General features: G+C 48.7%; 7 protein-coding genes across 7 annotated transcripts; 3 read left to right on the forward strand and 4 right to left on the reverse strand.

The window, feature by feature from the left end:
• Positions 1 to 7138: 7138 nt before the first annotated feature.
• Positions 7139 to 8257, forward strand: UCRPA7_1156 (putative carbohydrate esterase family 1 protein; the record flags this gene model as incomplete). The annotated part of the gene is made up of 4 exons (XM_007913743.1): positions 7139 to 7436; positions 7538 to 7889; positions 7950 to 7990; positions 8049 to 8257. The coding sequence occupies 4 exons, from the start codon at positions 7139 to 7141 to the stop codon at positions 8255 to 8257; spliced, it is 900 nt and encodes a 299-aa protein (XP_007911934.1).
• A 14771-nt stretch (positions 8258 to 23028) lies between these two features.
• UCRPA7_1157 (putative sugar transporter protein) lies at positions 23029 to 24579 on the reverse strand (the record flags this gene model as incomplete). Its single annotated transcript, XM_007913744.1, has 1 exon — positions 23029 to 24579. The coding sequence occupies one exon, from the start codon at positions 24577 to 24579 to the stop codon at positions 23029 to 23031; it is 1551 nt and encodes a 516-aa protein (XP_007911935.1).
• A 2748-nt stretch (positions 24580 to 27327) lies between these two features.
• Positions 27328 to 28584, forward strand: UCRPA7_1158 (putative anhydro-n-acetylmuramic acid kinase protein; the record flags this gene model as incomplete). Its single annotated transcript, XM_007913745.1, has 1 exon — positions 27328 to 28584. One exon carries the CDS (start codon positions 27328 to 27330, stop codon positions 28582 to 28584), a length of 1257 nt encoding a protein of 418 aa, XP_007911936.1.
• Positions 28585 to 31921: 3337 nt separating this feature from the next.
• On the reverse strand, positions 31922 to 33469 carry UCRPA7_1159 (putative n-sulfoglucosamine sulfohydrolase protein; the record flags this gene model as incomplete). Its single annotated transcript, XM_007913746.1, has 1 exon — positions 31922 to 33469. The coding sequence occupies one exon, from the start codon at positions 33467 to 33469 to the stop codon at positions 31922 to 31924; it is 1548 nt and encodes a 515-aa protein (XP_007911937.1).
• A 5910-nt stretch (positions 33470 to 39379) lies between these two features.
• Positions 39380 to 40294, forward strand: UCRPA7_1160 (hypothetical protein; the record flags this gene model as incomplete). The annotated part of the gene is made up of 3 exons (XM_007913747.1): positions 39380 to 39705; positions 39775 to 39966; positions 40231 to 40294. The coding sequence occupies 3 exons, from the start codon at positions 39380 to 39382 to the stop codon at positions 40292 to 40294; spliced, it is 582 nt and encodes a 193-aa protein (XP_007911938.1).
• A 25594-nt stretch (positions 40295 to 65888) lies between these two features.
• Positions 65889 to 67074, reverse strand: UCRPA7_1161 (putative zinc-binding alcohol protein; the record flags this gene model as incomplete). Its single annotated transcript, XM_007913748.1, has 2 exons — positions 65889 to 66830; positions 66892 to 67074. The coding sequence occupies 2 exons, from the start codon at positions 67072 to 67074 to the stop codon at positions 65889 to 65891; spliced, it is 1125 nt and encodes a 374-aa protein (XP_007911939.1).
• A 1360-nt stretch (positions 67075 to 68434) lies between these two features.
• UCRPA7_1162 (putative ankyrin repeat domain containing protein) lies at positions 68435 to 71224 on the reverse strand (the record flags this gene model as incomplete). Its single annotated transcript, XM_007913749.1, has 1 exon — positions 68435 to 71224. One exon carries the CDS (start codon positions 71222 to 71224, stop codon positions 68435 to 68437), a length of 2790 nt encoding a protein of 929 aa, XP_007911940.1.
• Positions 71225 to 71899: the final 675 nt, after the last annotated feature.

Here is a 71899-nt window from a genome sequence, read left to right on the forward strand (position 1 = left end):
CGCTGGGGGTCTCCGCGGCCGCTTTTAGCTTGCATAAGGGCCTCAATTGTCCGACAGGATTTGCTTGCCTCTATGTAGAGCCTGCAACATTAACGTTGCTGGATCCGGTGCCGCCCATCGTCGGATATGGGGCAGTGAGCAATGTGCGGGCTGACCTGTTAGCCCCCAGCGAGCCCATTGTATTTCATCCATCGACCCAACGATTTGAGCACCTCAACATTTCTCTTGTTGGCGCCGCAGCCGCCAGAGCTTTCCTGAAGTTCTATCTGGACACCTTGGTTCCCGCCGATGTGGAGAGTTACCTTTATAGTCTTGGTGACGCTCTTCGACAAGCATGTGAAGAGTTAAGTATTGATATTGTTGGTCCGAAGGACCGCAGATTCCATGCGCCACATCTATATGTGCTCAGGCTGCTTCATCCAGCATGGCATGCACATCTGAAGAGTCGAGGAATCTATGTGACACCTTATCGACTAGGCATCAGAGTTTCACTAGGATTCTACAATAATTTGGACGATATTGGGAAGCTGGCAGACGCCTTACGGGCTGGACTGGAAGAAAATTTGCCTCGCCCCTAACGGTCATGTATATAAAGCTGGAAAGCCTAAACCACAATTTGGTCATTAAATAGACTTCCGGCTTCTCAATATGCGAGGAATTCGAGGATACAACGTATGAGAATGAGATAATTCGACCTTACTAGCTTGCTGCCGTTACTTGACTTTACAACGTTTCTTGCATCATTGTGTATCTAAATAGCCGCTGTTTACTATGTTTTGCCAAGTCCCATGTGACAGAGCACTCCTCAAGGGCCTGTAAAAGGTAGTCAGCTTCCGCGCCTGAGCTTTGCGCCGAGGAAAAACGGGCAGCTTGGACTACACCGTAGACAAATATAAGCGGTGCATGTTTCAAGCCGTGCTGACTTCTGTACTTTCGTACAAGAGCAATGATGTCTTGCGTTGCTACATCACAAGTGTTCTTTGCGACCACTGTCCCTTCCGAGCCGCCTGGCAGCGTTGCAGTGTCAAAGTTGATAGCAATCCGAATACTGTTGAATAAAACGCTTTACAAGGGCGTTAGTTACTATAATACATGGTGCAGGAGAGAATTGGTAAGATCCACTAATGGGTTACCCACTGTAACGCAGCCACAACTGGCATGAGCAATTTCGTGGTAGATTCCCACTTGTTCCAGCGAAGGAAGTCTGGTAAGGACTCCTGCCATCGGCATAAATCGAGATTCACAGAACCCAAGATAGCCACATTGGAATTTGAAGTGTCTTTAGAGTTGTTCTTCAAGATAGAATGGGTCAGGAAGCGTCGCAGAATTGTGGTCAGTTGTATAGTCTTCTGAAAGCAAGGAACCAATGGGTGAGCAAATGGTAAAAGTACCGCGTCGTCTCGATCGTCGAATCCTGCTGGAAGCCAAGGCGCCATATCTGGAAAGTCCCTAGACACTGTTAATAATTAATTAAGTATGTGATTTCGAGTGAACTCATACGGCAATCTTTCTGCTAGCCCAACAACAGCTTCACTTTCGTGCAGGAAGACGGGGCGACCTAGGATCAGGCTAATGACTTTATCCGACAAATAGCAACCCCAGTAAATCCGTCGTCGAATCTCGATATCCTCTGGGGAGTTGATACTGACGTCTTGCATGACCCAATGCTTTGGATCGCGTTGAAACCCAAGGTCTTGAGCCATGCGGAATGCGATCCCTATCAATCAGTAAGCTATGATGAGGAAGCATGATTGTATATATAAGAAGGCATACCTGAAAAGGACCATCCTTTTGAAAGATTCCCTCTGCCAATCTCGTAAAAGGCTAGACAAAGAAAGGCCTGCACGGTGGTTATACATGGTTGTGACAAGCCTGAGACAACAAGAATGCTCTCAGCGGCTTCGAAGAATCTCTCGCTAGTGCTATGACTGACATCGTTTTCCGCCATCAAGGCTCCGAGTGCACATACTGCAAACAATAGAGGGCAGCTCCAATATTTGCTATTGCCCGTGTTGCAGAAGTGATCACGTAGAAACGCCTCGCGATATATGAACATGAAGTGGGGATATTGCCACTTGAAAAAGCGTAGTAAAGCATCGGTAACAGCCGGCCCATCCATATCAATGCCAAAATGCTGAGCAACGTGAACATGGCTTCGTCTATCTATCGAGGACTTTTCACCTGGTCCAATTGAAACACCATGCTCTTCGACCTCCCGGATTTGATTCGAAACCAACTCATTGGGGTATATGCTTGTAGGTCCGTGGTACAACAGAGTGTCCGCTTCAAGTTGCAAGCCAAACAGCGTACGATGGGTATTTGATGGAAGTAAGTTTGATTCGTCTTGGATTCCTTGTAGTTTCTCGTTGAGATGATCATCGAAATTCACACCAGCCAGTAGGGTATCCCTCTCTTTCGATGGAGCGCTCTTCAAACGTTCAAGAAATGCCTCGAGATATGCGATCCTATTCTCTAGCACCTCAACATACTCATGCGTCACTGGCCTCCTCTTGTTGTCTGCCTTACGATATTGACATATCTGGTTTACCTTGATGCAATTTGCACAAGGGTCGGTCCTAGAACATTTGAGCTGCGGTAACATTCAATTAGTAGCCACGTTAAGACTGCAAACGAAGACAAGGTATAATGCACAACTTGATCAAAAAAGTCCACCATACCTTTCGAGTTTGGCATCTTCTACAACTAACATATGTTGAGGTTAGCTAATTCACCATGAACCGTTGTAAGGGAAGGAAAGGGGGGCATACGAAAGCCGCTTGGTTGACGGCTGAGGCATAGCGACATCGGAGGGCAGCGGGCGCTCCGATGACAGAAAACGTCAGAGTCAATATCCTGCAAAGACCAGTACGGATATGGGCAGGTCTGTAAGCCTTTGGTTCTTTGTCTAGCCGATTCAGCCAGCTCAACAATTGACAAGAATGAAGGTTGCTGATGCAATGTCAGCCCGAGATGTGCAAATTCCCCCCGCGGTTATCGCTCCGCTTTGCCTGCAGACAAGCCACTGACGCTTGTACGTAGTTTTAGCGTCTGCACACTAGAACTATGTTTTAGCATGGCACAGAACACCCATACTAGGATGGTCCACTTCCACTCGAGGTATCCACCCAGACTGTGGCGGACTTGAACCTCCGCTCCGCCATTCGAGTCGTATCATTGCCATGAATTATGAATAGACACACTTTGATACATGGTTACTGATGCAAGGATCACTGTGCCTCTGAGACTTGCAAGTTGGTGAAGCTGAGTGAGAAAGACTGAAGCTCATCAGCGTCTAGACTGATGAAGCAAATTTGTCGCCTATGTCGGAACCACACCCCTCAAAATTGACAAGTTTCTTTATTTACCTTCGATGCGCAATATTCCTCGTAGAAGACGTAAATTTCCTTGGCATGCATACTCTAGTACGAGACCTAATCTGAAGTGTTGTATTTCATCTGTCTCCGTAGTCATAGACACCGAAGAAAATTGTTCTGCCCATCTGAGTTTGCACCCCAGTATCTGCGCAGCACCAACGTAATTTCTAGCCGTGTAAACGACTAGTAGCGCATGGTTATAAGCAGGTGCTTAATGGCTTGCACCTACGCTATACAGAATAAGTGCGGGAGGTTTGTCTGGCAGCTCTTGCTGTGGATTTGTATTGTCAGCATCCTGATTCGGTCCCCACAAAGACGGCGACGGCACATCACGTCAACCACACCAAATGTAGTGCAAGCTGTCAACTATTAGGCCCGGCGCCTATAAGAACGAATGGAGACACCCTGTATACACCCATACCTGGTTGGCAGCAAAAGAACGCCTGCTAGCCTCGGTTCTCGTGGGGGTTGCTTTAGCACCTCATCAATGTCTTCTTCTACTGCTTCATATGACGATCGTCAAAGAGACTTGTCCCAAACATCGCAATCTCATGCATCCCGAATCTGGTATGACTCCTTATAAGAAGCTTGATGGCCATCATTTAAATATATGCTCACCTGACTCGGTAGATTGAAGCTTCAGAGAAAGGCCATATAGCCCTTTGTTCATGTTCATGGAGATACAAGTTGACCGATTTTCACCCTTGACGACAGCCGGGGTGCGGGGACATATGCTTGGCAGAGAAGCAATTGTCCTGCGTTATCTCGTCACGTCAAAACTCCTTGTCGTAACATCATCATAGCAGCTGAGTTTGGTATAGGAACGCACTGATTGACAATATGATTGGCAATGCGTTGTGCCTTTCAGCGCGTCAGCTCCATACAATACACATGTCGCATTTGTCCCAATAATTGCATCATTTGGATATCTTATTTGGGAAGCTCATTATGGCACCGAAGACTTCTATACATGGAGGGTAATAAAAAGAAGCGCAGTTGTTATAGCCGCCTTTCGAGAGGTTTTCTGTTGTATAAATAACATGGCGCTGTCTTTACAAAGAAGTTCTTATTTAAGCTTGTGCCTTGACCCCGACTAGAATACCACCGTACGACAAGCCTGCTGAACTTATTACCATGTCATCAGTTCCACCAATTCAAGCAGACCTGGATGCTATTCCCGTCGCAAGCCTTGATGACAAATATGACAAGACCGCTAGGGGCATTGGCGATTCAAAAGCCAAGCATTCTGCTAGTGCATCAAGCAATCATTCCGAACCAGAGGATGGGCACTATTTCGGCAAGAATCCCTTTTCAGACCCAGCAACGGCAGCCCATTGGAGAGATGTCTATGAAAAGTCTCGGTACGAATGTCGTCATGTATTTGACCCTGAAATGACCTGGACGGAGGAAGAAGAGAAACGGCTCGTGCGTAAGATAGACTGGCGCGTTTGCCTCTGGGCAGTAAGTACCATCTTAACCTTGTCGTACTACTTCTAGAATGATTCTAACCTAGACATTGTCATAGTGCACTATGTTTTTTGCACTTCAAGTTGATCGAGGCAACCTGAGCCAAGCCGTATCCGATAACATGTTGGATGATCTCAACATGAACACGAATGACTATAACTACGGAAACACGGTTTTCTTGGTCTCGTTCCTGGTGGCTGAACTGCCCTCACAGCTAGTATCGAAGGCCATTGGACCTGATAGATGGATCCCGGCTCAAATATGCCTATGGTCTATTGTGGCTACCATGCAGTGTTTGCTAAATGGAAGAGCTAGCTTTCTAGTCACTCGTTGTCTCCTCGGGGTCCTGGAAGGCGGGTTCATCCCCGACCTCGTCCTTTGGTTGAGCTATTTTTACACTTCACGAGAACTTCCTATACGTCTGAGTTACTTTTGGACTACACTATCGATCACCGGCATTGCCACCTCCCTTTTAGCCTTCGCACTGCTGCACATGCGTGGCATTCACGGCTGGGGTGGCTGGCGTTGGTTGTTCCTGATCGAGGGTATAATCACCCTTACTATTGGCATAGCATCATTCTTTCTAATGCCTGCATCTGCTGTACAAACAAAGACAAGGTTCCGACCAAATGGGTGGTTCAACGACCGAGAAGTACGTATTGTTGTGAATCGCGTTCTTCGCGACGATCCTTCGAAAGGCGATATGCATAACCGTCAACCCATTACCCCTAGAAGACTATGGGAATCGCTTAAAGACTATGATCTCTGGCCGCTCTATGCATTAGGCTTGATTGCATATATGCCACAAGGACCACCAGGCAAATACTTAACTCTGACCTTGAGGTCTATTGGCTTCAGCACATTCAACACTAATCTCTTGACTATCCCGGCCAGCGTTGTTCATATTTTCAACTTGATATTGATTACGCGCCTATCGGAATGGCTAAATGAACGAACCTTGGTCGCTATGTTGCAATGTGTGTGGACGTTGCCATGCATTCTTGCTCTGCGATGGTGGCCAGGTCTGGTAGATGACAAATGGGGCACATATGGCCTGATAATCACCCTCCTGTCCTATCCCTATTGTCATGCAATCCTAGTGGCTTGGTGCTCCAGGAACTCGAATAACGTTGGCACACGATCCGTCTCGGCGGCCTTATACAATATGTCAGTCCAGCTCGGTAACGTCGCTGACTCGTTCATCTACCGAGAAGATGACAAACCTTATTATCATCGCGGAAATACTCAGCTTGTAGCGATCAACTTTGCTGCCATCGCTGTCTTTCTTCTTACCAAAGTTTGTAAGTCTATCTACGATGACAGATCGTCGCTCGTCTTCTCAGAGCAATGAGCTAACACTCACGAGACTACATATACCGCAATAAACAAAAAGACCGCATATGGAACGCATTGACACAACAAGAACGTGATGACTACGTCAAAAATACAACTCTTGTTGGAAGTCGACGGCTAGACTTCAGATTCGCTCACTAACAGTATCCATTGGTGCAAAGAGACATGCAGCGGTGATGGCGGGCTCTAGTGCTTCATACAGGCAGTCAAATTGTATCTCATCATTTGTGCTGCCTGATCAGCACGTGCAATCTTCCCCGCCTCGATTGCATCTGCAAATAGTAAGCCACAGTATGAAGGCAGAGAGGAAATTCGAGTAACGCCGTACAAAATAGAGATTCAATCGGGACAGACGGACATGTGTTCTTCGAGTACTAAGTGAGAGCATTTGTAAGGACCATGCATGCCATTGTATCCATGATATAAGTCCGGTCGATAATTGTGCCGTGACATCCTATCAGCCTATGACACTGGGTAGGACTTTTTTGCCTCTCTCTAACGGCAGAGTAAGACCCTCTATTCATTCAACATGCTCTGTCCCAAAGAAGCCGCGGAGTCTCAGTGAAAAGACAGGACATGGGAGCCACTTGGATCTCATGCTACCGAAATATTGCATTTCTGCCGGAAGGGTCACCGTATATAGCTTGCGCAATATATCCCCCGCTTTCCACTAAAGTTCTTATTCGTCAGCTCTACACGTGCTTCGATCTCCGAATCGTAGATTAGCCAGAGGAGTTATATTAGGAAATTTGATGCCGGACAAATGGCAATAGTTGCTGGAAATAATTCTACGAGGCGAGCATGGGGAAAATATGCCGCGTACCGGGTGGTGAGGATTATTTATCCAGCAGTATGCCCATCGAGATTTGTGGACGAAGAAACTGGTATTCATGAGCTCTTGGTAATTTCCCGTCATTAACGATTACAACAGGTCGCCCAACGCTATGCAACTTCTAAGCCTTGCAGCTCTGACAGCCCTAGTGGCGCTTGGCAGCGCCCAGGGTCTTACAAAGGTCAACGACTTCAACGCTGGGCCTACAAAGGTCGGCATGTACGCCTATGTGCCAAAGAAGCTTACTACTCCAGCTCCCATCATAGTGGCAGTTCACCATTGCCAGGGCTCGGCACAAGGATATTCAAGTGAGTCTGGTTACATGCCATTGGCAGACCAGCATGGCTTTATCCTGATCTACCCCAACTCCAAGTCTGGAGGGGGCTGTTTCGACGTTGCTTCTACATCCAGTATGTCGCCCATGGCCAAGCCCTTCTACTTTGGCTTCCACGCTCGCCAATGGTTAGCGCCGTAATTGCAAGCACATGACTAAATAGAGTTATCTATGCAGGCTTAACACACAATGGCGGCGGCGATAGTCAGACTATCATCAACATGGTCAAGTACGCAGTAGAGCATTACGGCGGCGATGCTAACCGAACTTTCGTGACTGGCACCAGCTCTGGTGCTATGATGACCAACGTACTTGTTGGTGCCTATCCGGATGTCTTCAAGGCAGGCTCAGTCTACTCTGGTGTTCCAGACGGATGCTTCTACGTTCAGGGTTCGACTGCAACTCAGGATCCGCCTGGTTGGGCCAATTCATGTGCCAATGGTCAACTCACAAAAACAGCGCAACAGTGGGGTGATCTAGTACGCTCCTACTACCCAGGATACACAGGGCCAAGGCCACGAATGCAAATGTAAGTCAGCTTCAGCGCAAAGCTCAGGAAGTGGCAATGCTAACATTGTGGGCGACTGAGCTTTCATGGAACCGCTGACAACACCCTTGCCTATCCAAACTGTAAGAATTCAAGATGACTCCATTCCTGAGTTTATAATAACAATTATTCATTATTCAGACCAAGAACAACTCAAGGAATGGTCTAACGTCCTAAACGTCTCCCTGACAAAGACAGCTCAAAACACTCCCCAGAGCGGCTACACTCAGAGTCTCTATGGAGATGGCACAGCAGCAACAGCACAACTCGTTGGCTACAGCGCTCAGGGTGTTGGCCACACTGTACCGATACACCAGTCGATGGATCTTGCATTCTTCGGGATTGCATAAGAGCGGGCTTTAAGGCACGATGCGTAAAACAAGAACGAAGACTGATGGATTGTGTTTCATGAGCATTGCAAGAATACGCATTACGTATCAGTTGTATGTTGCAAGTGTTGTCATTTGCAATTGCGTAGAAGCTCGGCATGATCAAATGTGCAAAATCTGACCAGCCCTTTACCGATGGGTTCGCTGTACCCGCAAAGCTCATTCGTACCTTCAGACTGGCTTTATCTTCTCTTCTTCTTCAATGTCCAAAATATGTATTTTCAAGCATATTGTAAATTGCACATATTGCATGACTGAAACGTGATTTCATTTGGGGAATATGGAAAAATCGTAAAGTCAAATTTCTTTCGACAGAGGAAACACCCTTCCCATTACTAAGGCCTCTCGAAAAGCAATCGTCCCCATGAAGCTCGCATTTACGATCGTTATTGTCATGATCCACCATTAGAATTGCCACAGCGTGTCAATTTAAGACGTGAGAATACCTCCGGAACAGATAACATGATTTAGCGATATGGCGCCAGTCACAACGTGCTAAAACCTTGTATCTTGCACCAGTTCTCGCTGGACTTCCATCACTACGTAGGTATGCAGCGCATTATCACTACAAATCACCGGACTCTTCTTCCTTTGAATCTTTCTCTTCATTAAGTGGGCATATAAGGTCAGCTACTCAAAGACACTGCGAATACCAGTCGTTTGAATATTTGCAAGTTCCTTGAGAACAGCAGGTTGGCCCGCTCCAACCTTGACCACCACATTGTGCATATAACGTCGCACAGGTCCCGCCACCGGACGTTGTCGTTGGCTGTACTGTTGTGGTGGTGCTAGTACCACTTCCACCATTGAATGTCAAGCTATAAGCCGAGGCCGATAATACTGCGTTAGACCCCGTGAAAGCCTCCGTTCCGGCGCCCACGCTCTGGAGATATTGGCTAGATGACATGCCTTGACTAGAGATCAAATACGTAATAAAGGCTTTCAGATCGCCGCTGAAGTTGGTTTGCTGGCTCGACGCTACAAAGCTGAACACTCGCACTTGAATATGTGATATTAGTAAATGCCTTAAAGGCATAATGGAGTACGACGAATTTTCCAGTGGCTGAGTCCCAACAGCAGAGCAGCCTCCCAATCTGCGCTACCTTTTGTTTTGATGTGTGAAGCACGACCGTGTTCGTAATGAGTGAAACAGGCATTTGCTTACTATTTCCATTGTAACCGCTGTATAGACTCCAGCTAACCCCGGCAATTGTTGGTGTAGCGACCGGACTTCCCGTTGAGCTAACTACAAGATTTAGAGTTAGTAATCATTTGTCTAGGACAGTGAATGAGAAAGGCTTTCTCTGATAAATTCTTGTCTCTGGGCAATATTTGGAGTTGGCCGTGAGGCGATCTAGAAGTTGCTTACTGGGGCCAGCGCCACCGAGTGCTGCTAGCCAGATCATAATCTCGTACTCTGCAGATCCGCTAGCCGTCGATGAGGTGAATAAGTCGTATGCAACATTGGCAACTATGGACGTCCCGGTATATCTACGCACAGTCATGAGCCGCAACAGACCGGATTGGGTGTCATGATGCCACCTACGTCCATTTCCAGATACTTTGCAGCGAGCTAACCGCTGAAAGTGAAACCACAGGTGTGCTTGTGACAACGTTTGCGTATGATTTCACCTGACCTTGGCCACCGGACCATGACCAAGTTGTGGACCATGACAAAGTTGATCCACTCAGAGAGTTGACAGTGCTGCACTGACTACCAGTGCCGGAACTCATGCCCCACAGATCTTGGTAAACTGTATATGCCCCAGTCTGTACGGAATCCCATTGTCCGCACATAGTTGTCGCCCGTGGCTTGATTCGCGATGGCGCCTGGCCAGCCGCAAGGACTACCATAACCAAGAGGATAAACGCCCACTTCATAGTGACGCAAAATTGCTTCGGTTCGAGCCAGTGTACTTATTTTATCTTGATGCCAGCTTAGACTGTGCACAAATTGCTCCTAAATTACAGTGTTCGGCATGGTTGTCTTTATAGCAGACAATGATATTCCAGCTTTTACAATATCATAGTATCGATGCTACCATTGATGGAATTGGTTTGTTTTGCTGATGGATCATTACAGCTATGCCGGATAGAAGTCAAGATAATTGGCGGAATGGCTCGTCCAGTTGCCGTAGAGGAATCGCTTATGCAGGTACAGATTGCCAGTCCATAGAACACAAGAACCTTGAAGAGGCTACGGAGCACATGGCTCCGTCAACCTTGACTAACCCTATTTTTGCGTGCCCAGCAACATTTCAATAGATCAAAAGCCCTAAAATATTCGGAAGGATGTCCTTTAGGATACTTCTTGTGTTGAATGCCGTAGAACATAGTGACTTCATGTCAGAAACCTTTGAAAGTCAGTCTGTATCCCCACTCAAGCAGCTGAGTCATAGTAGTTACAATGTCTGTTTAGCCGTCGTCATTTTCAGACACTGTCTTCTGGTCTAACAGAACGAAAAGGGATCTTCAAATGACCAGTGCTCCAGGTAACTCATAGAGTCAAAATTGCAATGATAAGGCCAAGGATTCCAATTATGATGCCAACAAGCTCCGCCGTATTCCTAGGAGACTGTTGCGTACCTGTAGTAAATGGATTGATTTCGTCGGAAGGTCCTGCTCGTTATCATTAGCGTTTATTTGCGATGCGAGAGCCCGCTAAGCCGTAGTAACGTGCACAAGACTTTGCTTTACTTGTACAAGAATTAAATGTCCAAGACGCAGACTAGTCTTGGAATAGCCAATCTAATGCGAGGTAGATGGACCAGAAGCAGCAGCAGAGAATATATGGGATCTCGATATTGTGCTTGTGTCTGCTAGAGGCTGCCGCTGACAACACAACGGTCTCAGTGGCGACTACTGTTTTGGTCACTGTTGCCGTTGCAGTCAGGCTAGACGCACCGGTCGTTTCTGCTGGCACCGATGAACCGACAGCAGTATAGCCTTTGTCAGAGCAATATGCAAGCAAGAAATTTGTTGCCGTGGCTTGGTCGTCATAGTTTGAGCAAATGGATAAAACGTCCTCACCAACCCAGCCAACTGCTTGACCTAGTGTGCTTGCGCGGCACAAGCATGCGTTGGTATCGCAACCGATCCGGTCATTGATCTTGCTCACAAAAGCACATCGACCGTCATTAACACCAAAAGGGCACTTTGCACAAACCCTCATATCAATCCATCCGGGCTGTGTGGTATAGACGATGGCATCGTCTTGAACAACTTGAGCTATGCATTTCTGAATTGCCGCAACAAAAATGACCCCAAAGACAGGAAGCTGTGCTAGGCTCCGCAGCAATGGCTGGCACGCCATGTCAAGTGCTTATAATAAGACTAGGTATACAGAGTGAAATAAAATTTCATGGGAAAATCTCGAAAGCTAGCAACTGCCTTTAAAGTGATCAGGGTAGTAGTGAGATGAGGTGCACCTTCGTGCGGCTGAAATCCAAGGACTCTAGCTTTACCAAGAGCTTCAACCTCTATCCCTTTAGATGTAATCATTATTGTGGCTGACTTTAAGCAAGCCCCCAGCACCCAAAGAAGCAATAATGTGAGCAGCGCCCCCGCCATATTATCGATAGGTAAGGATCTGAAGGGTTTGATTTGCTCTTGTACCTGTACTAACGACTGTAGGTTTAAATTTGAAGTTGTCTGTTGAGATGCCAAGCCTTGAGACCTGGTGAAAGCTTGATTCTTTGGTGTTTGGATGCTGGTGTTGTGAGCACTCACAACTACGTGCATAGAAGGAGTTAAGTAGTCAGTGAGGATTCAGGCAGGGCGATGCTGCCGTGACCAAATCAGCAATGAAAGTTGTCATGTAAAGATGATAAGGCGTAAATTGTGAGCTTAGTCGTAATTTTGCGGTATTTTCACTGAGAAAGCTAAAAGATTAAATACGATAAAGGTTCTAGAGTTTTAATTATATTACAGATCATTCATTTGTAGAGGTTAGTGGGTAATCTGTATCCTAAAGTCATCCACCCGTCATGGCCTTACACTGCAAGCTCAAAGTATTGAACAATTAGTTTCCAATCATTTGCTGCCCCGGAAGCTCCGAGAGCCATCCCTCCGTATCCTCCGTGACAGTGTTCTTCACCGCGCACTTGTTCATGTCAGCGACTGACTGAGTCTTAAGTACTCCCTGTACTCCCGGACTTCCGCATTTATGAAACATACACGAATCGTTCATAGCACGCTGCAAAGAGTCTCCTTTCCAACCAAATACATAATCTGCATGAGTCCCGTACCCGTTACCCATGAAAGACCACACAAACGGCTGTGAGCCATCTTTAGGCCACATATCTTTGAAGACAGTTGTATTCCACATCGTTTCATACGCGACTTGTGGTACACGCACTGGATGGGAGCTAGGACATGCACCCGCCTCAGCGAAACCTCCCTTGGTGGTGCTATACATATGAGACTGGTGATCGGGACTATCAAGATTCTTGCCATCCCAACATGCTGGGAAATGGTGAATAGCCATGATACCTGCAGGGCACGGCCTGCTGGGGAAATCGGGAGTCTCGCTGCCCCTTGTCAAGATCGTCTGCAGACAGGTGTATCGAAGTCCAGGATGGGATTTTGCATCAGTAAGGGTATCACTGGCAGGATTGCCAACTGTCATTCGGAAGCCCTGGAAGCTGGTTAGATCGCGCCGACTCTTTTCATCAAGTTGAAAACGTGACTGAGGCATGCGCCACCTACAGGTTGAAAAGCGGTAATATGCTGATTGCCATTAGAGTTGAAATCTTTCTGAGTATAATAAATTGTCATGCCGCCTTTGATATCTGGCGCATCGTGGCCCTCAGTCCCGAGTTGAGCATTTGGGTACTGTGGTACTCGCTTGTAGGAGCCATTTTCGTGTCTGAAATACATTACAGCCGTCCAATAATTGGAGAAGTCCTCGGTATAAGCGCAAGTCGTACAAGTCCCCTGTTCGCCAATATCACCAGTCATGGTCGCATTGAAAGCATTCCCGCCAACTATTTGATGAACATGGGTCGACGGTATTTGTCCCGGTTGGACAAGAGGATCCAATCGTTGGATTGACACAGTTGCACAACCGAATCGAATGGCAGCCTGAGAGAGCCCGGCGTGGAGGCAAAGCATCAGCCATAACATGTTGAACGTTGAGATCATCATAGTTTCAACGCTTAAAAAAAAGGTTGAAAGTTTGATCCAGGAATTTCAATGCCAACGAGAGGTGTTCTTACGCTTTAATCGAATCTGAAGTCATCTCTGGAAGAACAGGTGGTGTCGGCGCCTTGTTTGTCCTCGATAGGATAATTGATTTCATTTAATTAGTCTTGTGTTGCGGACTTATCAGTCACAGGCGCCGTTTTGCAAATTAGAAAATTATTAACCGACCTATACCAGCTTTGATCTCGATGTGTTAGACAGCAGGGCAATGTATAGTGATAGCAAAAACAAATGCCGAAGCGCGGGGTTGCCCAAATTTCATCGGTAATAAAATGAGACACACCTTCATCCACCCAAGGAAGCATAAACAACAGAATGTGTGTTTGTTGAGCTTCTCAGAGCAATGTCAAGCATTTACTCAATTTTTAACTATTTGGCAGTCGATAAAATTTCTTCTGTAATACTAAATATAATTTTCACTATCCAATTTGCTATACCTGCAACTCCTCATCACGCACAGACTGAGAGCAGGTGTGACAAACCGTAAGACTCTAGACATATCATGAGTCTTTCGTAGAACAAGGTAGGATTAACGAAGGAGAGGGCTGAGAGCTGCAATAAGATTGCGAAGGAAAACAAGAGTATCGTAATTTAGTTGTGCTTATCTAACGTTTATGAAGACAGCTGGACACTCAGCGTGATCTTTTCTTCTTGCACTTGACCGGAGCATTATAGGTGGAGTCAATCTCGCCCCATTTGATTTTACTGAAGACGACATCAGTGTCCGGCTGTATTTGACGGATGATCATAGGATTGCCTTCGGTCGAATTGCACTATAACATTAAATCAGTCCCTGGCTTATGAGAGAGAAGAAGAGAATGATAGTGATCAGGAAGGCCACTCTTGAGTCTTGCATTGGGTCTTGTGTACACTCAAAAGACGACTGCACGGTGACAAAAGAACTCGAGAAGTTTCTTACTGGTCCAGAATTGCCACTATCAAGCCAATTCATGTAGCCGCCTTCGTCCCACCAGATACTGAAGACCAGTACCATACCTCTACTGAGTGCTTGACCCATTTCAGCGTTACCGCCAAGTTCCATGAAGCGCGTTGCACCGGTAGCAGTACAGTATTCGTCATCGATATAGTCCACACTTGGGGGGCCTGTGATATTTACAGCAGCATTTGCTATGACCTCTCCATCTTGAACATAAAGACGGCGTATCTCTTTAAGCACACCGTTTTCGTCCGCCGGGAATTGCGTTACCACAGTGAACGGCCGCGAGGTGTCAACCGTGAAGTTTGGGCCGTAGTACTCTTTGTTGCCAAGAACGTACGGGTTATATCCACACCCATTTTTATCGCAGACGCCATTGAATGCACATTCCTCCCCTGAACATTCATACAATCCCGTCTGATTGCATGTATGTGGTGCAATCTGTGTGGCACGTGCGTTCGCTTCCCAGATGTCCATTTCATTGCAACAAGCACCATTACCTTCGAGGTTGCCCTATGATTTCGTCAGTAATCGAAGAAATAGCCGCTGAGAATTCCAGACTTCAAGGGTCACCTACTACGCCGTTGATGAAGGGAGTAGTGAAGCACTGGGCATCGCAGTATCCTGTTCCATAAGCCGCCCCGCCAGTGTTCAGGGCACTCTGGCCACCGTCCGCTGCCATCTCTGATAGGTATAACGCACCATTCATGCCACATGGTAGTTTACTGACATCCACATCAAACGTCAGCTCTTTTCCAGTCAACTGAAGCATCTCGTATTTGTCTTCGCTTTCTGCTAAAAGGTACAGCCGCGGGCTAGCGACCGAACCATCAGCCCTCAAGTGCTTCATATGAAGACTGGATCCCTCAGTCGTTACACCGTAGCTACTATAGTCGTTGACACCCTCCATGACGCAGTTCTCCTGGCATGTTTCGATGTCTGGGCACACCGTTGCATTTGGCGGGTTACCCCAATCGCCGCAGCCGAGGCTTGGAGTATCACGTTGATGTACCCAGTGTGACAATGAGTCTATCACGAGAGCCGATGTCTGCTGTATGCAGCCGCCGGCCTTAGTGCAGGTATATGTAGTAAGCTTAGGATGCACTTCAGGGGACGGGCCCGGGGACTGTGCCCCAGCAAGGCCCAACAAGGCAAGCACTGACAGACGATGCATCAGCGCCATTGAGACCAAAACACTGCTTTTAACCCGACGTAATGCTAAGGAAGAGGCTCAGAACATGAAAGATAGGATCCCAGCGGACACGAGAGTATTATGATATCTCAATCCCCGTCAGCATTTGGGATTATATCGTGTCAAGCTCCTGATATCCATTCCGGCAAGAGCTATGGTGGCTTTTCGGTACAACGGGCCAGGCACCGCGAAACTTTGCCCTTGGCATCTTGGTACCCATGGAATTCCTGCAATTTCCACAACAATTTCAAGGGTTTTTGATAAAATTCTAGTACTGCAGACTTGAGCATTGGACAGAGAACGTGGAGAAATTCAGGGAAGAGCGAGGAGAAATTTCTGGCCAAGAGTCTTGTCGCAGAGCACTAGGTTGCGGAATGATGCTCCGCTGTGCTTGGCTTTACCGTTTCGGGAGATGCGGAGGTTAGACCTGCGTGATGAGACAGACGCATATATGCAGGAACAGATTCCAGGTCTACGTCAATCCTGCACTGAAAGATACAGTGAGCAAATTTACTTCGCGTTCTCTGAGAATTTCTTTGAAGTATGGAGAGTCATTGAAAAAGGGCCAAGTATTGATTGTGCAAAGTATCACAAAGAGAACTTTGTGGACTGATAAGTCGATGAAGGCACTCTAGGATGTCAAAGAAGCCAATTTCGCATCTGAGGTCATTTTATTCTTCAGGACAGTCCTCAGTTGAAAATTTGCAAAATATCCACTCGGCATCTCGAGAAAGGGTGGACTATGCAATAATAAGGCGGTAATTGTCCGATCTGTAAGAAGAATCTAGATGATTATCATGACTTCCCCTCCCAAGCTGCACCCAAGAAGGCCTCTACCTCCACAAATTTATGGTCTGGGAAAAGTGAATTAAAAGCGTCGGGTACATCCCAAGCACCTTTTGTGCTGCTCAGGAGCATGCCAATGAGAACCATTGTCTTGAAGTGCGCGACATCGTCTTCACTGACGGCGGAATGATGCTTCCCTAACACCCACGACGTCTTCAGTATCCCTGCTTCTAAGTCTTCAAATTTGACTCGCTCAACGTTGAAAGGATGCCCTGAAGCAATGTTAGCAAGACTCCCACCATCATACTTTAAAGACAGACATGGTTGACTTCAAACTCACCTCTGATCTTCTCACCAATGCTAAGTATTTGGGAAACTGTTAATCTGTTGCCCCTGATCCCACCATCAATAGGCCATTCCCCAGTATAGTCGACCGCTTTGGAGATAATCTGGGCCAGGTCGTGAACTGCTGTCAGTGTAAATACAGCATCATGACCCTCCACGACAATCGCACGATGATTCTGGAAGTCAAACATAGTGTCTAATGGAGCCACGTATTTGGCCGTCTTGTATGGGGATGCAAGGTAGTCCAGGAATAGACCTGGTTGGAAAAGAGTGTATTCAAGAATCTGGCATTATCGATTGTTTAGCTTGCGATGCTATCACAACAATTTTCAGGCTGTTTACCTTTCCATTTTTGTTCACTGTTTCCAGATACTCTCGGATTATCTGTTTCCCTGACCACCAGGGCATATCAGTTGTTCCCGAGCTACTCTGTTATCAGCTGTTGCGTATAGAAAGAGGAAGTTGGTAGTCTTACCTCCCATACTCGCTAGGAGCAAAACGTTTCACCCCGGCCGCAATGGCGGCATCGATCAGATTCTTTTGGGACTCTTGGTTAGGGTCCGACAGAAGTTGAATGAAAGACAAGACAGTGTGAACACCTGTCAGCGCCTCTCTTAAGTCATTCGCATTGCCATAAGACACAGCATGCCAAGTAACTCCGAGACGTTGTTCTGCCAAAACTGGTTGTTGCTGCATTTTGTTAATAGACAGAAATCACTAGACTTCATGAGCAAGTCAAACTAACCGTCCTACTCAAGATGACCAAGTCATGTTTTCTTGAGGCTACAAGAACATCAATCACTTCCTGAGCGACTTCTACAAAGACTGTTAGCTTGGTCCGCAGTATGATGAAGAGTTCGACCCACGTCCCGAGCCGCCAGCAATTGCAATCCTAACCATTAGATCTAGCAGTTTAAACCTTCTTTTAATAAGTCAATGTAATATAAAATTACGCACAGGATACGGACTGATGATAGGAGGTCAGAGCAATGATAGGGTGAAAACAATTTATATCTCAATATCTGACACGCAAGACGCCGTCGGACCACGGAGGTCCCATCAAACGAACTGAATGAATGCCAGTAGATTTCCACTTCTACAGCTAGTCCTGATTTGTCGCTAGTGGGGGAGAGGTTTAGTGGCATCTTCCGCCGCGGCGGAAGGACCTGAGCGAATCGGCAAACACCGTATCCGAGTTGCTTTCGATACTCTCACCATATCCAAATCCTCAGACATCTTTCCCCCGCGGAGCTTCATAGAAAGCCAGCAGAAGCTTGCAAATTCCAGACGAGTTAGTTGGTGTAATTCAATGCATGGCACCGGGAACCCTCATGTGCTGTACCGCTCAGTCTGATGGCTGGCACCGGGTGTTCTAGTCCAGACCTGTCGCAAATCATTGCCCAGGCTGAGCCTAAGCGCAGAAAGCTCCGCAAAGGAACACTAAGTTGCTGGTCATGCAAGCGCCGAAAGATACGATGCTCCTTTCGAGCCCCAACGGAGACAGTCTGTGATGGATGCGAATCCCGAGGTCTTCCTTGCGTCAGTCAAGACTTTCCAGACAATTCAATACCGTCCATGCGCGGAAAGCATGTCAAGTTACGGCTCGATCGAATGGAAGCCGTGGTTCAAAACTTGACGGAAGAGATTGAGGCCTCACAAAGCCCAGCGGACAGCGAACAGCCGAGAGTTAATCATGATCATTCTGCACCGGGTCCTGGTATCTCCTCCCAGCCAATTCGCACTAAGCAAAGAACAGTTGTTCGTCATCCATTGCCTTGTCCGCCTTTCACTGCTATGCTAACACTGTGCCAGCCTTCAGCCAGGCCAGTAAACGATTCGAGCTCAGATTATTTGCTACAATTCTCTGACCCCAGGATCAACCGTCCTCCGGTCCGAATTGAGCGAGATATAAAAGACAATAGTCTATCATATTCCGTTCTCTCCGAAGCTTGGCCATGTCAAAAAGATCTCGACCTCATTCTTGCAGCCCCAATTGACAGGTCAGTTATCTTTCATGGAACAATATGCACGCCATATTCGGATTTCATGTCGCAAGAGCCGCCATCACTCAAAGACCTCCTACACTTGCCGCCTTCAGGCTCGCATCCAGTCCTCGTTGCACGAAGACTTCTGATCTTGGCTACGTTATTACAAGGTGTCCCGTTGCAGCCTCCGAACACCCTAGCTGGACTAAGTCTGAGTCATCACGAAATCATGTCAAGGGCGGCCGATACTGCTATCAGACACGTAACGAGCAACGACGAGTTAGTTGGATGTGTTGAGGGGATTGAGTGCATCATGATTGAGGGCATGTACCATAATAATGCGGGCAACCTCCGCAGGTCCTGGCTTGCCATCCGCAGGGCAATGACTACTGCACAAATGATGCGTTTGCATTGCAACCCCGACTGGTCATCCGCAAGGACTCTCGAGCTCGAAACTCGCTCGCGACTGAGCTTGGAGCATCTATGGTACCGTCTCGTTCAATCAGACCGTTACCTTTCGCTAATGTTGGGTCTACCGCCTGGTTCACTTGAGGACGACTTTGCTGCACCTAAGGCGATGGAAAATTGCACCCCAATGGAACGTATGGAGCGCCTCCAATCCGTTGCAGGCGGGCGAATATTGCAGCGTAGACCGGCAGACTTACACGATGTTGGAGCGATGCATGAAATTGACCAATTGCTTCAGAGCGCTGCAGCTATCATGCCGGCACAGTGGTGGCTTATTCCTGACCTAGGCCCCAAGCTCGGGCATGGCATGGACGTCCTCCGAGAGACAATTCGCATGATGAATCAATTCGCGCACTACATTATTTTGCTACAGCTACACCTACCATACATGCTATACCCTTCACTCGAAGGCAAATTTGACTACAGCAGAATCACCGCGGTGAATGCAAGTCGTGAGCTCCTAGCACGTTTCGTGTCGTTTCGCAGCTGCAGCCCGAGCACGGCATATTGTCGCGGCGTAGACTTCCTAGCCTTCATTGCTAGCACTGCGCTGTGTCTTGCACACATTAATGCTTCTCGTCAGCAGCAGTCCTGCGCGGATGGCTCTCAATGGGGCGGGGCGTTCAGCTTCCTTTTCCACCAGCGCCTCGGTGACCGCGGTATGATGGAACGTGCCCTCGAGTGTCTAGAATTAACGGCTGGGGCTGGCTCCGATGTGCTTGCCTCCAAGATAGCCAGCATTCTTCAGCATTTGTTGATCATTGAGGACGATGCAGCCAATGGTAGTGCCTACAACGCCAAGTCTGTCCTGGAGAGAGCACAGGCAGAGCCTGGGTGCAACGGCCAGGTTCAAGATGGTGGCAATGTACTGCATATTTCAATTCCCTACTTTGGTACGGTTGAAATTCAGCGTAGTGGTGTGTCAAGGTCACCTTCGCTATTGCCGAATAGACAAGAGAATGACGCCCACATCGTGCTTCCCACTGGTCCCGCTGGATATACAATTGGGACGCAATTATCCAATTCAGACTGGCAGACTGTACCTTATGACAGCGGCTGTCAAGCTCGTATTGATACTGCGACTGAGACAAACAATAGTCAGTCGACTTCTGACAATACTGGCAGTCTTGATATGGACCTAACCGTTCCCGGCCTGGGTGTCAACGTCGAGGAGTGGGAACTCCAGGGCGTGGATATGGCTGTGTTTAACACACTTCTTCAGGGAGCGGAGTTGGACTCAATGCCATGCGACTCGTGGTCTCTTTGATGTTGCGGTGACAGCGCCCGCACAAGATGGCTTATGCAAGTAGTTTGATGCCTTTCAAGGCCATCATTGAAGCATTTTTCAACACTTGGATGAAGACTATCATGAATGAGGTAGAAATTGCTGCTAGGGCTACAGAGTCGGCGGCACTAAACTGGCGACTCATGCCCTTAGCTCAGCCTGACTTAGGCCAGCTTGCCCGCTATCCAAGCCACTAGAGGACACTCGTGACAGTGCTCGTAATTACTTCGACCTTTCTCAACATCACTCCGTCGATCAAAACACGCTGATTCTGACTCGATGCAGGTGTGCCAGAACTGCGCAGCTCCAATGCAGACTGCTAATGGCGGCTCTACGAGCAAAGACGAACCTTGCCTGCGATACCTGCCGGCAAAGGAAATCGAGATGTGACGGTATCAGACCTGTATGCAGTCATTGCCGCCAGGCCGGCAGAGACTGCACTTACCGACCTACTCCCACGAGCCTGGAGACGTAAGCTGCCTTTTCCTAGACATGCGAGGTTGATTGCAGTAGGCCAGAGTAGACATCTGACATGAGCGACCCAGCGACACATCTGTGCTCTCACGTTTAGCCGAGGCAGAGTCGCGGTTACAGGTGCTCGAAGACAGAAGTGGAAGTCTTCCACGTTCATTACCGGAGCCCAGCCCAGCGGGGTTGGAGGAACGCACGCGAGGCTTGAGCAGCCCACCAGATCTACACACTGCATCGGCGTATAAGATGCTCCATTGCTGGCCGCGAATACGATTGAACCTCACAGTCCCCAACTTGATTTCACAGACCTATCTTGCAGAATACGATCAGGCAGATACTGGCCTGGTAGAGGCAAACGCTGCCCTAGATCTGCCTTCTTTGATGCTTTGGCAAGTAGGACGAGCTCTGGAGGAATTCTACGACTCCATCAACCTATGGCCTATCTTTTTCACAGATCTAGTCCACAGCTACTCTGGCTTGTCTCGTCACCATGTCATAAGCAGTCTAACAGAACATTGCGCCCCAGAAGGCGTTTCTCAACATGTCGCCATAGTGGAACTAAACAAATTGTCAGTCTCGCAACTTTTGGTCCTCTCCATAGCACTGCGGACCATCGATGGAACATCTATTCATCTCAACTCGTCAACCCTGCTAAACACAGCCGCCGTATCCTGTGCAACCGCTCTTAAAAAACAATGGACCCTTCATTCGGGGTCTAACAAAGAATTGATACCGCTAATTTTGACGATGGCATACACCCTTCTACAATTTTGGGCCCGGCCTTTTCATGCTCTAGGCATTTTGCAGTCTATCGATCCCGCTATAAAACACTTTTCATTACGACATCCAGATGATTCGTATGTATTCCCAGCTGACGAGGCCCTATAATTGGCTTGATTGATGACAAGATTTAACAGCCGGTCTAAATGCTACGCACGATTGCATTACTTGCTTGAAAGGTAAAATTCAGCGCAATTATCCTTGGGAAACTGTTGGCCTAATTGGTAACAGTGACATTTTGACCGAGATTGACGGATTTCCGTCGTCGTCGAGCCTTTCCATCCTCAACCGCGATACTGATGACGAAATGCAGACGGCGGCATCGATCAGCCACGATGCTTTGCTTGCTGATGCCTCAACAGATGCCAAGGCGTTTATCGAGAATCATGTCAAGCTCAGGAGCTTCGTAAACCGCGTGCTCCACCATCTCTACACCCCAAATAAAGCATACGCTCAGCCTCATGAGCTTGCAGACCTAGTCTGCAGTTTGTCAGCTGAGCTACGTCAATGGTATCAAATATTGCCGCTCGAGCAACAGTTCGTCCGCGATGCCACGATATTCAGCCTGCATGTCCCATCCATGTCGTTACGGGTGGTAAGTGACCAGACATTCCTCTATATTAACCTTGACGAAAGATATCCTAACCACGTTTGAGTATTCTAGAGAGAGCTTGCACTGCGATACTTCTATTGCGTTTTCCTTCTTCACCGTCCGGTCCTCTATTTCTTTCTGCACAAGGACATGGAGTACACCGTGAGACCTCCGGATGTGAGAACACTTCACTCCGACCGGGAGCCTTGGGTCCTTGAATCGTGTCGAGATTGTATCGAAAGCGCTGCGCTAATCATCTACTTCTTTTGCATTTCTTGCGAATCGGACATTTCGGTCGATTTGCTATACAAGAACTGGTGCGGCATACAGGCATTATTCGCTGCCTACCTCGTCTTGCTCCAGGTGAGGGCAGTCACAAGCTTGGTACCGGTCTTCCGGAACATTGGGGATGTGGATGGATTGCTTGACAGGGTAGAGAAACTACTGGAAAGCAGTGCACAGGATTCACTTCAGGTAAATAAGAGTTTAGATATTCTGCGCAACGAACGACACAATTTCGAAGTGTCGTCGCCTGCGACGAATTTTGCAGCGTCAACATGAAAGATCTATTTCAATTACAATAGCCTCATGACATGAAAGGAGCATGTGACGTGTGTATTGAAATCGGGCACCAGGTATTTTGCTTTCGTCTTCGTTGCTATTATACAAGGGTTAAGTTCCAAGTGAAATCAAGCTGTTTCCAACTCGTTGGAAAAAGCACCCTTTTCCGTCGTTAAGTCTGTCACAGTTGGCTTTTCCTCCAATTTACCACTTGGAAGATCAGTAAACACGTGCTTCTTCCATTGTCGGACCGGGATTTTCTCGAGGAAGAAGCGCTCCAGTTCGAGATTGGAGCGACCAGTAGTCTCGCCGACACAGAACCAGACGTAAGAAAGCGTGATGCATGTCGTGCCGGCATAAATAAAACCGAGCATCGGGCCCAAGTTGGCTGAATAGTATAGGTAAGGCGACGTGAACGCGATTACCCAAACCGTCAGGAAGAACGAGACGATCGAGCAGGACATGATTTTATTCCGATTTCGACCCACTGCCATTTCGGAGGCAATAGTAAATGCAAGGGGCCCAAGCGAGAAATTGAAGCAGACAATGACAATGTATGAAAAGACAACAATAGCGGCAGCAATTCCAGAAGAGAAGATGCGCTTTGTTCCAAGACCGCCCACAACGAGAAGAGCAGCGAAGATTCCAAAACTGCAGACAAGAAGGTTGATACGACGTGACATCTTGTTGCCGAAGAGTACCGAGACAGCAACTGAGATGACTTGTAAAACATTCGTAATCAGAGAGATCGTGAAAGCCTCCTTGATGCCGATTGACTGTGCGAAAATGACTCCGTACGAGTAAAAGAATTGTATACCATTAATCTGCTGGGCGACCATAGCACCGCAAGAAAAGATGAGCTTGCGTCTCTCTATTGGGTCTTTGATAAGAGAGATCCAGGACGATTCAGCGGCAGCTTCTTGCTCGCGCTTCACTGCCTCGTCGAGGACTCGCAGGTCGTACGTAGGATCATAGTCTTGGGTGCTGCGATTGATTTTTCTTAAAGACGCCTTTGCATTGGAATGTCTGCCCTTCATCACAAACCAGGTAGGGCTCTCTGGAGTGAAGGGAAGGCAGATCATCATAAGGCCCGGCAGAAGGATAAGCAGGCCCATGGGAATAAGATACGAGTTCTTGTTTGGGATCGATTCTGTGCCTTGTGTAATTCCGGAGCCAACAAGCTGAGAGCATGACTGCATGAATTGAAACATCATCAACGCAGGGCCACGAATCGCCAACGGTGCCACCTCGCCAATGTATAGGAGACAAGTGACCGTGAACTGCCCGATGCCCAATCCAATCAGGATACGACCAAGGATAATCAAGCCTTCGATGCCATGTGATGCGAGCTGCACCACCGCTCCGGCAATGATACAAAGGGAAGCGCAGTAGAAGACAGCCTTCCGGCCGAAGTGATCGTTGATCGGGGCGGCAAAGAGAGCTCCGAGAAGTTCACCGACGTAGATAATCGATGCCGTCAGGGACGTAAAGGAGGTCGTTAGAGCCGTTGCGCCGTCAGAGTCGGTCGTGGTGCCATACTCATTGATGAAAGGCCTCATTCCGAGAAGGCCTGTGTAATAGATTTGATCGTAACCATAGCAGAGAGCGCCAAATGTTGACACACCGCAGTAAAAGAGTGCCCACCGCTGAGAGCGGAAGTCGATATTGAAGAAACCCATCTTGAAGAATGCAAGACCAACTCGACGACTGATTTTCTTGAACTGTGGGGTAACTGTGAAGAGGCAGGAGTATTCCAAAGATCCGGCTTACAAGGCTTATTATATATAAGCTGGAGAGGAGGAGTCTTCAGTAATAAGCAAAGATATCTATAGCAGCAGCCGGTGGGTCCCATGTTGGGGAACAAGGCTTGAGACTAACGAGGAACTCGAGCACCAGGAGAGTAGAATGGCCTGATTTCAGAAGTCCCCAGACCCCAGAGCAGTTGATGAACAAGCCCCAGACATCGAGAGCCGGCGCAGATTTCCGGGGTTGGAGGTAAAACTGGGGTTGGATCAGAACCTGACTAGTTCATGTCGTCGAGGAAAGGGACAATTCAGGTGGTACGCCTGGTGTCCACTAGTCAGTCGACTGGGCTAAAGGGGGTACATCGGGGGATCCTCCGAACACAAACCCAAGACTGCTAATCTAGTCAGGTAATACGGAATGGGCACGCCACAGCAAGTCCCATCAATTGGAGCACACTAATCCCAGTGTGGGTCATGTAGCCGGGGAACGCTCCGACGGATGCCCTCCGACATATGAAAATGCTGTACACTAATGATATGTCATGTCCAAGCACGCGTGACCCTGAGAAACACCAAGCATTCTTTCTATGGAGGCTTGATCCCAATCTAGATCAAGTGATTAAGGGTCCTCCTACGAACATTGAGTCTAAACCAATGTTGATTTCCACGTTTACGGCCAGCGCAGTACGACTTGTGTGTCAAATCTTCCAATGCTCTCGTTAAAATCATCAAGAACGCTGCATATTTGACCATTTTCTGAAAAATACCGCAGCTTCCTGCCATCAATTCTATTCTTCCTGCATCACGAAATAGAAATCTGTTTTTCTGACCTTGCCCATATTTACTCACGGCAGTCATTCGAGATGTCGTCCGGACCACTGAAGCAGCTTCAAGCTGCTGGAACAGTATTGATCGCCGATACAGCAGACTTTGAAAGTACGTTTTCATCCATGTGTCAGGAGCCTGCTAATATTATTTCAGAGATTACTCATTTCCATCCATCCGAGGGTACAACAAACCCATCACTCCTTTATGTCGCTGCTCAGAGTCCAGCATATGCACAACTAATCTCCAACACTATCTCTTATGCCAAATCACTTCCCTCGTCGACATCGAATGCGGAGCGGCTCTCAGCTGCAGTTGATTATCTCGCGGTTCAGTTCGGTACACAGATATACAAGTTAACTGGTCGTATTAGCACTGAGGTGGACGTTACGCTGTCTTTTGACACCACCGCGACTGTTGCCTCAGCGCTGCGCATTATCGACCTTTACAGCCAGCAGGGCGTCCCGAAAGACCGCGTCCGCATTAAGATCAGTGCTACATGGGAAGGAATTGAGGCTGCTCGTATTCTACAGCGTGATCATGGCATTAGTTGCCTTGTCACAGTCGTCTTTGGGCTGGCACAAGCGGTGGCTGCGGCGGAGGCTGGCGCTGATGCTGTCGCGCCATATGTAGGTCGCATCGCTGATTGGGGAAAGAAAAACGGATATGATGGAGATCTGGGGGTGGCAACTGTATCAGCAATCCAAAATCAACTGAGAAAGTTCGGTTTCCGTACTCAGGTCATGGCGGCAAGCTTCAGAAACGTGGGACAAGTAAGAGCGTTGGCTGGCATTGACCTCCTCACTGCTGCCCCCGCTATATTAGAAGCTGTTGAGAAGGAAACAGAGCCGATTCAGCCAATCTTGACCATTGACAGCGGTAAGTTTACAATTTTGAATTATATGCTCGGAGGCTAACAGGTAATGTAGCTAAAACTACAGCTCTTGAGAATTTATCATTTAAAGGCAATGAGTCAGCCTTCAGATGGGCTTTCAATAGCGATGCATGCGCAGTGGAGAAATCGGCGGAGGCGATGAGGAAGTTCGGGGAAGATACAGAGAGGTTGAAGAGCCTCCTAGCTACAATGCTATAGATTTTAGAGTCATCTAGACTTCACTGATGATTATAAAATGCATTAACACATTGAATGGATATACAAATCTCCAATATCTCTCAAAGTTTTACGCTTACATGATTTCGACGAACCCAAATTTGCCTGTCTTGTGACGGAATCTAACTTGCCAACAAGTCATGGCTTCGGTCATGTTTCCCAAGAGACATCCTTTAGAATCATCTAGACTTGAATTCGCGGTAGGGAGACTTGGCTGAATTCTACGTGGTATCAAAGCACGATTTGTCCTTGAGTCCCCTGTTCTTCTCCAAACAAACGAGTCAGGGGCACCCCACACATCCCCATCACCAATGTGGAGCCATCGGAGCATCCCCCGAGCGGGGAAAGCCAGGTGCGAAAAGGAGGGGATGTTTGAGTTCGTGATTGCAAACCGGGAGCCTGGATCGTATGGAATGTAACAAAAGGACAAATTAAGAGTCGCCCTGTTCTAATCGATAGATTCGGGGGATCCTCCGTCCTAGAGTCATTTGACCTAGTTTGACCCCATCAGACATCAGAAGCTATTGAGATGTGGAGACAAGCGTATCTGGAGCACCACAAACTATGGAAAGCACATGTTGATAATCGTAACACACTGGCGTTTCTTCCGCCAAACTTCATCTGTTCCCATTTAAGCACGTGTAATTTCTTCAGATTTTGGTTTGATTTCCGGCTGGGCTTACACGCTATTCTTCTCAAGCTTCCCTTCCCAGTTTCGAATCGAGATACCCATCTGATTTCGCAAGATGACATACATTCTCGGATTGAACAGTGGATCGTCCTTCGATGGTGTCGATGCTGTGCTCTGCAAGATTGAGTTGGCAGAGGATGGCCACCCTGCGCGTCCCAGCTATGTAGACGGCTTGACCGTCGATTGGCCAGAAGAGTTGCAGCCTCTCATCCTGCGCGCCTTCGATAACGACCTTACTATCTTCGAAATGACAAGGCTCAACTATGCTGCTGGTGCATTATACGCAGAAGCCGCAAATGCCCTTCTTCAAAAGGCGGGACTCAAGCCACAAGATATAGACGTTATTGGCTACGATGGCCAAACTATATATCAAGAGCCACCCGACCGAGTCAAAGAGCGTAATTATATCCAGAGTGGCAGCAAGAGTCTAGTCGACCGGTGGCTGAAGGGAGGGTTTCCCTGTGGCTTTTTCATTGCGGAATCAGGAGTTGTGGCTGCCCTGACTGATGTGGATACTGTCACCCAATTTCGACCTCTGGACCACGCTCTAGGGGGGTCTGCAGCACCTTTGATGCAGTATCTGGACTTCGTGTCATTCCGCAACGATGGACCAACAGTGACATTGAATATTGGTGGTATTGCCAACCTCCAGCTTGCTGATAAGGATCGGAGCAAGATGATGGCGTTCGATACTGGCCCGGGCAATGTAATGATTGACCACGTTGTCAAGGCTCGGACAGGAAAGGGTTATGACAAGGACGGTGAACTAGCTGCCAAGGGTCAAATCATTTCATCCTTATTCGAAGAACTGAAGACTCATGATTTCTTCAAGCGAACCCCCCCGAGATCGGCTTGGCGGCTTGATTTTGGTGCTACGTACGCCGAAAATATCCTCAAAGTGTACGCTTCATCTTCAACAGAAGACCTACTCGCTACTCTGACACAATTTACTGCATATGCTATCACTAGCAGCCTCGTCGACTTCATCCTCCCTCGCACGCATGTGGTCCGTGTGATCGCATCTGGTGGTGGCACAAGAAACGCGACCCTCATGAAAAATCTTGGTGCAGAGTTAGCGAAACATCAACTACAGCTTTCTGTCAGCGATGAGTTCGGAATCCCTGCTGCTTACAAAGAGGCCATCAAGTTTGCGACCTTGGCCTTCGCAACCAAGAGAGGACTAGCAAACAATATTCCGGCAGCTGGTGGCGCCGTAAAATACGCCGTGTTGGGAAAGCTGACGCTAGCTCCATGGAGAGCCAAGAATGCGGAGGAAGTTGTTGACCGTAATAAGAGGGTGCTTGGAATATAAGTAGCTTGGAAGGTTCAGAATAACTCTTAGTATACTTAGTTCATTTTAGAGCCTCAAGTCAAGATATGAAGTTCAAATTGTGGAGGAAGATCTCTCTCTAGGAATCATTCTGATTATTTCAGAGAGCTCTATTGAATGTCGTTTATTATCTATAAAGCATTTTTGTGCATACTGGATGAGTATATTATTGTTTTTGTGTCATTTAAAAGGCATACCGGCCAGTCTTGACTTCTTTACATAATTCAGCCTCACTGCATGCTTTCAGAAAATCCAGGAGTACAAAGTCGCAACCCTTATGAGCAACCAAGTTGACTGTAATGACCAACGGTTCCTCCTTCTGTGAAATTGTCAGAATTGGTGCTAACAAATATAAGAATATCAGGATGCTTTCCTTTGAAATGACACTGTCGTAAGTTATTGCCCCTATAGGAACAGTAATATCGACCAACTTCGCGAATGGTGCAATGCTTGCAGCACGCATCGGGTTGAAAGGCGGGAAGTAATCGTAGGTAAGAACATCGCGATATTCTGGCACGCCGCCGCCTTTGTCGCTGATATGATATATCCAAAATCCTTCTGTGCAAGTTTCGTCGCTATAAGGAATGACATAAGTGTTGATGAAGTCCTCGAAGTCCTGTCGACGTTGCTCGTTCGCAGCCCTGGTCTCGGCGGTGTAATCTGGGGCGGTTTGCCAGGAGCTGAATGCTGCAACATCAAGTTCTGGGTATTGTCCAAACTTGTGTTCGTAATCATCCAAGAACTTTTTGCCAAACAAGTTATAGCTATCATAGGTTGACATGGAAAATATGTCGGACGTATAGGACGCCAATGTGTCATTCTGTGTAACCTTATCGAGGAATATTTCCGTGACATTCTGTGGTTCGATGGTCATATTAAAAGCTGTGGACACTGTGGATAGCCATGTGTCGATCATGTCCTGGGCTACCGAGTTATTGACAGGGAAGAATTCAGTCTAGTCAAGTATGAGTAAACATCAAATATACAACCAGAGACGAAACTGACGGGAAAGAAGATCTTCTTTGGGAGTGAGAATGTACCCGGTAAAAGATGTAGGTTGCTATCAGTATCCCAAAGCTTGGCAACTTTCTCGACTAAGTCCGGGGATCTTGTGAGGAATCCCAATGTATCCAGTGAAGTTGCACTTGGTATAACCAATGAGGTATTGATGACCGACCAAGTTGGCCGGATGCTATATGATGTTAGCAAGGCACATCGCAAGATCCATAGGACGCGGCGCACCCATATACTCCAACCCTATCAGCAGGGTTTCGCACGCTGCCCCCAGTATCGCTCCCGATAGTGAAATCTAAGTAGTCATACGCGGCGATTGCGGCTGCGGAACCGTAACTAGAAGCTGATAGACCGAGGTAACCGTCTGCTCGGATGTTCCAAGAGTACTAATGCCGACTTAGCAAAATCGAAAAGGTATTGAATTAGAGTACAAACCGCAAAGTCATCTGTCTGGTAGGGCCAGGCTCCGAAAGCAAAGACTGTGAGCTTTGTTTTCCCAACAAGCGTCGCCCCGAGATCGACTAATTGTTCGATTGCCGGAGCCGTAACCGCTGCAGGCGTGTTATAGACCCTCAACATTGCCCTTGAGCCACCGCTCGTAACGATACCCCGGACCGGCATCAAGTCCTTCACTGCAAAGCGATAGCCTGCTAGAGGATATCGGGATTTGTCCAACAATCTGGAGTATAGCCTTGACGGCACTGGAACCATGAGTCCATATTGGGCAGGCTCCCAGATGTTGATATATGAGTAAGAGCCATCATCGTTTGTCGTGAAGCCATTCATGAAAGCTTCTTGGAGATCAGGAATCAATGCAAATACCTTGCGCAAGGAGAACGAGGTTTCAGCACAACCGCCAAGGGTCGCAAAATAGGGCCCAGGAGCAATCATGCAGCTGTTAGAGAGTGTTATCACATTGAGAGGCGAATTGTTACAAGGAAGTGGTGCATGAGTCCCCGAAGGTATTGCGAGATATGAGACTTCTTTGCTGATCAGGTATTCCACTGCGCTCCGGTCCACGCTTACGGCATTTGGAATGGATAAGTAGACGCCTGGTAGAAATCAGCGATGCAGTGAGCGCAGGAAAGGGGATGCTATGTACCCTCAAAAAAGTCCTCACTGTACACATCATCTGCCAGATAGTCTGAAAGGATATTTGACAATAGCTCTGCAGTGATAATAGTCTCGTTTGAAGACAATACAGTAAATGCAACTGGTGTGTCCTGACTTGGCGCATTGCCTCGAGTCCAGGTAATAGTCTCATGGACAACTACTGGGGATGATTTGTCGATAGGGGGGACATAGTATTTAGTCGAAGAGACGCTGCCATTTCTAGCTGCATCAAAAGTAAAGGTGAACGCACCATGACCTCCAAGTCCTTCGAGAGCAATGGAAGAAGCTGCAACACATGAGACAAGAAGGCTCAAGGCTGATATTGGGAACGCGTTAATCATATTGCTATAGAATAGTCACACACTCGTAAAACCAAGCAATATCGACACACACGAACTACCTAGAACAACAATAATGATGCCAGCCACAGGCATTTTATGACGGATGTCATCCCCACTAAATGAGGGACAATCGGAACATCAAAAGATAAGCAAAGCTGCTAAACCTACTGGCGTCAACCCCGATCTCCTTGGCACAGGTGTTCTACACATTAGATAGATAGTTTGAGGCCCAGGAAACCGGATCAGGGCAGTACCGAAGAGGGGGGCGGTGCTCCAGTCCGTTACTACGCGCATTAGCCAGTTACGACCGGGGCTTGAGGGGCGTAGAACAGGCTGGAAATGATTGTGAAGGATCCATCCTTATCGTTTTAGCGGCTCGGGACTCGGCCACAAAAGGTGCATCAGTCTGCTAATCTATGAGAAGATGCTGGCACAACTAATCCAGCTTTTTAGGCCTACAATGCCCAAGTCTTGGACAGTTCAATAGCAACGATCTAGCAATTCTTACCAAAGAAAATTGGTCACACAAATTTTGCCATTGCGAAAGGCGATCCCCATCAACAAGTACCCTGAAAATGCACAATGGAAAGCATTTTTCAGCTCTACATTGATATGGTGCGTAGTAAACATACTTTTTATAAGAGATCATGCTAGACGACGGTACGGTGACACCCCCTTAAGACGAACTACCTATCGACATCGCACTCTACGAGCAAGGTACCGTTTGCAGTATCGTTTCCTGTCGTAACTCATATACCGCTGGCTAGACCAGGTTTCGCACTTGATCGTGCATGAGAGCAACTTTCCATGATTTATCTACGTTTTATACAATATATGTCCGTCAATTACAACTAACCAAACTCAATCAAACCTCTACCAGACTTCTTCGCGCTTTGCGGTGCCCAATATGGACCAGCGGCATTACCAGGTTTCGTGGGGTCAAAATCAAAACGATCAGGAAGTCTCATCCCGACTTTCTGTGCTGCTTGGGTTGTCATGACGCTCACCCCATCTCTGAACAGCCAAGGATCATCTGTTTGATACTGCATGTCTTCTAATTTCGATCTCATTTCCTTGAGAACTGTCTCGAACTCGGGATTTCTCGCCAGATTATCGATCTCCTCTGGGTCGTTCTCGAGATCAAATAGCTCTTCGGGTCCCCGAAAGATGTAGCTTTGTAAACGACGCCGACCGATCATTATCTCTGGTGTGTCGGATTGTTCGTTTGAAACAGGTTCAGAATTCCGAATACCCTCCCAGCTAAGACTGGAATACAGGTCTGATGCAAAGGGAAAGTCGAGTCTCCATGCGATGTTACGGTGATATTTATACTTGTGGTCTCTCATAAATCTTGTAGGCCAGTAATTCTGAACCTCGTGGAATGTATGGGAACCAAATACATGCTGCGTCCACTTCTCTGATGAGGCGATCTCGCCCTCCTGGAGTATACGGAGGAACGGGGTGCCTGGTCGCACCGGAGACTTCTCGGAGTTGGCAGTCTTGATATCACTATCTTTGTACCCGGCCCATTCGATACACGTTGGAAGTATGTCAAGAAATGAGATCATATTAGGGTTGACGACACCAGTCTTCCCACCAGGCTGACGAACTATCAGTGGAAGTCTGACACCGGCGTCATATAACGTAGTCTTCGAATTGAGGAACGGAGCACCATTGTCACTAACAAAGATGACTAGAGTGTTCTGGTCCAGACCTCGCTTCTTGAGCTCCTTGAGAATAAGGCCAATCCCGAGGTCCATGCGACTGACTGACTTGTAGTACTCGACAAGCTCGGTCCGTAGCTCAGGAACATCGGTAATGAAGGGCGGTATTTCGACATTCTCCGATTTGTAGTCAGGCACCTGGATATCTTTCACATCGTCTTCGTCGTTCCCAAATCCCTCCCTTGTCTCATCCCGATGTGGATCTCGCAGTCCAACAGTCAGATGAAACGGCCGTCCTGTCTCCGCAGCCTTGTCGAAGAAACGACCGGCTTCTGCAGCATTTTCTCGAACATCGCGACTGAGGCTTGGTGCGAACCACTCCCAAGGGTAGACCGCGGCTGGACCTACGTGGACCTTCCCAATGATACCCGTCTGATACCCCAATGAATTGAAAATCTGGGGAGTGGTCTCTATGTGATCATGGGTCTGAAAATGGCACCAGCCTTGCTGCAGACCATATTGGCCATTCTGGTGCGTGTGAAGGCCAGTGTAAATGGTCGAGCGACTCCCACTGCAGGATGCGGTGCTAGCGAAAGCGTTGATGAACTTGGTTCCGTCCGCTGCGAGCTGATCTGCGTGTGGCGTTTTGATCGCTTTCAAACCATAGCAACCGAGCATCAAGCCTAGGTCATCCGCGACCATGAGCAGAACATTCCTGTGTTCTTTAGAAGCCATGATAGAGGCCTTGACCTGTTAGACACTCAATCAAAACAGTTGATGATAACACAGGTTTCTCGAGACAGTATCCGTGGAGCACGACATCAGGGCGGGGTTTGTTCATGGGGCTTGACTCCGAACTTTAGTTTGATTTTGTCGACAATCCGTGCTTTACAGTACCGAAATCGGCTCTCGCCGGCTGTCCGGACAGGCTGTCGGCGGGGATCCGAACTTTTCACGAGGCGCTATCCGGCGCCAAGATGCCTGGATATTTAAGGGATTTCGACTGGGGAAAAGAGCACTTATCAGGCTCGCCTCCACCCAGCCTCCGCCTTCTCTACATCACATCTGGCTGTCAGCCAAAGTAATCCGATTTTGTCTAACCGTGTCTAATCCCGTCGATGATCAAACCTTCCTGTGGAGTTCCCAAATCGTTGGTGTTACAGGTCATTCGGATGTTTGGTAGGCCTCAAAACAATTGGCATGAAGATGGTACAAAACACCTCTCTCGATGCGTCGACTAGCAACAGATGAATAGCAGGAAAACATCCTTTTTAGATGCCGTCCTTCAACATGTACATCCGTTGTGCTCAAGTGACATGGAAAGCTATAACAGCTGAAATGATGTAAAAGTCCTGGAAGGCAAGGCCTCAATTGGCCTCCGAGCTCATGTCTAAGCCATGCTGTGGAAGCACTGAGGGATGTATAACAACTTCTTGCTTGTCCACCATGCGCCAGAAAACGATTGCCTATCTTATTAGAATAGCTAATTGGAAATTGCCTCTATCCACTAACCTTATTATAATTTGGCAGTTTGCATGATGAGGCAAATGCTGCGCCGGCAGTTCGAGTTGTCAAGTCAGTTTAGAGGGCGAAAACAGATGCTGGGCAAGCGGGAGGACCTGGCAGTGATAATCACCCACGACAGTACGACAGTGGGAAAGCCCGCTGAGTGGAGCCGTTATCTTCCCCTCCACCACCGCTACAAGGGGACAGACGACATTGCCATGACCTCAAGAGGATGCACATCTCTAGATAATAGTCGGATACCGAGACAATATGGCCAACGATATCATCAAAGTAGGCCTTTCCGGCGACTGGCATTACGACACCATTAACAGAGCGTATGACCTGTCACGGCGATCGGAGAAACGAGTTGCGCTGCCAATATCACACAGTAAGGAGGCCGAATCGGTTATCATTGACCCTAGAAAGACCGCTCTCGTCATCGTGGACATGCAGAACGCTTTTCTACATCCACGCTGCAGAGACCATCCATTGGGCTTAGAGACAGTGCAGCCCATTGTCAAGACCATCACCAAGTGCAGAGAAGTAGGCATTGAGGTAGGCTTTCTCATCACCAAGCATCGGCTGTCGCATCGTGATATTGTCACCAGACGCTCTTCACTTCGGCGTGATGCCAAATTGAGGTTGACAAAAATCGCAGATTATTTGGCTTAATTGGGGTTTGACCGACACCGACCTTCAGACTCTTCCAGCTTCATACTTCCGTAGCGGTCCTCGTTCGCTTATGCCCGATTCTGGTGGACTGGTGTTCTACGGTGATGATCTAGGAGACGACAAAGGCAGGTCTCTGTTTCGGGGTTCATGGAACGCCGATATCATCGACGAGCTGAAACCTTTCCTATCCGATGGGGACGTTCAGTGTGACAAAAATCGCTTCAGCGGGCTATGGAGCCCGGATCAACCTCTATTTAAGCATCTGAGAAAGACAGGAAAGACATCGCTGGTGTTCTGTGGTGTCAATACAGATCGGTGCGTTCTAGGCACGTTGACGGATGCATCTGCCTGGGGCTGGGATTGCCTGATTTTAGAGGACTGCGTAGCGACGGCCACGGAAGAAGCGAACAGGGTCTGCTTGAAGAATATCGAGGTACGAGCATCTGTGTGATCAGGTAATGAATCGCGTGGCTGTGCTAACAATATACACTGCTCAGCTCTTGAATGGCTTCATCACAGACAGCAGCGCAATCCAGTCTGCTGATGTTTTGTGAATACTCAAGATGGAACGGGGAATGTGGGACGCCATGAAAGTTGGCAAAGGGATTCCGGGTTTGTTGCCGCTAGGCAGTCAATCGCGTTCGAGATCTTGCGTAGCACAATATGCGCTGTCCCATGCAATTTTGGCAGTGGGTATCGGAGCAATGGGACAATAAGTGTCTACCGCTGAAGATGATCTGCTGATCGACGTTGACTTCACTCTCTTCCTGTTTTCCGAGCTGTTATTCAAGGTCGCTCAATTCCGTTGTAGCGAGATATGAGTGTGTGCCAAGGACAACCGAGACAATCCAGCCATCATATCATCCGGATAGTCTTGCCATTAGGTATGAACAACACGTAGTCGCGCCTGTAGACTATTCTCTGTGTACTGAAAATACGCTCAGACGGATGACAAAGCGTCGCGAAATATTGGTCGTTCACGCCTGCGAAACTTCCAAACCAAAAGCCAGTACTGTGCCATGGTGGCTAGGAACGAGCTGTGGCTGACATTTCGATTCTCCCTGTGGTCCTGGTGCCCGGAAGAGCGGACAAGTAACTTGTTAAAGCTAGAGCACTGCAACAGCCTTTGTCCAAGGATCATGCTGCAGCGTAAACCATTATGATGGGATGTCAAATGTGAGATAACTCGTCGCATCTCTGTTCAGCCTTGAACAGGGTTATTTTTTAAGCAATATGACCGGACTTCATTCCTGATACCATTTTTGTCCGATGAGCTGTGGATAGATGTTCGATGCTGCAGGCCGATGCTGCAGCAGCGATTGTACTGGACGATGGTTCACATGAGGCGGTTTTAGCTGGGGCTGGCTTTCAAACCCGCTTTGGCCACCATCTGTTTGGTTCGGTTCATTGGCGGCGGCGCTTCCTGAAACATATCATTGAAAAAGTTGTCCAGGAAGACTTTTCTTCCTCCTTCAGGCAGCACCCTTTTTGGCCAGTGCCTCACTAAATGGAGCCAATTGTACCACCGCTAAGGCTCTCCCAACTTGTATCGCAAATGCATGAGACTTTAAGCCGTTTTGCTGTGCGTAGCCTTTTTTTTTTTTTTTGCCTTTCAAGCACAACCTCAGTCCGATCTCATTCTTTCCAGACTACTCATGCGGTCGCTATGTACCCAGGTATAGAATACTGGCCAAACAGTGGCCTCAGGACCAACATTCGCCATACCAGAGACTTGTTGCAGGTGTTTGGTCCCGTGCAATTACAATACCGACTCACTATCATTTCCCACATGTGCTGCTGCAGTTCTGCCGTTTCATCAGCTCTACTCATTTATCCTCTCAATTAGCAGAAGCCGCTGAAAAGAATAACTGTTTTGCATTCTCGGTGAGATCTGGGAAAATGCTATCATCATATTGATGTTACTAGTGGCTAGAGTCCCATTCTTACCAAACCTCACCGTTGCAACTCACAACGACGTCGGTGGATGTACGGCATCCGCAATCATTTAATCTTACTGCAACCTAAGAAGTATTCTTTAGGCGTTGAATCACGCGATCAGTTCACAGCACAGACTAGCCCAAAGACTTATGGACTGCTGCGAAGGAGGTCGACAACACCAAGGCTTCAAATTTCCAATCGAAGCATCGAAAGTGAACGTTCTACTCAAAATTTATCCTGACTAAAATGCATGGACGATAAATTACATCGAAAAGAGAGTGCTGAACGTCGTGACAGGAACATAAGTGTGGCTTGAAAGTGCAATGATCCGACTCGATGAAGCAAGCCGTGTAGCGTACAAGGCGAGAAGCGCGAACATGGTATAAGGCTTGGGGGGAAGTCTAAACTGATAACAGAGACCTGCAGAAATGCAACGCGAGCTAGAAATATGAATCTCCCAAAAAGAAAAAAAGTATAGTAAAAACAAGAAAAAAGGGGGATAGGAACTCGTTGGTGATATGATTTATTCGACGGCAGATGACATGATGTGCCATTGAGCGAAAGACCTGAGTTGGTCCGGCAGTCAAATATGCCTAGAGCCCGAACGGCTACGGTTACTCCGACGAGGGGGCGTACAGCTCACAGTCTTGGTGACTCGAAGGGTTCCTTTGCCTTCGTATTCTTCGACTGCCCCGCGGTCTTGAATAGTGAGGTAATTCTGGTCCGTTTCTGGGTCGCTTGGGCCGACGCTGCCTGACTCTCCTACACCTAGGGGCACGTTCGTTGATCTGTGATCAATATTTAGAACTGGTTGATTGAGTACGGCATGGTTGAAGATTGGGCGCATGGCATCACTAGGAATCGCCGCGGCTTGTATTGTTTGACGCTCTTGTCTCAAGATAACTATGAAGTCTGGGTTAACGTTTGACAAGATCGCCATTTAGAATATAGACCGACCATATGTCCAAGGTATTAGGTTCATCAACGCTTGGCTAATCCAAGTGACTAGTACGCTACGGTACCATGGATTGCCACTTGATGAATCAAGCCCTGCAGACGAAGAACGATTGAGCGAAACATCCATTATGCTTCAAGTGATATGTTTGAATAATAGGATTCACTGGTGTAATATGAACGAGTACGAGTTGCACGGACAATCAGAGCTTAGAAACTGGTCTTTAAGAATAAGGGGGAAATAGGAATGAGAGTAAAAATGAGAGAAGAGAAAGAAGGATGAGCTCCAAATTTCTCGGCGTGGCCGCCTTTTATAGGAACAAATTCGTCACAGCCTAGTAGTCTTTTCACATAAGGTAAATGAATGGAAAGTAAAAGAACCTCCTCCATCAGGGGCTATGTAGAAGACCAGGAGGAAGATACCCCACTCCTTTTGAGGAACCTACTTCAGGAAGACCTGGCAATTCTCTGAACAGAGCGGGATGAATGTTTACAACTCCTCGGCGTTCGGTTCTAACGGTTGTGAGTCTGCTAGGAGCTGAATGTTGCGATGATGGCAGCAAGCGAAGGCCACGTTTGACCGATCTTCAGATATGACACTGAAGGATTGGTTGCCTTGAAATTGTGCCTTGCGATGCTCACCGATCAGGTCGCCAATGTGGCCGAAAAAGGTCTCTGCTATTTTCGCGGAATAGATCTGGTGAATATTGTCCTGTTACAGCAAACAGGTCTTAGCATTCTCGTCTTCGTGGCCGGGGAAGATTCCGAGTGGCCCGCACGACAGTCTCTTGTACCTGTCCTAGTCTAACGAAGCATAGAGAATGTGTGAATAAAGAGCAGTACGGTGTCAACAACAGACGAAAAGTCCCTTGCGTTGTTCAGGACCCAAGCCATGTCGCGGGTACGCATGAGTTGTGTTAGTTTGTGGGATGGTGTTGGCGCTTGAGTTGATGACACTCGACCTAGTGGCATGACAAACAATCCCCCGTAAAGATTCGCCAACTTCATACCATCTATGCCAATGAATTTCAAACTTTCAAAATGAGTCTGAATGAAATCTCTTTAAGCTTCACAATGACTCCCATAATGCCTAGGCAAATGTCGAGCTCGGTGCGCATTGCAGGCGACGAATTTGACTTGACGATAGAGTAGACTTGCTGGAAGACGGCCTCCAAGTAACAAAATCTGTAACCAACAGGATACACGCCGTGGCGCACCCTGGCACGACCCCCACGCAATCAAGGGTTAACAACTCCTGAAAATGGCTCTACGGCAAGACCGTCAGGCAGCTGAGCTTTTGAGCAAGGATTTTGCATAAACAAGGCAGACTCGTAATACTGGACAATTTGTACACTCTCATCGGGGGTTATTGCTTTCCCGGGATGCCTTTACACTGTAGTCAAACTTCCGCTTCTTTTCTCTCTCTCAAGGTCTGGTTTTCCTTTCATGCGTTCGGTTTAAACCGAGGGCGATTTGGCTTCTCCTTTCGTTGCATCTTTGTTACTTGGCCAATATTTTCTAGACTTTTCCTACTTAGGTTGAAGTAACTCGAATTCATCCTCTTCAATTGCAACAATGTCTTCTTCGCCGTTGTCCAAAACGACAGCGGCTAGCATTCCAAAGATAACAGAACTTCGCAATGAACTTGATTACGGCAACCCACAATTGCCACGATGCATGGCTTTCTACGACGACATCAGGGTTTTTAGGAGGAAATATCGAACAAGCCAAGGTGTTCCCGGCGTCAACCTTTGGGATTGGAAGTCCCGCGAGCACCAAGCAGGCCTGACAGAGATGACACAGGCCTACCTCGATGAAGAGGGAAACGGGCGTGTATTCTGGCCCGCTGAGGAATCATCGCCCAACCGAAACAGACTTAACTACTCCATAGACCATCTTCGGTAAGATGCAGTCATTTTGCTTTTCCTTTCATCCCATTCAATTAACCGTGCCTGACCGTCTTGCACTAGAATCAAGCGCCTCATCAAGCAGCTTTTCTTCCGCCTGAACCTGCAGCAGTACCGCAATAACAAATACAAGCACAAGGACAAGTCAGAACGCCAGACTCCCGATGAACGGGGCCACAGCGTGGAAACGGCAATTGAAGTCGACAGCCCCCAACCTACAAATTCACCCAAGCCTGCTCCTGCCGCTTCAATACCGTGAGTCTCTTGATCCCTAGTATAGCCGGCTGTTCTAATTTGACCCTCAGGAAAAGAAAGCCAGCGAACAAGGCGCCTACATCGACATCAAAACAACGTAACTTTCTTAGAAGCAACAACATCGCCTTGACAATGCAACACGGCATAAATCCCAAAAATGATGTTTATGCTGGGCCTGAAAGCGAATCGTCATTATCTCCGGTGAGTCTCGCTACCTGTACCTTAAGGCTTGTGTGACTGTTGCTGATTGACATCTGTTCGTAGAAAATACGTCCATTTGAGGCGATCAATCGAGACGGGAACACAAGACGTAGTGCGCATCACATAAGTGCTGCCGCGCAAGCATATTCGACCAGAATATCAAAGCGACCACCTACAACTTCATCCTCAGGAAAGGATGATGCAGCATCGCGCAAAAGGAAAGCCGCTGAGATTGAGCAATTGGCATCGTGGTCCCCACGATCTAGGAAGCGAGTGCAAAAAGAAGACTATGTTGGTCTTGAGGTGATAAATGCAGTTCTTGATGGCGACTCTAGCATCGGAGGATCGCCAGACCTATCAAATCATGATTTGAGAGCCACGGTAGAAGACGTGGACGACGAGGGAGACGACCCTTTCGCAACCCCTTCGCTGCCTCGCGAAGGCCTCCAGCCCTCAGAATCTGCTGTTGAAGATGCACCGCCTCCCCCCGATACCAGTAATGGAGGTGATATATCATTTTCAGAAAAATCTCAACCGCATTTCGAACCAATAACCACGCCGTCTTCCATTGTCAGTCCATCCATAGATGTCCGTCAAGGCAGCGAGCAGCCTAGACAACAGCCTCTGCCTCACAGCACAACAGTCACGCCTGGCCTTAGACCCGCGAGTAATTTGAATCCGGCAAAGCCTTCGGTTACTTTCATCTATCGGGTCATACACTCACAGAACACGTCGGAGAAACACGTCCAGACCTGGCAGCCCCGGGGCCGGTTCCAGGACAAGAGCCTGGCAGACCTTATTGAAGAGCTTCCCTTCGATGACTCGACTGATGTCCGAGGCCTTGTCTTTACCATCGACCTACCCGGGATGCAGGCAGTTGAGCGCATTCTACGCGATAACGAAGATGGCTTCGAGTCCATGAAGCGACTCATTAACAGGTCCATCCGAGATTGGTTTACACGAAGGCGGCGCTCTGGCGAAGATGCTGGACCAGCACGACTAGTGGTGGACGTCTTTATAGAGACGATGAGTGAGGAAAACAAAGAAGGTATCGACAAAGAAGATGATATTGACGTGACATGGTGGTGATCAATTGATTGGTTGGAGTCGGGTCCCTCCGCGACGAGCCTACCTCAGAGCGTGGTCAATTGGTTAGGTAGTCCCTGATAAAATGCTTGAGAAGCATTCTCCTATGCATCCTTCAAGGAGGATTGCTTAGATGATGATTCAATCAATCAAGCGAACAGTAGCAGAACTACATAACTCACAGATTCGAGTAAAATAGAAGACTTGGCCGATTCAATCGAAAATTAGAATATTGTACCAAAGAAATCCAGAGTGATGCAAGTGAGGAAAGCCGAAGGATGCGCCATTGAACTCTCCAGATGCATGGCAGGACACGTATGTGGGGAATTCCTGGTGCCTAAGGATTTGTCTCAGAGGCCTGGGCACTAGCGACACCCAGCACGTAAGCTTGAAGGTGCCGCCATCAAGTCTAACGGCGCCACATTTTGCACAAACAACGTCGCCTAAGATCCTTCACACTCTGATCGTGATGCGCAACTCGAGCCTGGACCTGGGCCTATATCAAAGCTAGTTGACGTATCTCATTCACTCAGTAGACTATGTCGCGGGTCAACAAGTCCTGCGACCAGTGTAGGTTTCGCAAGGTTCGGTGTATCAGTACGTTACAGCCTCTCGCATCACGGGAAGAACTATCAGACCAAGCTCACACTGTTCCAATTCAGTTCCGGAAGAGACAGCAGATGTACCAGGAGTCGAGCCAAGATGCATTCATTGCATTGTAAGAGCAAAAGAGAACCTCTCAGCCAAGTTTGGCAGAGAGCACATGTCGCTTACCAGATGTCTCACAGAAACGGGACGAAGCTTGTCACTTTAGTATATACAAACGAAAAGTTCGCCGCAACCTTAGCGAGGGTATGCATCTCTTCTGATACACCAAGGCGGATAGAGAGATTTTTTGACCTTTCTCTATAGAGCCGAAGAAAGAATCGGCCGACGCTGAGGCATGGGCCTTCACTCTAGCTCATCCTCGAGCAGACCTTTACATAGATCGATTACTACAGAGTTCTGCCTCGGAGGTTCGACTCAGTGATGAATACCGCATCCTATCGGTATGTTTCTATTCATTAATAGCAAAGAACTGCCCTGTTCTAACCATGACTCTCCAATACAGACTGACGACGAAAGAAGTACGTGGCCCATATACCCTTGTACTTCTCACAGACTGGATATGCTAATCCTCTACTAGTTTCAAGCTCCACCCTTGCTTTCTTCTCCGAGAAGAGAGTGGCTTCGATAACCAGAAGGATTGGCACAACGCGCCTCAAGGAGCTAGTCGAGCGGCTCGATAGTCTTCTTCAACAAAGAATCGCACTGAAGAGCGATTCACATCGGCGCGACGTACACTTTCAAAAGCTGCTGAATACAGAGGCCTCCACACAGATATCTCCTGTAGTTGCACAGGCTTACATAGACAGTAAGTGAACTTATCACGATCTCCGCCTCTTCGATTAATGTGGATGTAGAATACTGGGAGAATGTGCACCCCCTCTACCCCTTCCTTGATCGTGTTGATTTTACACGAAAGTCAACGAGCACCAGACTCTCTCATGTTATTTCTTCAGACCCAGTATTCTCGGCTTTGTATCACGCGGTCCTTGCACTTGGTTGCCAGTATCTTGAAGAAGGTTCGTTTGAGCCGGGCAAGGGCAAAGCCTGGGACCTATTTCAAATATCACTGGGTAATTTGGCCGACATTATAGCCCCAAGAGGGTCTATAACAAACCTACAGGTGAGGAACCAAGCAAATCGATGCCTTATTCTGCATACCTTCGTTAACTGGTTTGCAATGTAGGCCCTGATCGCAATGGTGAGTTTTTACTTCCTTGCGCAATCCTACTATAAGCTAATTTGGTTTGCGTCAAGTCCATATTCGCAATGAATGCGTCATGCCTTCAGATTGATGACGCACTTATGACTGAGACTGCAAGATTGGCTCAGGGATTGCGTGTTCAAAAGTCATCTGATCCAAACTCCCGTAATATTACATCCCAGAAGGCATTCTGGGTGGTCTACTACATGGAAAAGAGCGTTGCATTCCAGAGTCGAATCAGTTCAGTAAGTACTTTCACTTACAATTAATATCTGTTGTTTTACTGATATGCGGCTTTCTCGCAGATAATCTCTGATTGCGATATTGGTTGTCCAATCCCATTAGTACCAGAATCCATTATTGGGAACTACAATTGGTTTTTATCATCAATCCGAATTGGTCGAATTATGTCTTTGGCTTATGACTCTTTGTTTTCCGTCAGTGCATCGTTAAATACTCCTGATGCATACCTGGCTGCCATTGCGGATATACGGGACATGCTTGAACAGTGGAGGCTGTCTATTCCCTCAGAAATGAGACCTGGAGAGACACAACAGCTTTCTAAAGCTACAAACAGTGCTTACAAGACGGCTATCTTGCAAACACATTTCACATACTATCTCGTTATTGTGGGGCTAGAAAGGCTGACTCTTCACATTGACCAAACTTCGAGTGAGTCCGCGGAATTTAGCAAAAAGAACCTTATGGACACGGCGCGCGCATGTATCGAGTTAACTCGTTTTGTGGATATCCAAGCGTACACCCCAGTATTGTAAGTAACAACTATCAGCTATCGTGTCGAACCAATTATGATTCGGTGTGGTCTAATTACTTGTATGTGCAGGATACTAGGAGTTATGCCCCTAGCAGCCATGTTTATCTTGTTCGATTTTGTCATTCACAACCCTACTCACCCCGAGACTCGCAACAATCTTGTGTTACTACAAGCTGGATCCGGCTACCTGAGCATGATAGACTATGAGTCGAAAGGCTCGCTTCCAGGAAGCATTGTCGCAGAATTTGCTCATATAGCAGAGGAATATGTTCAGCAAGTTTCCAAGGCCGAGCCTTCCAGTGCCACGGTGCCAGCCAATGTCGGAATACAACCGCAAATGTCTGAAATTGATGAGGCATTAGCTGCGGTCTCTCAAATGAATGTCAACAATGAAGACTGGCAGTCGGGACCCCTCGACAACGATGACCCATTGGACCTACAATTCGATTCAAATTATCTTTACTACCCAACCCCGAATAATTTCATGGTTTTGACAGACATGCAGGTCGACGATCGTCCCGATGTCAGAAATCTGCTGGGATATGGTTGGGTGTTTCCTGAGTGGTGACCTCTTGCCAATCATAGAAGGGATATTCTCTTAAGCCATCCTAATCTTCGATATTAACAGCATGTTCACGGCTGTGATGCTCAATATGATGTCACGCTACGAGGGCTTTGCAGCACAGGGTTATGTTATGGGACTACTCAACCCATTAAAGGGTACTTTCGTTGTTTGTATATTTTGAGGCCTTCTCTTGGCATCTTAGTAGGCACCAGATCTCTTTTGCCAAGGAGGTTGCGGGCTTAGATCAGGTCTTCGCATTCCACTCCACACAGGCATACTGGGTACTAATTTCAAACCTCCCAACTTCGCACCTTCTGAATCCAGAGCCCACAGTGTGATTCCAATAAAGTTGGTTCCATTGTGGTTCAGGATCCCCTCCGGTACAGGGTAAGAAAACTCTGGCCCGAGATAAGGGATAAACTTCCCGTATTGATACCCATTGACAAATAGCTGAACCCGGTAGTGTCCATTGCTGGTTTGGTTCGCGAAAACGAAAGACATCGGCACATCGTAGCCATCAGGGACCTTCAGCTCAAAACTGGTGGAGTAGAAAGTCACACCAGATTTTGGAAGTCCGTTCTCGAAAGGACTTGCTATAGGCCAGTCATCGTTCGGGGGTGCTGGTAGATGATAGCCTTGCCGTTCTGCAAACATGCCACCCTCATTCCGCGGTCCACGGACGACATCAACATAGTCTTCACCTCCGATATTACCAGTAATTTTCCAGGTCACGTCCGTGACCAAATGACCTGCCAAGCTGTAGTCAAGAATACCGGAAGGAAATTTGATCGCATCGGTTCCTGGCGCTTCTTCGTCCTGCCCCATATGATCCATCAGAATCGTGATCACATATGGCTTATCGACTGCCAATCCAGGGGTGAGTGTCAAGTTCTGTGGGAAGGTTTTGTTACTTGGTGACCCGATCCAAGACCCAATGAAAGTAGAATTCAGAAATACAGAGTAGGCAAAAGCCCAGCCACCAGACATGTTCAGAAACAGACTGGATTCATCACCGTTTGCAACGAAGTGGCCCCGATAGAGTATTGAGCCAGAGTGATATCCATAATCACTAGCATACAATGATCTCGGTGTGGCTAGGCTCAGCTGATTGTTCGTGGTATTTGTCTTGTTGCAAATGGTCCAGCCCGAATCATCATATCCTGGTACAATCTCGGGAAGGGAATCAATGGCTTTCCAAGAGAGCCTGGTAAAGTCCGGAACATTCGTAAATGGCGGTTCAAAGGGGACCGACACGAGCAAATTGCCGTTAGCCGATTTCGTGGGTTGGAAATGCTTTCCGTTGATAATCATTGACTCGACCTTTCCTGTGGGCTCATGAATCAACTCGACATCGGCTGTGGCATTAAAGTCGCCAGTGAGCACCAAAGAATTCCCTCGTATCACTGCAGTCCTCCACAGATATCCGCCTTTGATAACGGTAAAAGACTTGGAAGGTGATGAATAATTCCCAATTGGCTGCAGAGCCGGTAACTCGAGTGTCCAATAACTAAAAGCGTCGTTTCGCCATAGCAGACGAATCTCTAGACGACTTTTGCATATTCGGATGATTTGCTCCTTGCGGGTGACAGTCCACTGGATCACCCAGTAATTTCCCTTTTGCTCAACCTTAGCAGATGACCGCGGTGAAACCGTTGGTCGTCCAGCTTCGATCGGCACCGCGAACTCATGCAGTTCTGCAATGGTGCCGTACATAATCAGAACCACCTTTCCTCTGCTATCTTTTGCCCATGTAAAGATATCGGCAGTCGAATACAAGAGATTGATTCCTCCTACATCATAATCCGTGACCATAAATTTTGAATCCCTTCCTAATAGCGCGAGTTCTCCACTAAGCTGGGGGATGACTATGCGGCCGATACTTGTCATAAGTGTCAGACTATATGATGTATTCGCTGTCGAAGTGAAGTCGGCATGACGAACGACATAGAAATTGGTCCCATTTTGTCCGAAGAGGGGTGTAGTGGACACTTCCTTTGACGACGCCAATGTTCCGTTCGTAGCGTTGCCGGGAATGGCCGTCAAATAAGCCGGTGAGACTTTGAAGAAGTTGGCTTGTAACTTCTGCTCACTAAACTTCTCCCTCCAAACGTGTCGATCTTCCGTGATGGATGCGCCGTAATCGTACGACGTGTCACCGCCCATGTACCCGAGATTGCCCCAATTAGTGCCGCCGTAGGTCATATAAATGTTCAATATCTTCACGCCGAAGGAATAATTATTCTTGTAGAATACTCGGAGTGCTTCTGGCCCCACGAGTGCTGCGCACATGTCTTGGCCAACATTACCCCAAGAAGTTCCTGTCCCGCCTTGAAACTCCGGGATCATGAACGGTGTCGATGGACTTTCTTCTTGGTGTAGTATCTGCCAGTTCGTGGGCCATCGGTAGGTTGGCCAAATGTCGGGCTGACTACAATCATACCGCACGGGGTAAGCATCAATACCGTATATATCAACCTCGCCAAGTCCTGTGCCCGGCGCGAAGCTTCCTAGGACAAGATTGTCGTTGTTGATGAGTGGCACGATAATTCCTGTATCACGAAGCTGTTGATTGACAAACTCTATGTATTCCTTGTTCATTTGAGTTGGGAAGTCGCTTGCATTGACATTGGGCCAACTGCTATACTCGTTCTCTGGCTGAACTAGGATGACTGGACCGCCTCTTGTGATCTGTGCATCTGCAATCATCTTTCCAACGGCGGTAACATAGGTTTCTGTCGCGTCTTCAAATTCTTTGCACGTTGAACGCAGTGTGCACGGAATTCGTAGAGTCCAGCCCGGATATCCTCCAGCAGATGTTTCCGCATTAATATAAGGACCGGGCCTTGCAATGAGATAAATCCCTGCCTCTGCTGCAGCGTCGAAGAATGGCTGCAGATTCCATATTCCCTCAAGGTTAACGTGACCTCGTTGGCCCTCAACGAGAGCCCAGTCAATATAGAATGATACGCCGTTGAAACCTAAGCTTTTGATTTTCTGGAAGATGTCTAACCACAGCCCCGGGACTGGCAGTCGGAAGGGGTGGAATTCACCAGAGTACAAGAAAAGTCGTTCTCCTCGGATAAGAAGCGAATGTTCATCATAAGTGACGAGTTCCTGTGATGGCTCTTGCCTCGGACTGATAGTAGCCCTGACGCCGCTGAATTCCTTATTGTGAAATGAACATACGATACTCACTAAAAGGACCAACGTAACGAAGTGCATGGTGGACGTCGAGATTTAGAATGATGCCACCAACGAGAAGACATTACATCTGCTCAGAAAGAGCCGACCGCCGGCTCTCAATCTTATATCCTCTCTTTTCCATTGAATTGCTTCCGTCTTCGGTAGGTTGCATGTTGGAGACTTGTAGATCCGGGGAGAACAGGCGGAGAACAGGCGGGGGTTGTTGGCCGAAGATTCGGAAGGTCATCGGATAAGTTTTTGCCTAATTTCTACACATCCACTGAGGTGAACGATCCTTGACGGCATCGGGTTCCTCCGTCTGGATTTCGGTCAGTCGGGCTAGATCAAACCGCAGGGTCAGATTTGATTTGAAGCGCATACGTGGAAATGATAGCCCTATGTGGATCAGGGTGGAATCAGATTGATATCCTTGACCTAAATGCAGCTGCGAGTCAAACGATTGGAACGCATAGATTGGTGCCTCGGGGGATAAACTTGTCACGATGCTTGCACAATGCATGATTGTGATAATAGTATAGTATGACCTGATGTACAGCATATAGCATACAGATAGCCTGTCTTGGTGTTCGAAGTTCATGGCATGCTTGTGAGGAAGTTATTGAATTGACATGCCGCTACCACCACCAAAACCCACGGAGCCAAAAGCCAGCCTAAAATCATTTGTATTCAGCACTAATCGCCAGTCCACAACGCCCTATCCTTGCTCGACCCGTCTGGCCTAACTCACTCTCGGGCGCCTATCTAGTAAGTAAATAGATAAAAGCAAAAGATAGCTAGAGATATCGGCGACTAGAAGTTCAAGCTCTGCTAAGCATTGCATCGAGGCAGGCTGCCACAGATGATCTTGCTCCTCTCCAGTAAATACCAACCATGATCTCGTTGCCTAATGAGGGTGCGTGGCATCATCATCTGCATCCTTTACATTAGGACGCGTGTCAACAATCTTAGGCCTGGTTTTGTTATTCTCCGACCACGCAGAACCTCACGGCTTCATTCTACAACCCATTCTCTCGATGCTCGTAAATATTGAGGAAAGGGATTCGACTGCAATTATGCAGGTCTTCTCACCCTTTTCGGCTCTTCCAGCGGAACTGCGGATCAGAATATGGCATTTTGCTTTAAACAGGCAGCGCATCATCAAACTGCGACTGCGGAACCGAGTGCTGATGGATGGCCTTCTCGCCCGGCAGGGAGAAACCCGGCCCAAGACACACGGGCACGAGAATTATGGAGTTGTTGTTGACGGGTATCAGACCATCAGCAAACTATTTCGCGTCAGCCGGGACTCAAGAGACGCAGCCATGGCATTTTATCGAGTGCAATTCCCCTGCTGGCTTGTCAAAGGAGCAACGAGGGACGACGCGATGCGTCCTGGCACCTTCTATATGAATCCTGAGCACGATTTTCTCTACATGAGTACTGATACAGGGCAAGTCGTTGATTTTCTTCATGATCTAAAGACCATCTACGATCCCCTCAGAAGAGGACTTTTGAATCTTGCCATCGATGCCAACGGCCTCACTGGCATTTTCGGTCTTTGCTCTATTGACCTCTTTGCACTCGACCCTCTTCCCAGAAAGAGTTTCACAACCACTCTCACTCAACTACGCCAGGTTTACTTTGTTCAGGTCCAAGCGACTGGTCGTCATGTCTTCGGTTACCGAAGCGGCGCACCAAGTCCAGAGAACTTGCTTAACCTTTCGTTTCCCATTGCAGGCATGGCACTCAATTTTGACTACCCACGTCCCGATCCCCGTCCGCTAGATCAAGATCTGGGCAAAGTCTTCGTGAACCTTGATCCTCGCAGAATGCTCTATGCATGGGGACGGCTGTTCTACGATAACTTTGGAGGCCATCTGATACCGCAGACTGAGCATCGGATCCTTTTGACTTTTGCCCCCAGCACATATGACATTTATAGTCGCGAAGATGCCAAACAATGGCTACAGAAGGAGCACGCTACCTGGATTGTGGAGACGTCCGATGAAAGCGAGTCCCGACAAGCCCGGGAAGACATGCCAGAGGACCTGTTATTAAGGGCCACCAAGCAAACTGCCTTTGGGTTCTGGCTTTTCCCTGTCGATGCGTTTGGTGCGCTCCCACGGAACCCGACAGACGTCTTCAGGGCCGAAGGACCCCGCATCATGGACTTAACGGACCACTGGCCTGAGCTGGCCTCGCTGGATTTGCCCTAAAATGGCCACAGTCAAGCCATCCCCAGCTCCTTTGCTAAACTAGCGGTTACTTCATGGTGATTGAAATAACGAAGACAACAGTTAAAAGCGCGTCTGGATTATCGGCACCATTCAGCGAGATGTAAGCATTACCGCTTCACAAGCAGGACAAACAGCTTTACACTAGCGTAGTTTGGGCTGGTAGGGCTGAGGTTCTAGGTAAATACCTTCGTGATGTGAGCCTGTCGCAGGCGGGCCTAGTACACCTCTCTCTAGAATCCACGGCCGTTCTACCGCCACAAAGTGTTCGCCTGAAATATTCGCTAGAATTACTCGGTCTAAAAGCGGGGGAATTGCCATCCTGTACACCATGGAATCAGGCTGTTAGTGTCTCGCTAGCCAGAATCTCTCCTATGAAGCAGGAGGGTACGCTTCTGACAGTCGCTGAAATTGAGGGGGTTCACGTGGTATGAGAAAGCCGCCAAGGAGTCTAGAAATGTAACGAAACATTTCAGGGACTTCACGATCAATAGCCGAAGATCTTGGTTCTATTCGATGTTGGGCCATGTTACGACACCACATCCCCCGGTTTATATATCGAGAGAGTATCGCCCGAAAAATGGCATACCTTCCCCAGACCATCTCAAGCCCATTGCTTTCTCCTTGACAAGGATTCACAGATAGCACAACATCGTGAAGACTCGCTTACACACTATCAGGTGCTCGCCACCTGAACACTTGGGACATAACCGACGATTCCTGTACGATGGAGCCCTCTCAGGGGAGTGTGGCCCATGATATGGGCCAAATATCGCATGATGATGATGCCGGCCTAAATGACATGGTGCAGAATGCACAAACGGCTACGGAGCAACAGAAAAACATGTCTATGTTAAACGCAGTAAGGAAGTACCCGAAGGCCATTGCGTTCTCCATGCTCCTATCTCTCTGTATTATCATGGAGGCCTACGACACATCCCTCATCGGCAGTTTCTATGGTCTTCCGCAATTTCGCAAGCGATTCGGAGTCCAGCTTGAGAATGGAGATTATCAATTGACAGCTAGCTGGCAATCTGGGCTTCAAAACGGAACCCAAGTCGGGCAAATGATAGGCCTGTTCATCGCTGGTTTTCTCGCGGAGCGTTACGGGTACAAGAAGACGTTCATTGGTGCCTTACTACTCACCATTTGCTTTGTTTTTCTCTTTGTCTTCGCTGAGAACATAGGCATGTTATTTGCTGGAGAGGTCCTCTGTGGCCTACCATGGGGTGCCTTCCAGACGCTTACAACAACATACGCGGCGGATGTCACTCCCATTCCGTTGCGGCCCATTCTAACAACTGTAGGTTTGCTTTTCGAGAATATCCCTAGTACAGTACTGGGAGCTAATCAGTCTGCACCAACAAGTATACAAATATGTGTTGGGTCATTGGCCAATTCCTCAGCACAGGCGTGTTGCGTGGGCTCCTGAGCCGCAGTGATGATTGGGCATGGCGGATTCCGTACGCAATCCAATGGGTCTTCCCGCTGCCCATCCTCGTCGGCACCATCTTTGCACCAGAGAGTCCGACATGGCTTGTGAGGAAGAACAGGCTAGCCGACGCTCGGCGCTCGCTCAGACAACTCACAAGCTCAGCTGTAAGCGACGTTGAACTTGACGAAACTGTAGCTATGATAGCGCACACAAACGAGTTAGAGAAGCAGTTGCAAGAAGGCGTCTCATATACGGACTGCTTGCGAGGACCAAACTTGCGGCGTACTATGATCGCATGCTGCGTCTGGATGGCACAGGTCACCTGTGGTATTTGGTTTGGCGGCAATGTCGTCTACTTTCTCGAGCAAGCTGGCTTTGATCCCGCAAAATCATTCAGCTTCGGCCTGGGAACAAATGCCATTGCCATTGTTGGGACTATGTCAGCATGGCTTATTCTCCCTCACATTGGCCGTCGAACACTATTCGTCTCTGGGCTGGCAGTCATGCTCACCATTCTCTTGATTGTTGGTGGCATGGGCATTCCTGAGCCAGTCTCAAGTCTAGGCTGGGCATCCGGTGCCTTGATGATGGTCTTTGTCATAACATATGACATGACTGTCGGCCCAACATGCTATTGTCTTGTCGCTGAGATCCCCTCTACAAGATTGCGGATCAAGACGGTTGTTCTCGCCCGCAATGCCTACCTAACCGTCAGTATTGGAGCCAACTTTCTCAATCCTCCAATTCTTAATCCCAGCGCGTGGAATCTTCGCGGCAAAGGCGGGTTCATCTGGGCGGGGATTTGCTTCATTGAACTGATCTGGGCTTACCTCTGCCTCCCTGAGCCGAAAGACCGTAGTCCTGCTGAGTTAGATATGCTCTTTGAGCACCATGTTAGTGCGAGGAAATTTGCCTCTACCAAGGTTGATCCCTTTTACCGAGGCGATTCCATTGCAGGAGTAGCGGAAAAGGTCCACGAAGTGCTGTCAGAGAGGGTATAGATCCAAGTCTGGCCATTTCAGTTACTATTCTAGAGCATTGACATTAGGAATAACAAACAAGGCATGTTGAGAAAATTTAATCAAAAGGTCTCGCGTCTCTACTCTTATGCAATTAGCGAATAGTATGCTCTGGAATCGGCATCATACACCGTCGATCTTCTCAATATCAAATGTAATAATAGATGTGAGCGAGATCTCGCCCAGCTCACTAACACGCACCCCCTAAAAGCATCCTCCCTTACCGTATTCAGCAGTTGGATGCTAACCCCCCGGCCCGCCCCCGCATTGATGCACCCCGCTGCATGGAGGCACACACTCACAGGTGGAGTGATGGTTGACAGCGTTCTCATATCATCTCGTGTCCTTATTCTTTCTCTCTTCTTGCATTGCTATGAGTGACCCACAGCCTATCCCTCACAGATGTTAACGGGGATGCAGAAAACTCGCAGCGGTAACCCCTGCGACGGCTGTGCATTGCGACGAGTTCGATGCCGGAGTGGTCCGCCATGCGCAGAATGCGTGAGACGTTCTCTACAGTGTACCTTCTTCCGAATCCCTCGCAAGCGGGGCCCCAAAGGACCTCGTCTCTCCACAGTCAACAAGATACAGAGCTTCCAGAATCACCTCGAAGCCATCGTATCTGATCAGAGCAATCTCGGTTCTCAAGACATCTCTCAAATATCTGACACTCATCAACCTAAGGGCAGTAGCCCATCTAATCACCGATCTGAATCCCCGCGAATTCGGCAACCCCTACCGCTGCACCTATATGTGAAATACCTGTGCATATTTCATCAGCGTCTACGTTATATATGGCCGATATTTTGTGTGGATGACCTGATCGCTCGTCTTGTTAGTCGTGGATCTCTAGACTACGAATCATACACCTTAGCCGCTGCTGTCTGTGCCGCGTGCATCGCACAACTGCGACTTCCCCAGCACAGAGAATCATCTGCAACAACTACAACTCTTGAAGATGACGTGGCGTCCGAGGACTTCGTTAAGGATGCTCGTTGCTTTCGGGATCAGTATGATTTTCGTGAGGAGCAGTCTACATCATCTCTCTTGGCATCATTTTTCTTGCATATTTACTTTGCAAATACCAACAAGCTACGCACAGCCGGCATCTATCTCCGGGAGTCTATAGCACAACTTCACTCGCTAGACCTTCATCGCCCATCGTCGTACAGCATATTGAATTCAGACGAGCGTGAGTTACGCCTTCGCATATTCTGGATTCTTTTCGTGTCAGAAAGGTCAGTAGTTCTCCAGCGTGTATTTCGGGAAGAACATCTCCTTCTTTTGTTGAAGTCGCTAAATTTGTTCCAAATATAGAACCTTTTGTGTCCAGAATGGGTTGCCGATAACGATGAATCCAATCAAAGAGTGGCCATTGGCAGGATGGGATGTAAGTGGCTGTGGCACTTTGGATTCCTCTTTCCAAAGTCTGGCGCAGCTCTTCACATTCCTTGACAGTGATATGATCGAGACTCCGCCTTCATCCACAGCACGAGAGCTCAAATATGGTGGAAGCAAAGCTCGCAATACCGTGTCTAAGATTCATTCCAACCTTCTTTCTGCCGAGGCAAGTGCGGCTGATCTAGACGAAACGCAGCGCGTCAACATTGTTGTTACCCGTAATTGGATACGAATATTGTGGTGGGAATACGCTCTCAGACATTTCGCAATGTCGTGTCACGCCGATGATCAAGCATTCTCCATGATGATGCCTGCTTCGGTGGCTCATGAGATGCTCTCATTCTTCGCTTGCGTCTCGAATGAGTCGATATGTGCACACGGCTACGGCATGGTGCGTAAATGGCATTGCAGTAGTCGAGTACATACACCACTGACTCGATTTTACAGGAACTAAAGGTGTTCCGCCTTGCGGACTCGCTTCTTGACGTCTTGGCTTGTCGATGGTCTGACACGTCACCAAATAGCATGCTCTTCGGATCGAGGGATGCACTCCGATCATTGGAGCAGACACTATCTACTGTAGGTGGTGATAACTCACTATTTCTGAGACGGCTACATTTTCGTATGGCGATGATGCAGCTGCCAGTCGCGAATACTCAATTGCTCTCCAGTCCTTCATCAGTAGAAGAGGATGAACGTCAGAATCAAAATATCGACCAATTCAATGTCATGAGCCCTTCTGTCGGCCTTCTGCAACTAGATGACACTCGTTCTAGCTAGGCAAAATTTTGCTAACAATGATTTTTGGCGATAATTGGACCTTCTTGGTGGTTCATGGGCCACTGGTATGGATTTGGAAAGGACATGTTTATTCACATATGTGAAACGCATGGCCTAGTGTCGATGAAGCAACTGAAAAAGTAATTATCCAAGCATATCAGACGCCAGTTTTTCAAACGATAATCTCAGTGTAGAGAGCACTAATTTTATTCTTGGACAATATACGAACATCGAAGTTTTTCAGTCAAGGCGGCTCTACTAGCCGTACCTATTACCTGAGAAACATGAGATATTCACCATATAGTAGGCCTCGTGTTCTTGATTCCAACTCCTAGCTTTGCCATCATGCTTTTCGGTCATCTGCCAAGATGAGCTCGGCTATTGGACCTAATATTGAGGTTTCTAGCCCAAGGCTAAGCAATCTAGCCATTTTTGTGCTCACTGGCTGCGAGGCGCATACTGTAGAGAAAATTCTGTCTTTCATACTATAGTCCATTTGAAAGTCGTGAACTAGAGCCTGTATTTTCGGGCGATAGTCGGAAACTCTTAGTTGAGGATTGGATGACAACTGGACAATAATTGTACATTTATCCTTTGTAACATCCTTGGGCAACCTGATGACAGTACCTGGAAATGACGTCGCTTCATCTTCGACGGTGACTTGTACACTAGGTACGGCCGAGTTATTCACGAATACTCTGGCCTTAAATTTCGTGTCGATAAAAGATAGGAATCGAAACACCCACTGACGACCGGCTGGAGCATCAACAGACAAACAACCAGCTGTTTGGTTCCACACTAATTCAATTTCTCGTTCGTAATCTTGAGAGGGCATATCTGTTTCATTGGCAGTAGGAGCATGGTAATCTCTGTCATCTCTGTTGTCTTCGAAAAGGGTAAACGATCCATCATGACCGGGAACCACAAGTATCTCGAAGGCTTCTGGATTATACCCTCCGTTCGAAGGTTCTAATACCGCGTCTAGAGGCAAGATTGCTCCTTCAGGCGCAAGGACTGGCATAGTCTGGAGGGGTCGCCACATTTCGATTTCTCGATCACTATCGTAGACAGTTCCGGTGAAGATATCGATGTAATGGGGTGTTGACGGCGGGAGCCAGACAGTGACCGGCGCATGCTGTGTTTTGGAATCTCGGGGCTGAACAATCGGAGCCACGACAAGTGATGGCCCAAAGAAATATTGATTGGGATGTTGGTAAGCCTCTTCTCGCATGGGAAATTCCCAGTATAGAGGTCGTACGAGGGGTTCGTCATTATGGGCCAACTCAGTGTTTGACGAATACAGATATGGCACCATACGGTGCCTCAGCTGCAAGAAAAACTTCATAGTGCGGCATGCATCCCAACGATACTCCCATGGCTCTTTGGACGACCAAGCGCTATCAGATGAATGCAGTCGCATGATTGGAGAGAAGACACCAAATTGTACCCAGCGAGCTACGAGCTCATCATCTCTAGCGCCCAGCATATGTCCACCAATGTCATGACTCCACCAACCATACCCGATATTGGAGGCTGTAGCCGTGAACTCCGGTTGGAAAGCAAATGAATCCCAAGTGACAATAGTGTCGCCTGAGAATCCGACAGGGTAACGATGGCTTCCTGGTCCGGCGTATCTGGAGAACACAATAGCTTTATCTTCACCTGCAGTATGCTGTTGATCCAAGAACTGAAAGTGATTCAATAGCCATAGTGGATCGAAGCCAGGGATACGGGAGAAGGCACCTTGCTGCCAATCGATCCACCAGAAGTCGCAACCCTGCTTCTCCAGATTGCGATGAAGGACACTTAAGTAAGCATCGATAAACTTTGGATTTGTCGGGTCAAAATGTATGGGTGCCTGTTCGCTTGTGTCGTGATCCATGTAACGCGCCACATCTGCGTATTGTTCTTCGTGTGAATGCACACCGGCATGTGGATGATCGTTAAGTGTCATCTTCAAGTCCCTTTTGTGTAACTCTTCCGCAAACTTGACCGGGTCCGGGAACAATTTCTTATCCCACGTGTAGCCCGTCCATCCAGAATGCTCGACGATATCGTCGCGAACAAGATGCCAGTCCATGTCCATGACAGCGACTGACAAGGGGACATGTTCGGCTTGAAATTGGTCCATTAGGCGCAGGTAGGAGTCTGCACTATACTTGTAGTACCTGCTCCACCAGTTTCCAAGCGCCCACCGGGGAAGTTTTGGAGTGTGTCCAGATATTGCGAAGAATGCGTTCATAGCTGCTTTATAGTCACGCCCATATGAGAAGAGATAGCCGTCGATGCGGTCCCCGGGCTGCCGCACTGTTACAAAACCGTGGCCATCGAAAAGCATACTGCTGCTATCATCAATTACTGCATAGCCTGCTTTGGATAGAATGCCGAAGCCCATATCACACCGCCCGTCAACATTGTCCAGTGTCCTGGCAGTGCCTCCTAAATTCTCCTCTGTCTGCTCTCCATAGCGCCATTGGGCACCCCATAACGTTGTTTTACTCCGGAAATCAACGACGAAGCCGTTTGGGCTAAATCGTTTCTTATCGTACGAAAGATGAAAGCTCGGTGTGATGATTTCAAGTCCACCCTCGTTGTCTTTGATCAATGGCTTAGGTCGCTGTGAGAAATTGCGATTAATTGCAAAGGTGGAAGCGCGATCCTCAAAAATTCCATCAACTGACCATTCGTAACGGAGAACTACGTCATTGATGATTGTGAATCGATAGTTAGGGCCAGAGATTATGGCACCAGGATCTGCCACTGGACGGCTTGGGAAATCGTAATTGGGCATTTTGTCTGCACGTTCAAAATGGGAAGATTTCTTCGAAAGAAAGCCTCTGAGATCTTGGTTCTTGAGCCGCAAATTCTCAGGAGAGATTTCACTGTCATATTTCTCAATGCAATCTGCTTGAGAAGATGTTTCGTTCTATGCTGAACGATTCGGGGATTTCCTCGCTTGAATTCCTCGCCTGAATATTTATGGGGCCTAGTCAATTGTATGACAGCATGATGTTGAATCAGATTAGCGGGTAGCTGTCTCATTCACTGCAGAGATAAACGCTGTAGTACGCTTTACACGCTAAGTTCCAGAGGCGCAATCTACCATGGGCGGTGTCGTCTAATATGTCCATCCCCGCCATAGCCTTGTTGGCATTCACCAGAGATATCACTTATCAAAGATAGTCACAAGTGATTTCCTTTCTAGAGTTTGTACCTAGTGAAACAAATTGTGCGAGAGCAGAGCGCTCTGCGCTTTACGACAATTGGTTCAAACCCCCGAGTCTCAGGAGTTGTCAGTGAGTCAACAACTATCATGATATTGAGGCAATAAGCTAGCGATTTTGAGCGAGATAGCGAGCAGCAGGATAATGTGTTCGAAGAGGAGGACTAACGCAGCTACGTTATATCTTGGATCAATCACAATAGCGACGATTAGCACTCGTGCGTAGCTGAGGTGAATCGGAGATTTAAGTCTGTTTTCTGGTGATAGAGTCATAATATCAGAGCCAACTATCAAGCTCTATTCATTTTGTGATTTGATAGTTGAAGAGGCTGCCCCTTGAGAAAACAGCCTCGCTTCTTGATCTGGTCGTCGAGTACCTGGCACATATCTGTCAGCATAACAACAGAACGCCACAAGCCCTTCTTTAGGTGGAATACTAGATAATATTGGCGAGGGTGAAAGCACGAAGGAAGACGTGACATGTCAGGTGATGCTGGATGTACTTTGCATACCATAGAAGGGCTCCAGAAGTGCCTAATTAAGTAATTAGGAAAGATCGAGAGAATCGTAGATGATAAAGAAATGACATTACTTTACTCCATGTATTCAGCCTAGATTGCCCTGAGGTTTGGCTGTACCTCCAGCGAACTCAGCTTTCATGTTTGACTCAATGCTGTATGAAACTAACCCTGACAATTGGCAAGTACGATAGATGGTTTACCCCAAATCGGCAACGCGTCAGGGAATACCGATGGCTTGTTGGAAGAATCGTGACGCAACACGCGCATGAGCTGTGTTTCTCCTTGCACTTGACAAGCGGGGACGCCAGGATAGGAAATGTAACCTGTCAAATGATGCCTCCCCTCCCTCCTCTTACAATGCAGGAACTGGACCAATATCCGTGGGGTAGGCTAGTTGATCTTGTGATCTCTACCTCCTTCGATTAGAGATGAAAATTCGCTTGAATTATAGCATGGCGAGGTCGAGATTGTGTTGCAGTTGCAGACGAGCGGGAGGTTGTCGATCCCTGTGTGAGTGGGGTGTTTGAGGCGCACCTTACTCCTTGTCAGACCCCATGTCCACGTTAAACATCCCACCTCAACCCTTTCCCACCAGCGTTAACAGTGGTGATGATGGAGTGCGCGAGAGTGACGAATCTCAGAGTGCTCTGACAGGTGTTTGCAAGGGCGGGGTATTCTTGCAGGCAAACTGCAAGCCACCGCACACCCGTGTGAAGCCTGAAATGCAGTTTCAAGCGTTAGTTGAAGCTCAGAGCTAGCTTGACAAGCCACCCACCTCTCGAACAAATTTGTAGAATTCGCCATGCAGTCATTGCGGGGTTCGTGCGGGAGACAATGCTCTGCCTGTTGCTTGGACGCGGATGACGATCGCCGTGTTGTTGAGTGCATCGAATGCCGCTTCAACGTATGCAAAGCTCTGCCACTCGCGAGGCGGCGCGAACCCGGGAGAGACCGTTTGGTTCAAGCTACAAGCGAGAAAAGAATGGGAATATCATGGCCTTTTCGAGGGTCTTTCCATTCGATATCACAAGGTGTAGATATCGAACTTGAGGTACCAGATAACAACTAGTTACGTGGACTGGACCAAATAACGACGGCGGGAACAGCCAGACACATAGAGGGGTGCCTTTGCGTTTCTGATCATGTTTGAGACCAGTAGACACCCGTAACGCTGGCCCACAAACATCGAGCAGTGCCTGTGTCGGAGGGAGCGCGAAGCCTTCATCTGCGCATAAGTAACGTTAAGTCATGGCGTCAAGGTGGTACATGTGCGACGCCGACAGTTCTCTGGTATCTCCTGCATTGTGCATGGAGCGGCTGCGGGATGCGGGATCAGCATGCGGGGAGACAGCATCAGCTTGACCACCAAAATGAAACGCAGGACCGAGTTTCTGGGCTGCACGAGAATGAACCCGTTAGATGCAACCTCATGCAAGACAATGCCATTTAGACGAAAACGCAGGATCAAAAGGCCGAGAAAGTACTGCCAAGTGGGAAGCTACGGATTCTGGGGTTGTTGGCAAAGGTGTGGCACTCAGACAATTGGGATGCTCAAGCGCAATGCTGGTGGTGTCTATCGCACTTGGCGAAAGCCATCACTGTGCATGTCTCATGTAACATTGAATACCTCGTACGATCATCGAAGAGGTTGTTGATTAAACCCGCGACCTAGGGCCGAATTAGGCCTTGCTGTGGATATTCGCAACTAATTTGACTTAACGAGCAATGACGAGAGGTTGGCTTGATCCGACTGAGTCTTTCACGCAGTGTTCTGAAGAAGTGCACACTGCGTATGTGTGTGGCGGGAGTTAGAATGCGAACCGTCCGTCTGCATGTGCCCCTCTTGAGTTTGCGCTTGGATTACGGCCGAGCAAGTGAATTGATAGGGTAGGGAAATCCTCTAGAACCTATACTGTGTTGTGCAGATAGATGGTGCGACAGTCTGTGCTGTAAACGGAATTGCCTTGGGTTTTCCAGAGCTTGTGAGGTGAGACAGGACATCACAAACCAAGGCCTAGGCCCACACCGTACTGAATTTGATCAGGAAAATTCCATATCTTTTGGAGCGACGAAGGACTGCACAATCGAGGGCACTACAACACGGATGGCATGTTGGCAACAATGTGGCTGCGCTATCTTGTTTGCAATCTGGGTTGTGGCGGTCATATTGCTCTGCTGTATTGAACAGATGGGCTGGGCTAGGCTCAGCCAATATGGCTGGACCTGGACTTTGTGTGATGAGTGATGACTTGTTTAGTTTGGCCATGGGCAACTCGTCATGCTTGCCAAATCAAAACACTTGGCAAACGAAGTCGTGGCGTCTGTTCTATAGGGCCCAACACCAATTGCTCTGTAGCAGATACGGAACATCAATTGATTCAAGAAGGTGGGATGTAGATTACAGCGACTACCAGCTTTGAGTGCGAAGAAACAACTCGTCATGTAATCGGCCACCAACCCGTAAGCAGCAAGGGAATCTCGAAGGACCGAACAGAGATCGACAGCTTTACCCCTCGTTGAGGATGGTTGGGGCGGCTCGCAAATCTGCTTTACTGCAACACTCCACCAATTATTCTGTAGGATCGCTAGATGAACTGCTGATTTCGCCATTTTGCGGATCTCCCGTCAGTGGAAACCCGTGCGATTTACCAAGAGAGGCCGGCCCCTGCAGTCAATGTTGAAGGATGTTAACCGGCTTTGCGATCTCAAATGTAGAAGTGAGAGCAAGCAATTACTGATACGATATTGCGTAATCTCCCATTTGCTCTGTGCTGTGAAACTATCGACATGAAGTCGATGCTAAGAACTGGATACTCAAGTTTGAATGTCAAGTCAATTACAATGTGGCCTAGCTCATGACGAAAAACGAGGTCCGAGTTTCTGCGCTCTTCACCGCCAGAGGTCAAAGCTTTTCAGGGGTGAATCTGCACGGCATCAAGTAGAGGCCGACCATCGCCGAACCTGTTCAACCTTGGAAAGTTAGCGTAGCCTACTATCATGGTATTGAGTATTGGCACTGCTTAAGTGCTATGCTAAGACCAGGACGAGAGATGGGGATTTAGAGATCTTGCAAATCATGTACTGATGCGGAAAAGATCATGTTGAAGACAACGATGGTAAGAACGATGATCATTCTAGCGAGCAGGGAGAACACTGGCACGGGTGCCCACAGGTCAGGGATGCCGTGTTATTTGCATCAGCGCATCTCAGTTGCCCATCAAGTTTGACTCCGCCAGCGAAGTTCAATCCCTGCCGACTCATTATTTGAGTGGATCAGGTCTCAGTTGCTCAATTGTCGACTGGTCGAATGAAGGGGGAAAAGGGCCCTTAGAGGGTAGGAGCGGGACTCCATCTTGTCTTAGCATTTTGCAATACATATCGCAGTTCTTGGGCATGAGCATAGCATTCTCACTATCTTGTAATGTGCCGCACCAGGCCGCATCAGCCGGCCTTTTGCTGTTTGACTAGACTTCAACCACCTGCTTTTTCCCGGCCATTCTGTCGCAGATCGTCGGTTACTCGGTCTGTCCTGGGCAGCTGGCCTGCGATTATGTCCACAGTCGTGAGTGGCTTACAGGGGTGCGGCCTCGGAGAGCAGCCTCTGAAGGTTTAGTGGCACCTTGTTTTACAAGGCACCCATGCCGCAAATCTCCAGGGGATACTGTCCACGAGGTCTCGGGGCCCTTAATTGAGCAGCAATAAGAAGTCGGAGCGACGGAAGGTTGCACTGTTGTAAAGTGCTCGCCCTGGAATATGCTTCATGTGGCTACGACTTTTAGGTGGTAGACCTATCTACCACCCACCTTTGGGACAGGTGTGAAGTCTTAGTACCGACTGAAGTGAGGTAGCGTCGGGTTCTGTGTGTGACATGCCGCTGCTGCCGTCATGTCAAGCTAGAACCAGCTACCGTTGTGACCCCAGATCCATTCGACCAAGCCGAACTGTCTTTAAGCAATTCGTCGCCCCTTTAGTGACCATTCTTAGACTTAGACTGATGCCCTTTATGTCCACTCTCGTCTCGTGAGATTATACGTAGTCGAAGTGGAGCTGGTAGGGTCCACGCTGTCTGACAGCATACGTTGAGGTGGGCTTTGGTCAGGAGGTGCTCATATCGGATAATTTGGGCTTGCATTCTTTAACAACTTGTCCGCATGTTTCTCGGTCATTCACCTGCTCTTCTAGCCCTGAACCGCCGAAGACTTGTATCTTGACAACATCACTGACAGTAACTGAACTCGAGTTGTTGACTTGAAGACCTCGGCCTATTCGCAATTCGAGTAGCACTATCCCGGCCGAAAACCCATGTCCATGCATAATCGACGATAGAAGAGAACCGGTAGCTCCCGCTGCTCACCAGCTAACCTTCTCACCGCTTCGACGCATCACTACAAGACGAGATTCTGGCTACATGGTCTCTCAATCCGGCGCATCTTCGAATGCCGTCGCGGAGACGTGAATGGTACCCGGAAAATAGTATCCGAGAAACGCCTAATCATCGCGACGAGAGTCAATTGAATCTGCAGATGTGTCATCATGGGTCGCACGTCTAAGTTCACGTTCCCAATTCCTCATCGGCGACAACGGCCAGAGCCCACACCGTCGATATCCACCCCGCTCACGAAAGCGCAGAAGATCCTCGGCACGGGAGAAATCAGCATCAGCATCGATTCGCCAACGCTACCGAAAGACCAGTCGAAGCAATGGGAGACCCGTTCAAACTCGGGTATAAGTGTTACAATATCGGAGAGCACAGCTAGCTATAACGGGACGGAGCTAGGGACAGTTCACGAGGGACGGGTAACAAAGAGCAGCTATGACAGGAGTAGACTCATGGCAGAACAGGAGTCTGAGATTATACCACGGATACTCAATGGTGGACCTCGAAGTCCTGGTGGTCTTGGATACGACTTAGAAGATATGATTACAGACGCATCAAGCATTCGTCGGCGGCAATCTAGTTCAACCATTACCTCATTCTACGACAAGTCGAAGCTTCCTTTGTCGATTTCGCAACAAACTTCCAACTCCGCAATGGCCAAAGGCCTGCCAGCAAAAGCTAGCGCATTGCTCGACATGGATGGAACAGTACCGTCTCCGAAAACAGGGAAGAAGAAGAAGCCTGCTATGCTCGATCTTTCTCATCTCCTACCAAAGCATAAATCTTCGGCCAAAGCCCCGCAGACTCAATATGGCATGGCTCTGAGCCCGGATGCAATGTCTCGATCACCGTCTATGATGTCTGTCTCGCCCGGCATTACTCCTCCGCCAGTCCAACAAACAGGCACCAGGATACTTCGAAAGAAACTAACGAAGGAGAGCTTGAGAAGTCAACGTTCAGAAGTTTTAAGCCCACAAGACAATGGGATAGCGCAAAGGCGACGAGCTAATGAAGCTACTGGACTGCATAATTTGTATGAACATTACGAGCATGCGTCCTATCGTGATGTGATGAATGCGAAGGAGCAAATATCTCGTACCCCAGAGAAACACCAAGGACCTAATGCCAGCCGGACGCGAAGTTCTTCGACCAACCTGCTCACATCGCCCTCGAATCGTGGTGGACTAGCTCCGATGTTGCGCAAACACTCATCGAGTGGATATTTGAACGGCACGGATACACCGCTGACGGCAATGATGAAAACCCCAAGTGTCAGCTCGCCTCCTGCAGATTGTTCTGCCAGCATCTCAAGTAGACACACCCGGACGTCCAAGGCATCGAAGCGGACCGACCAAAGTTTCTCGGATCTCAATTTACAACAGAACAGTATCCTGTCTCTATCCTCGGATTCAGAAGACGACTTCCCGGAACCGCCCAAGACGGCTCTCTCCGTGCCAACTGTCAACTCTCGTGAGGACGAGACGGAAAGCAAACGGCCAAGAACATCACGATCAGAGAAAGATTCCGTGCGAAACAAAGAACTGAAGCATGCCAGCTTTGCAACAAAAAATCAATACCTCGCCATCCCAGAAAGGGCTTCCGTTGGGCCTAAACCGCCGCCGATCAATGCCCGAACAAGTTCCTTGTCGACCACTCAATCAGGAGCAACATCAGTTACGACAGGATCTTCTATCAGGTCGTCATCGCGTGTTTCAACTCTCTCTTCCGATACTTCGACCTCTCTTGCTGGTCAGTTCGGACCTAAACCGCATGCTGATGCTCAGGAAGCTCTTGCAATCACTATGATTCCTGCACAGGGCCGGCAACGCAGTTCGCCGCCCCGACAGCAACAGGCCAGCTACCGCGGTTCGGCGCAGCGATCCTCGCGGAGCAGCCAACCTACTCCACCCCTTTCGCCCAGTTCAGTCGATTTCTACCTTCGGAGCCAACATAATTCGATATCAGAAGAGACCGGAAGCATTCGAAGCTCCCAGAGTGCTGGAAAAGCCGGGCATACTAGCATTGATGGCAGGTTCATGGCCGTGACGAAGCAAGAAGAAATGCTTCTTGCTGCTCTGCGAATCAAGCGCGCTCGAATGCGTGAGACAATTCTCGCCGAATTTGAGGAAGAGATAGAGAGGGTTGACCATGAGCAAGAGAGATCGCAGTCTTCTGCGTCCATGAAGCACTCTCGTCGATCTAGCGTCAGCACAGTCACCCAAAACGATCTCCAACCACGGCCGGCCAGAAGGGACCGCTCTGCATCGAATGGCAGAACTGCTGCGGGAAGATCTCAGCCAGCGGCGGCACGATCAGATCCAACCCAACTAAACCGTTTGACTACAGGCCACAAGCACGTGTTGATGTATCTGGATCGTCCCACGCATAGCATGGACGCGTTCGACGCCGCGGAGCCGAGTCCGGATTTGAGTGACTTCATGGAATTCGAAGAGACTAGCAATTCGGACGACTTTCCTTACCGGCCTTCCGGCGATCACTCGCCGACCACGGTACAGTCCTCAAACAGCCCGGCTTCCTCGGCGGCTTTCTTAGCGCCGCCAACAAATAAGTGGAATCAAGTCAGCACGCGATCGCGCCCTGATTCTACGCCTCTTAGTCCCAAGAGTCACCCTCGACGCATGGCACTGAAAGATGAGGATATTCGTGTACGCATCCTTGAGCACCCGATAGACGCAGCTTTCCATGAGCAGGAGATGGGAATCCCACGGCCAGATTCGCCAATTAGTCCCGACACATATCTAATGGAGCCGGATGTGAGCCCGCCTTTACCAAGAAAGAAGGCAGTGAGAATCAGCGCCGTGGGCACCGGCAGGGTGGGCATGGAAGCAGGGTGGTGGGATCACGATGGTTGAAGCAACTCATGAAGTAGAAAATCTCCTATGTCAAAGCATAGCGGGAACGGCAGGGCTGCGTATCACGATACGGGAAATGGCTGATGATGGGGGCTTTTCATTTGTTTGGGAGAAATCAGTGAACGGAAAGCGTTGAAATTGGGGGCATGGGGTTTCATCACAAATCAGGCACATGCTCTCTCACTCGGCCAAAACTCGAAGTGATCCTGCGTTCGTCAAAATCCGACATGGACAGGCGATTTATCACGAGTAGGCATCTCCACGGATTGCATTAGGCGCGATAGTATTGGGCTATGTGATATCACATACTGTCTTGTCATTTATTATCCCTTATGAGGGAACATTGTAATATACCACGTCGCGTTTCAGCGACACAACTCGCTGAACAGTCCCAATATAGTCTTGACCATCATCAAATCATAAGTGCCGGTGGATCCTCTAATTCTCAAGCACATATCGGTATCGTGCCTTGCCTGCCTCAAGGTCCACAATCGCCTGGTTGGCTTCGGACATCGGGCGCTTGACGATCCAGGGCCTGATGTTCTTCTTCTCGGCCAAGGCCAGCATCTCTCGAAGCTCGCTGGGCGACCCAATACATGAGCCAGTCATGCGAACGCGGTTCAGAATCAACGCCGGCGCCGGCACATTGTAAACACCGTCATCTGGATTGCCTACCTGGCATAAGATGCCATCGCGTCTCAGTAGCGAGAGGTAGTCGCCCAATGGAACCTGAGAGGATGAAACCGTGCTTATGATAAGGTCCAGGGAGCGGAAATGCTTCTTTGTCCAGTCATGATCCTCGCTTGTTGCGATATAATCATCACACCCAAGCTTCAGGGCATCCTCTCGCTTGTTGCCCCTCCTTGAGATACCAATGACCTTCTCCGCGCCGAGCGCTTTAGCGAAGAGGACTGCAAAATGACCTAAACCACCAACACCGACAATGCCGATGGCCTTGCCTTTCAGCGCTCCCTCGCCCGTCTTTCCACCGCCGCCAAAATGTACCAACGGGCTGTAGACTGTAACGCCGCCGCACAGCATTGGCGCCGCGATCTCCGAAGGCACACCATCGGGTATCGGTACGGCAAAATGAGCCGGTCCTCGATAGTAGCGACCAAAGCCTCCCATGCTCTTGTCACCATTGAAATGGAAACCCCCGTATGTCTGGACCATTCGCGGGCAGTAGTTCTCGGCGCTCGTCGCGCAGGCGTCACACCCAGAGCAGTCCTCGCCATTAAGATCTTTTCGGCACTGACAGCTGTCCCCTTGTGCGCCGACGCCGACCCGATCTCCGGTCTTGATATGTGATACTTGATTGCCGACTCGCACGGCTACGCCGACGATCTCGTGTCCGACACAGACGGGATAGGGTGTTGGGCCCTGTCGAGAGACAAACGTTAGTATTGTATTGATAAGCATAAATCAAAGGGCAATAACGAACCCAGCCGCTTCGCAGCATGTGCAGATCTGTTCCGCATATGCCGCTGTGTGTGATTTTGATATCGACATCGGTCTCCTCCCATGCCTTTGGCTCGAAGTCGCCCCAGGCCATCTTGCCTTCAACGGACTGCTTATCGTGGCCGAGCCAGCCCTCGAACTTGTATTCCTCCGTACTGCTGGCCATGGTGATGTCGCCCGTATTTTTCGTGTGGGAAAGCCAATGGAGATTTGTGGTTCACGAGATTAGATAGAGATATGTGAGTATGTTCCAATTGATAGGACAGGGGTTTGGGGTTTGTGTTGAGCTCGGGAAAGCACTTGCGAGCTCGAAGCCCTTTAAAGGACGGGTCATGGTTGGGTCTTGAATGCCACCGACACCGCATCATGGGCGACTCATGTGTTTTTCGGACTTAACGCCGATACAACTATCGCCAAAAGTTTTTTCACTTCGAGTGGATTTGCCGTCTACATCATCATCAGCCCCATCGACTCTGAGCAGAGACTGGAATATCTGGGTTTTCGATGACGTCCCACGGGATGAAGAGATGCCGGGCGGCGAGTGGCCAATGGCACGGCTCCCATGTTCCCAGCAGTGTGGGACTTACAGACCGCACCTCGGCAGATGCCTCCTCACCAGCAGAGATGCCGGGGCTTCTCCGGCAGGACAAAACATTCTGCTGACAAACTGGCCCAATCGACCGCAGAATCTTGAGACTTGGTGACATGGATGCAACAATTGCTGCAAGCATCGCTGTGTGGAAGGTGGAGAGATATGCAACTTGCTGACATCGTACGTAGAGGACCCCGAAATTTATCGGACCCCAGACGGATGATGGTGGGCGCAAAACATCACTCATTGCGATTTTCGTACAGCAGCGATTGGCCAATAACCACATTCCTGGCATGCCCATCAGCACCTTATTCTGACTTGGTGTGTGCAAGCCAGTCTCAACCGGCTCCTGCCGAATGCTGCTGTTATAGCGCATCTTTTTTAGTTCTACCGTTGGGCGGCCGAGATTCTTCATCAGGCCGCTCTTGGTGGAATCTAATTCAGTGGACTGCCCCATTGTATCGTTAATTACGAGAATTTCACCATGGCCAACTTTCAGGTAGAAGTAGTATCGGCGTTTACCAATCGCCGAACAGTTTTCGATGCCATAGAAGGCAATTGTGGGAATCAGGCGCGAGTAGGCGATCAGCACAATCAAGCACGGTAATATAGAGACTCGTCAGTGTTAGACAAGATCTTGTCAATTTGATCTGAAATGGGTAAAAGAATGGATATCGGAATTCAATTCAAGGAAAAATGTTGCGATAGCTAGGTATCCCACGCCGTTCCAACCCGTACCAACCAATTGTTACTACACATCATTATTACTGCTACCTGACAGTGGTTTCAATGGGAGACACTATTGTACTAGTCTCCCCTTGGTCTCCAAGAATCACACCCCAGGATAATGACGAGAACACGCTAAGCCTAGAGCTCAATCGTCAGCGGCCTGACATGACAGAACAACATATAGGGGAGGAAGGAAGGTCCGTACCTACCGCCGAGCATCCGCACCATTACCAAGCAAGATGGTTACGGCCTCGTCCCAGCCTCGGCTCTGGACAACCTCCATGACTGTTCGGCCTGACTCGTCCTTGGCTTGCAGGTCGACGCCGTTGCCCTTCTCCACCAGCAGCTTAAGGATCTGGGCATCACCGTTCTCAACGGCTTGCAGCACGGCGTTCCAGCCCCGATACATCAGGTTGATGTCGGCGCCGCGCTCTAGGAGCATTTCAATGTACTCAGTGTCACCACGGAAGCGGCGAATGGCCTTGATGAGCGGCAGATGCTCACCCGGAGCATTGACGTCGGCACCGCCTTCTTCTAGCAGGAAGCGGGTGATCTCCTTGCGATCCTCACGGATGGCTGTGGTGAGAGGCGAGAACACACCACCGTTCTTGTCCTCCACGCTGACACCAGCCTGTAGGAGAAGCTTGATGCTCTCGAGCTGGTTAGCAACTACTGCCATCTCCATGACACCCTTGAAGGCGCGCGGGTTCTCCACAGACGGCAGAAGCTTCTTCAGGATGTTTGGACGCTTCACTGCCATGCAAATCGGCCAGTCTTGTCCGCGAATAGCAGGGTCGGCACCGCGAGCCAAGAGGAGATCGACGAACTCGCCGCGGTCCTCGCGAATGGCAGTGGTCAACGGAGTGAAACCCTCGGGCGCCTTGTCATTAGGGCTGACGCCGGCGTCGAGGAGGTACATCAGAGCCTCTTTGTTGTTGTGCTCGACTGCCTTCTCGATAATGCCCTTTGGATTGTTGAGATCTCCACCAGCTGCCACGACCTGTGGTAGGAGGTGGGCACGGTGGTGCGTGACGCACTTGAAACAAGGATACTCAGAAGCCATGACATTGGGGTCCGCGCCGTTCGCGAGCAGTAGCGTCACAATCTCGCCGCGATTGTCACGGATTGCGGAGCAAAGCGGCGTGTAGACACCGTCCTTCTTCGCGTTCGGGTTCACACCGGCTTTGAGTAAGACGCGTACCGACTCGAGATTATTGATGCTAGTTGCCAGCTCCATGATGCCCGGGCACTTCCTAGGCTCAGCACCTCGTGATAGAAGCAGGCTCAAGCATTGAGGGTGGTAGACAGCCGGCCAAAGCAGATGCTTTGGTCCGGGAAGATTGGGGTTCGCTCCACGGTCAAGAAGTACCGTCATGAGGTCGACACGCTGCACCGAGATAGCTTCGAACAGGGGCGACTTGCCCTCGCCGTTCTTGCCGTTCGGGTCACTGCCGTAGTTCAGCATGAGCTCGACGAGCCTCTTTGGTGTGCTCTTGTTCATCGCCTTGATGAAGACTGTATTGCCGTTGGCCATGACATGGTTCGGATCTCCGCCATACATGAGGTACAGCTGGACAAATTCAAGCTTGTTTTCAGAGACCGCCATGGCGAGAGGCGATTCAGACTCTGGGCCGGCGGAGAGGTTGGGATCAGCACCGTACTTGATCAGCATCTTCGCGCCCTCAAGGAAAGATAGCTCCGTTGCAGAGTATAGCGGTGTGAAACCATCCTTGTCAAAGCCGTTCGCATCTGCGCCGAACAGCAGAAGCAATCTTGTTGTCTCTGGGTCGCGATTCAGGACAGCTTCTCGAAGGATGTTGATTTCCGGGCCAGTGTCCGGTGGCACGCCGCGATCAAGCAACTGCTCGATCATCTTGTGCTTCTTTTGGTGGACGGCGTTCATCAAAGCAGCCCTCAAGCCCGCGGAATTTGCTCCAGACGAGTGCCTTGGTGTCCAGCGAGGTACCGTGGTGAGATCGGCCTTGATGCGCGTGACTTGTGTTGGTGCAGTGTTGTCGTTAAGCTCGAGCTCCTGGATCATGTCCTCAATCAGTGTCTCTGTCTCCGTGGTATTGATTGAAGCTCTGTCATCAAGGTCGTCATGATCGTCACGAATGTCACGAATGGTACCCTCAGGTTGAAGGCTCCCGTTCCTTGATGCTGAGCGATGGTCTCGGACTGAAACATCCCTGAGTGAGGCGTCCCGAATAGAGACTTCTCTGGCTGACACCGACGGCTGCATCACCTTGCTGGATCGTGTACTGGCGATAGACCTCGACTCCAGCCTTGAACCCTGGCGTTCAGGGTATGCGCCACTGTGATGGGTTGTGTCGCGAATGAGGTCGGATGCCGATGTCCTTTCCAGAATTGACATCGGCGGCAGTTGTGGAGGTAGCTCAGGACCATCATGTGTCGAGTGTGGCGAGCGGGAATGTAAGGAGTGAGGGCCCATGTCAACGGCGCTGTCTCTTTCTGAAATGGGCGCAGAGACTGGAGGGATTACGGTTGTTGGCCGAGTAGTGTTCATGCGCTCAAGAGCTGCAGCTAGACCAGTATAGCCAATGCCGATATTTGAGTTCGCCTTGGCATCTCCAAGAGACCACCTGAAGACTAGAGCGCTCATTCTCAAAGCATCTCGACTTTTGGCTAGAGACTCTCTCATTTTGTGAATGTTGGTGTCGGCGAACATCATGCGCCATCCTTTTTGAAGTCTCGCGAAGCCGCCTTTCTTCTCGTATTCTAAGTACTTGACAAGCATCTGGTTCAGAACAATGAAGTCGTCATTGGTTTGCCGAAATTTCTTGTCAAGCTCCTGCACCATGTCGCTCGGAAACTGGTTGTGGGTACGAGATGCCTCGGTCAGGCCGGCCTCGATAGACCAGAGGATACGACAAATATCGAGGAAGTCCATGGCAAGTTCACGAAAGCCATGAGGATGGTTCTTCACTGTGCTGAGGTATTCGAGCATGCGGACCGATATACTGTTTCCCATCATAGTCGCACGGTTGCAGAGCTCCAGGAGAGACTCCTTCCCCCTTCTTGGAGCCATGACGATAGTTTTGCGATGATTCCCGCCTAGAGAGTTGTATTGTAAACAATTGTAAGGTTGGGCGGGTCTTGGATTTCCCACCCAACCGGGAGAGTCAAATGCTAGGAAACGGTCAAGCAACACTCACGAGACACCTTCCTACGGAGGGGGGATAGAAGGGGCCTTTATCGTGGGCGAGCCCCTTCACCCGATGTCTGGCCGGGAGCCCGCGTGGCCAGGCTCCAGCAGGCATTTGCCAGTTCCATGTTTCTAGCTAACTCTCATTTGGAAGTTATGTCGTCTCGGCTGTGAGCGCACGGAACCTCCATCTGGGATCAAATGCTGAATGAGTGGTGAAAGTGATTCCTACACCTTTGATGCCAGTCACGGCTCCATAATTAGCTCCTGATTGACAGTACTAAATTGAAGGAGAAACATGGAGACCCCTCCTATAACAGCTAGTTAGGTCTATAGAGCAAAGCCAGTGGCTGCATGGTGAACGAGCCTCCGGCACTGTGAGCTCGACTAAACTCTGTCTGTTTTAATCAAGAGAGCTGGCGAGCCGCACGGTCGTTGCTGCATACTAACTAACGCTATCACCACGTGTGGCATCAAGACACTCCACTTCAGGTGTCTTGCCTC

This window comes from Phaeoacremonium minimum (genome assembly GCF_000392275.1).
Source record: "Phaeoacremonium minimum UCRPA7 unplaced genomic scaffold PA7_03_scaffold_62, whole genome shotgun sequence".
NCBI classification, from domain to species: Eukaryota; Fungi; Ascomycota; class Sordariomycetes; order Togniniales; family Togniniaceae; genus Phaeoacremonium; species Phaeoacremonium minimum.